At 37.9% G+C, this 60,948-nt stretch overlaps 1 protein-coding gene across 1 annotated transcript; it reads right to left on the bottom strand.

The window, feature by feature from the left end:
* Nucleotides 1-322: 322 nt before the first annotated feature.
* Nucleotides 323-31,224, bottom strand: DDX18 (DEAD-box helicase 18). The gene is made up of 15 exons (XM_043995226.1): nucleotides 31,032-31,224; nucleotides 27,417-27,617; nucleotides 23,384-23,518; nucleotides 21,607-21,742; nucleotides 20,956-21,056; nucleotides 20,617-20,816; nucleotides 20,406-20,520; nucleotides 18,997-19,136; nucleotides 15,887-16,048; nucleotides 14,859-15,011; nucleotides 13,664-13,777; nucleotides 11,048-11,104; nucleotides 10,594-10,771; nucleotides 4,843-9,499; nucleotides 323-605 (listed from the first exon to the last, which is right to left on the bottom strand). The coding sequence occupies exons 1-14, from the start codon at nucleotides 31,120-31,122 to the stop codon at nucleotides 9,354-9,356; spliced, it is 1,929 nt and encodes a 642-aa protein (XP_043851161.1). The 5' UTR covers nucleotides 31,123-31,224; the 3' UTR covers nucleotides 323-605; nucleotides 4,843-9,353.
* Between the last annotated feature and the right edge of the window lie 29,724 nt (nucleotides 31,225-60,948).

Genomic DNA, 60,948 nt, shown 5'->3' with positions numbered 1-60,948 from the left:
GTCAGCAGTTGGCATCATCTCATCCTTAATTAAGTTAAATGTGAAAGGAGACAAGGATAGGAGCAGCTCCTTATCTTCCTCAACAGGATAGAAATGTCACTCAGGAAGGACAGTGAGGCCTAGTTGTATTTTCTGACTAGATGGTTTCAACCGTCAGATTCTACAAGCTGCTGAAGGATCTCTACTAGGGACACACAGAGCTAATGGATGACACAGACAGTTGAGATGGTATTGGATAAGCACCTAGGTTAATTAGTTGAATAAAACAAATATTGAGCAAACATCAGCAAAATGAACCCAGAAGGGAAGAATGATGAGCAAATTCATGAATAAAGGTAACCTTTTTATTGTTGAGCATATTTTTAGACTTGATCAATTTTATTTCTTTGACTAATTAAGGCTATTAGTAGAGACCATGAGTAAATGAAAGTGTGTGATTTTCCACAAGTTTATTAAATGAATCGAAGTCTTTGAGTTTCCCAGCAGATGCAGACTCCAGCACTTGTGCCGAGTCCAACAATGAAAGTATGAGGCTGTACTTAATGCCAACGAATGGCAGCAGATATTTTCACAGAATAGTCCAACGGTTTTTCTCTGCTTCTTCACTATTAAACATACATATTAAAATAAATAAATAACAAAACAAAACAAAAACATACGTATTTTGGGGGCGGGGTTCAGAAGAGTGCCTTGCAGAGATCTCTTGGAAGTTGTGAATTTTTCTGTGGCACAGCAGTCTAGACGATGTTGGAATGTTTTCCCATAACACTCTATAAACTAATTTCTTTTCTTTTCTTTCTTTTTTTTTAAAAAACATACTCTTTTCCCATTATTGTAAAAAGTTTATGAAAGGAGCCTGGAAAATTTCATCCTACCTTGGGCTTAGAATAAATCAGTAAGTATTTATTAGGCATTTACTAGGTGTTAGGAACTATGCTAAACTGCTGGAAATGTTAGGGATTATTTAGTTCAAGGGATTCATGAATCCTTCTCAAAGTCTGGTGAAACCTATGGATCCTTATATAAGATTACAAAGGAAACCAGTTATATTGAAATACAAATATATACATATACATACATAAACACATGCACACGCACGTATTTGTTCACAGATTACAGGCTAAGAACTAACTCATGATTCAGATCTTCTCCCTCATTTTGCAGGAAACAGACTGAAGAGTAAAAATAACTCACAAAGTCAAACAGCAAATTAGTAATCAATTTTCCTGCTTCTTCATGAATGTTTTTCTTGCTCCTGAGTCTAGTGTTCTTTCCTCTAGGCCTTTTATGAGGAAAGAATATGAGCTTCTTTAGAACAGGAGCTGGCATCTAGCATCTAGCACAGTGGCTGGCTTATATTAAGTAGGTGCTTACTACATTCTGGTTGATTTGAACAGGATACTTGAATGAATGAATGACAAGCATTTACTTCCTCTGAGCCAAGCTCTTGGTTAAGTGTCATTTTCAGTTGTGTTCCACTCTGTCACCGTTTCTTTGGGTTTCCTTGGCAGAGATACTGGAATGGTTTGTCATTTTCTTCTACAGCTCATTCTACAGATGGGTAAACTGAGGTATACTTAGAAAAGTATACTTCAGGTATACTTAGGAAAAGTGACTTGTCCAGGATCACACATCTGGTAAATGTCTGAGGCAGGATTTGAACTCGTCTTCCTGACTTCAGGCCCACCACTCTATCCACTATGCCACCTAGCTGCCCCACTGAGCTATTTGGGATAAAAGTTCAAAAGTGAGACAGTTCCTGCCCTCTAGGGGCTGGCTTTCCATTGTGGAATGTCTTGAAGATAAGGGAAGTGGAGTCAAAATTCAAAGAGGTTTTAAAAAGGCCTTGCCTAAATGTTTTGAAGTAACTGGTAGTCAGGCTTTCTTACTTTTACCCAACCTCTACATGTCAGTCTTAGCCTCCAAATTGTACATTCTGTACCTGGAGCTTTGTGAGGTACCGCTGACTCTCAGTAACTCAGGAGTCAAGTATCTAGTCTGGGATCACCCATTCTAAGCTCTGTCTGCTTTTTGTTGTCCTCAGCCAATTCCCTAGTTGGTTATTAAGTGTGTATAGGATAAGGAAGAGAAACTCCAGTCAATTCTTTTCAGTAGGAAGGGTGCAGGAAGAAGTTTGGGGATATTGGTGTATTTCAATTATCCATGTCTTCACTGACATGTTAGTATGACTACTGAAGAACTGGTGGTAGCATTTTTCTTTCATAATGGGGTTGAGTCTGTTCTCACTTGCTTAATACCCTGCCCTGCGCTTTACAGAATGTTTAGAATGGCAGGACCTTCTCCATGTTATTATTTTTCCCCAAGCTACATCAGTTGGCCTCTTGCTCAAGGAAGATACCTTTTTATAATTAATCATGGTATTTAAGGAAACCCCTTATAGTTGGGAAAAAAGTTTGAAGGCCATCAGCTAAAAGACAACTGAAATATCCACAGAGAACCATTTCATGTATCACAAAAAGGTCTCCATTGAATGAATGAATAAGCATTGCTGACTTATGTGCCAAACACTGTTCTAAGTGGTGGTGATACATATAGAAAATCAAGAATTAGGGTGACAATACATAGAACAGAGGTTCCCAACCTTTCACAGTTCCCTTCCCTTGGCTTTTAGTAAACCTTTCCGAACCCCTATTCAATATGAAAAGAAGTAAATTCTAGGGTGTACTGTTTATGTGTACATGAATAAAATAGGAAGGAATTAAGAAATCTTTATTTGGTATACAATATTTTTTACTAACACTATACTTTTGGAATATTTGGAATAGTTAATGTGGCTATTTACCAAAGGTTTTTCATACCCATTTGACAAGCTTTGCATATTCTCTTGGGGTAGGTGGAGCACAGGTTAAGAACTCCTTACATATAGGATGATTCTGTAAGGCCAATGGAAAGGCCCTGTGGTCCTTAAGGTTCAGGAACAAGTCAGATAGTAATCTTTAGTCTATCTTTAGTCTCATCTCCACTGATAAGACCATATTCCTTTCTGATGCTGAATAATTCCACAATGTCAAGGACAGTGAAAGCAAGCACATTCTCTTCTGGGTTTGGTAGCTGTGGATGCTTGAAGAAGCTGGGGTTACAGTCCCAGAGGTAGTTTCCAGGTCATATCTCCTCAAGGGTTGACCCCTGGGTCATGGCTACCAGAGCCAGGCAGGAAGAAGGGCTGATGGCCTAGAGAACAAAGTTATTTCTAGGGTTCTGGGTGCGAGGTCTTGGGATGCTTCCACCAATGGCTGGAGGGAGGAGGTGGTTGATGTGGTAGTCTTGAGGTTTGGCCCATCTGGCACGTCTGTTTATCCCTCTTCACTGAAATCTTTGAGCATGGATTCTACAGTGGTAACAATTGGAGTGACACCACCTGCTGGAGAGTTACTGTAGGAAAGCTCCGCCATGAGGAGAAGGCGTCTGAGGGCAAGCCATGTGGTTTGGAAGGTCAGTTCCTTGGTGTCAGGAAGTGACGTTTGCTCCTGGGTACTGTCTATCAAAGCTACCAGCCAATTAGCTTGGAGCCGTGTGTATGTGTGGATGGGATGTTCTGGGTTTCACAGGAGGCTTGTGGGATGAAGATGGGGCAAGGCTTGCTCTCACTCTCTTTTGCGAGGACCTCAGCGGGGAGAGGAGCTAGAAATGCTGGCTCCCTGAGATAGATAGCTGTAGGCATCTAGGACTCTTTTTCTCTCTTCACCAAATTCTTATTCTCCGTAATAAATGTTTAAAAGTCTAAACTCTTGCTAAAGTTTCTAATTTATTGGCAACCACTCATTAGATAATTTTAGACAATATAGATAGCAACTTTACAAGTGGATTGTGTATTTCATCAATAGGTGAAATAAATTTAAATTTAAATAAATTTGGAGAGGGCCATCACTATAATGCTGGCCACAATGAGTAGTGGAAAGAACAATGAGTTACTCAACACTAGTTCTTCATGGGGCTAGGAATCCAAAGTCCTGAGTTCTAGTCCCAGACTGGATACTAACTTGCTGTGTGTGTCATTTGGATAAATGACCTCTTGGGGCATCTGTTTATCCACCTTTATAATGTGTAAGATGGACTAGATTTAAAAAAAAAAAAAGATGGCATTTACCAGATGGTGCATTAGAGAGCAGACAGATCAGGAACTGAATTCTGCCTCTGCCTCTTATTACCAGTGTGACCTTAGGCAAGTCACTTAATATCTTTGGGCCTGTTTCTTCATGTGTAAAATGAAGTTTTATAGGTGACCTCTAAGGAATGAATAAAGAAACATTAAGCACTTATTCTGTACCAGACAATGTGACAATAATATTAATAATAATTAACATTTACATAGTGTTTACTATATACCAGGTGCTATGTTAAGTGCTTTTCAAATCTCATTTTGTCCTTACAACTTTGGGAGGTAAGTACTATTATTATCCCATTTTACAGATGAGGAAGCTGAGAAGGATAGAGGTTAAGTGACTTGTCCAGGGTCACACAAATAAGTTTCTGAGGCTGGATTTTAACTTGGTTCTTCTTGACTCCCCACCTGGTACTACTGTGCCACTCTGCTGCCCTAGGAATACAAATAAAAGCAAGATAGTTCCTGTCTTCAAAGAGCTTACATTCTCATAAGGCAAGTCAACTTTTATAGGTGAGGGGCAGTCAGGAAGGTATATTTTGGATAGAGAAGTTACAAGAATAGTGAATCATCATAGGGCATTTGATGGATACATCCTTCCAAGGAATGGTAGTGCTCATTTGATTACTATTTTTATAGCTGGGGGTAGGGAGTGGGGAGGTGAGAAAGGAAGTAGCAAATTAGGGCCTGAGTCTGGGCTCGTTATGGTGAATACTCACTAGTCAGAAGCCCAGGTTTCCACTGTGGCAACTTGAGTTTGAAGGTGGTCACCGGAACCGAGTATGGCAGCTTCCAACTCTGAATCTATGATCTTGGGATCTCCAGTCCTTTCCAGATCCAGATTTCTGATCTAGTGATCGATACGGAGGCTTCCAATTTGAACATTCTGATTCTCTGAACTACTGAGGGATAGGGAACACTAAGACTTTGGCTGGTAAGAAGCAAGCAAACTAATGGAGGTCCTCTGGCTTACAGCAGTAAAGAACCTTAGCTGCTTTCAATACCTTTGGAGCTTTAAGTAGTTACATTGAGTTTCCTGTCCCTTATCCAAATGTCCAAATCTAAAGCTGGAAGCACCAATCAGTTAGTTAATCTGAGATGATTCACCTTCCCGTTGGGTTGTTGCATAACAAAATGATCCATACAAGTGTCATTTTCTTGTAGCAGAAACATTCAGAGTATCAATCATTGTGTCCTTGTCATGTTAGTAGCAGCACCCACTCCTCCCCCACTTTTTCCCCCCAAAGCAGGTCTGCTCCTTCAGTAACCCTGATGGTTGTGTAATGTCTTATTTATGTCCGCCTGTGGGCAGCTAGGTGACACAGTGCATAGAATGTCAGCCCTGGAGTCAGGATCACTTGAATTCAAATGACACACTACTAGCTCTGGACCCTGGGCAAGTCACTTAATCCTGTTTGCCTCAGCTCCCTCATCTGTAAAATGAACTGGAGAAATGGCAAAACACTCCAGTATCTTTGCCAAGAAACCAGCCAGTAGGTCTCTAAGAGTTGGACATGACTGATTGACTAAACATGTGAGCCTGTGAATGATAGCATGGTACCAAGGTTTAGGATATATCCATATTCCTTATCTTGTCAAAACTGGGAAAATCTCCTTTGGTTTTCAGACCTTTCTGTTTATTCAGGCTTTCCTTTGGATAGGGGTGGGTGTGGAAATGAGTCTTTGCCCACCTCTCCCACCTTCTCACTTCCTACAGGATTGCTGACTGGATCCTGATGGACACTAATTCATAATTGGTACTTCTGAGTTCAGAAGATGATCATCTATTTGTCTCTAGTTCCCTCATTTGAAAGGTCCTCTGGTGGGGAAGAGAGTGAATAGCAGAAAGTCATTATAGTTGCTCTAGAAAAATGGTAGAAACTTAGGCTCCTTGGGCTGGTTCTCAAGGGACCCTGGAAATCACCCAAGTCTATCCTCTCATCTTACTGAGACCCACAGAAGGGAAATCGTTTGCACAGTGTCACAGGGCTAATTAGTACAAATGGGGCCCAATTCCTTCCCAGTAAAGTGAATCATCTGTCTACTTGGAAAAATATTAGAGAGGTCCTATAGATCCCCTTAGTATTTGTTCTTTATTTTGTAGAACACTGGCTACTCCAGAGAGGGGAGTGTGGAGACTTCATTAATGCTGTAGGAACCACTTCGTCCTGCAAGATCACTTCGCTGCTGGAAGTCACATCTTCAGAGAACCTTCTGCTTCTCTGATTGGGGGATGATTAGCTTCTCCCAGAGCTTCCCTTTAAGGAGGGCATCCAGGCCAGTCATCTATTGCTTTTCTGCACTCCACTGGACTTCTCTATGAAACCCCATAGTCATGTTCCCTCCCTTATTATATAAGCTCCTCAAGAACAGGGTCTATCTTGTCTTTCTTTGTATCATCAGTGCATAGCATTTAGTAGGGACTTAATGTTTCTTGACCAGTGACTGGTCTTGATAGACCAAGAGAAGTTCCCTTAAGTGCTTTGCAAATATTAAAGCTACGTACATGTCATTTTTCACCTTAGAAATGTCAGTTTCTGACTCCTCAGGGCTTCTGTGTGACCATGACCAAGCACAACTTGTTATTTAAAGTATGGGGGAAGGTGAGATGTGGCAGGGGTGGGTAAGAGTCCCTTACATGATTAAAAATGAGTCTTGCCGTATCACGTTCCCTGCATAACCTAGACTCATGGAGGGGTGGTGGTTGCTTTTTTAAAGGCAGTATCTAACCTGGTGGAGATGATGACTTCTTGGCTCATCCCTTTTGGCCTCCAAAAGAGGTACCACAGGACAGAGAATATTCTACTCTTTCATGCTACATATATGCTTTCTTGGAAATCTTGTGAGGGATTCCTCCCCACCCAATTTTATTTTTTGCTACTGCTCTCATTGGATCTAGATAGACACCTAGGGGGTAGAGGATAATTTCCAAGGCCTATTGCTATCACTCTAATGTGCCCATCACTACCCTGCCAGATGCCTACCACACACAGCACCAACATGTATATCCATGATACATAGAATTACTGAATTATGAAGAGGAAAGCTTGCATCTCTTGTGTTCTCATGTTAACAGTACAATGCCAAGGCCCTGTGGCCATTCACATATTAACTGATGCCAGGGCAAGACTGTTTACCTCCTTTTCAAGAAAGGTGCTGTGTGTAGATATCACATTGTCAGACATGCAAAAAGCCATTTAGTAAAAAACTCTATTAAACGGAATTCATTTCTGATTTCTGCTTTTCCTATTAAGTTTTTTATGCTTGACATTAATTTCTTCCATTCTCACCCCCAAATCCTTTTCAACTTTATGGATCTGTGAAAGGTAAGTCAGAATTTAGTGTTCAATGGTTTTAAGTGCATGAATAACTTGCCTTTTGTTTTAAAAATATAACTTTTATTGAAATCTTTTTTATGTCCCCTGCATTTCTAAATCTCTCCCTTCCAACCTCTACCATTGAGCTATCCCCTGTAAAAAAAAGAATTTTAAAAAAAGATAGTTCAGCAAAACAAACAAAACATGATAAATCTCTGCAATATTACTATATGCTCCCTAGCCTTCCACCTCTGCAAGTCACTATAATTATAATAGCATTCAACATTTTCCCCCTTTTTTCCATGTTGTGGTCATATTTTGCTTCCCTTGTTCTGCTTATTAGGATCAGTTCACATTAGATTTCTTCTGCCTCTCTGAGGTCTTTATATTCATCATTTCTTACAGTACATTTAATATTCGTTATATCCATTGAGCACAACTTATTTTAGCTATTTCTAAAATGATAAGCATTTATTTTGTTTTCAATTCTTTTGGACCTTGTTTTCAAGGACCCTAGAGTCCCTGTACTGACATTACTAAAATTCAAAAGATCTGTGATTAACATATTTGACTGACTGATGCAAACACTGGAGGCTTTTACAAACAAGGTTTTGTTAAACAGAAACAATATTAATAGCTGACATTTATATAGACTCTTAAGGTTGGCAGGTACTTTACTTCATTTCATCCTCACTCAGAGGAAACAGGTTCAGAAATGTTATGTGACTTGCTCAGAGTTCATAAGAATCTGAGGTACAATTTGAGCGCAGGTCTCCATATCTAGAGATGTGCAGTAACTGCTCAGAGAGCACCCCAGAAGTTTAAGCCTTGGAATAAACTTTATGATTTGTTTGTGGAGCATATTTTATTTTCACAAAATACCATAGATCTGGATGGCAATGGAAAGAAATAGATATATTATAGATGCTTCTAATGAATCAGGTCAAAAATGAAGAAACTGAAATACCTTGTTCACATAATCTATTACTATGGTAGTAAGTGCAAAAAATCTTAAATTCGAGGTTTAACAAGTTTCTATAGGATCATAAATTTTGGGCTAGAAGGGATCTAGTGCAACCCCTTCATTTTACAGATAAAGAAACCAAGGCCAAGAGAGGTTAAGGGACAGAGATTATAGAGGAGTAGTCTGCATTTGAATCTTGGTCCTTTGCTGACAAATCCCAAACCCAAAAGTTATGGGTCCTTTGATTTTGCAGACAATATTTAGAATGGATCAAAGACAATTTGTATTATCCAAGAAACCAGCAGAACAGACTGAGGCCTTTATTTATACAGCTAGCCAAGAAGACCCTCCTGTTCCTGATTACATTGTGAGGTCATTAATATTGCAATCCAAACCAGAGAGTTCTTAAAAGACAATGGTAAAGAATGACTGGATATAAAATCAAGAAGATGCTCTTAAGAGAAATGGAATTGTTCACAATTTGAAAATATAAATTCTTTTAAAAAATATAATTTACAGTTAAAATCCAGTATGTGTTATGTCCATTGAAAAGGAAATGCAATTTGCCTTTTAGAAGCCAAGATATACTTAGCTTCATCTGACTGGTTTTTTTTTTTTTTTTAATTAAGAAAAACTGGTTGAGGGGGCAGCTAGGCGGCGCAGTGGATAAAGCACCGGCCCTAGATTCAGGAGTACTTGAGTTCAAATCCAGCCTCAGACACTTGACATTTAGTAGCAGTGTGACCCTGGGCAAGTCACTTAACCCCCATTGCCCTACAAAAAAAGAAAAAAAAAAAGAACGAAAAACTGGTTGAAGCCACTGCACCTTGAGTGGGGTAAATCAGATATTAATCCAAATTCTGAACATTGTAAATATTCCATGGTTACTGCTATGAAGACAAGTCTTTCTCTGAGGACAAAGTTACCAAAGATTAGAAAAGTTACTGTCTCAGTGAGAGAACTGCCTGCCATCAGATTTTTTCTTGCTAATGTGCTTGAAGATTTTGGACTTGTGGACATTCTTGGGCTTCTGGTAGCCAAAACCACCACCACCACCTCTTTTTTGCAATCTCTTCCCCTGGCTGCTGTTCAGATCTGAAAAGTGAATGTTAAGGAAGGCAGACAATAGAAAAGCACACGACTTCCAATCTAACATTTACTAGGGAATAGTAGTAACCAGTTGCCTTGAACCACAACTGTATGGTCTTCTAGTATAGAAGTGATCTTATAGAATCATTTAATGTAGTCTCTCTGAAACAGGTGCAAAGAGGGTCAGGGATCTACCTGTCCATGGTCCCACAGGAGATAAAGAGCAAAACCTGCATTACAAACGGGGTTCTTTAACTCCGTCTATTCTTTCTTTAACTAAGCCATGCTACTTTTCTCACTCCAAATATGACAAAGCAAATACAAATAATTTACAGAAAATCATGAGACAGTCTAATAGCACACCAATTATAACTTGTGAATTGAGCCCAGCCCACCTGCTGACATTTCTACCATCTACAAAAATTTACTGGTAAAACTACTCCCATTAAGTCCTGGGCTAAAAAGCTAAAGTGAGCTGGCATATATTCAAATAGCCTCAATTTCCAAGTGGGTAGTTATTGCCATTTCTTGTTGGGGATTAATTCAGGCCACTTAGTCACATAAAGAAGCAATTCTTTTCCATGTACCATTTCCCCCCCAATTGCAACAATAGTTAGATAGTGTCCTCATCTGAGCTGGCTGACATGACATGGTCCAAGTAGGCTTGTGTACCCAAATGCATTTCCCTAATCAACTGGGATACTGACATAAAGACCTCCTTTCGCTCACTTGTGTGGGCCAGCTCATTTAGTGTTCCAGTTCCACCTTCTGCAAACTTAATGACCCTCTTAAGAAAGCAGCTGGAAGAATTTACTGTTCTTTATCTCGTGCCCAAACTTCTTGATGTCACATAATCTCCTTTAAGTTATTCTTCCCATGTGTACAGCATAGGACATGACAAGTCACATGAATAGCATCCTTACTATTAGTATAAACACCCCAAGAAGAAAAAGACTTGTGATTTGATACTTACCCAGAAAGCACCAAAACCCAACTATTAGGATTAAAACACATGACCTTCCCAGTTGAGCCTATAAGAGTTTCATGCAAAAACTCCCCCCAAATTTCAGGGTGCTGATAGAAGATGCAGCAAAGGATACTTAGATCAACAAATGGAGGTACTTTAAAACCAAATGATAAAGCAACTTGAGGTAAATTTAAGCTGTTAACACTGTAGATTTGCTTCAGAGAATGGGAATCATATGCTCGAACGTAGGATTTATATGCCTCCTGTGCTGATTTATGAAGGAAGTAGTTCTTCTCAATCAGTTTTTCCAACTGAAATTTTAAGAAGCAAAAAACATTTTGTATTATCCCAAGATGTTGCTTTTCTTAAGCACACAAATTTCAGTATGTATGCAGTAATACTAAGTTACCCAAGCCTCATCCATTCCAATTTACCAATTAACTCTAAAGATCCAAAATACCTTCAAACATGTTATCACAGAAGACCAAAAGTTTTTTAAGACAAGGTCAAAGCAGAAGATGGATATCCTGGGGCTGTGGGGAACTGAGTATATAAAAAAAATTTATCAGCATTTAAAAATGAAATACCTGAGACTGAATGTCAGAAATTTTTGACCAGGAAAATTCAAACTCACTTAATGGTACCTAGAAAGAGGGAAAAAAAGGCAATACTAGTAAATCAGAATTATTCAAAGGCTAAGTTTAAGATATTGTGAATGATACCATGATATGTTCCAGTGGGGTTGCAATCACCATATGCGTGTGTTTTGGGTTAGATCCCAAAATGTTAGACCTAGTTGTTCTAACTAGTTAATGGAAGAACTGGGATTTGATCCCAAGTGTTCTGGTGCATTGTTTTTTCAACAACACCATGCTGACTTCCAGGAGAACAGCACTCGTTCTTAAGTGCTATGAAAGCCGGGGAAAGGAAAGGGGCAGAAAAAGATAGGCTCGTGTATGTGGAGATTGTGCATGTGGTTTACCTCATAGGCTCAACTTGGCCAAATTTTTGTAACAGGCAGCCTGGTCTACACTACATTCTCTTTTGGAGACATAAAAAAACCTTTTCTTTAACTAGTGATCTAAACCACACTGAAACGTTTGCTTACGGGTCTGCATTGAGATCATTTCAGTCTTGACCAGAACCTAGCCAAATTCTCTCTGGGGGACCTGAGACACAATGTCTTCCAGGCTCTAGGGACAGAAAACAGAAGTGGCATTAACTAGCCTGAGCCACAGGGAGTAACGGGCTTCCTGTGGCACAAGCTAGTAAAGCATATACTCTTCCCAAAAAGAACTTCCATAATAATTCATAGGCTAGTCTAAAGCAGGTTTATGTGCCAGGCATTTGATGAGGGGTGGCAGTCAGTACCAATTCTAACTTGCGGTGATGATAATAAGCTCCTGCCTGGAGAGAAAGTTTTGTCATTGTATGATCTCTTCATGAAGTTAACCGGCACAACCCTATGCATAACAATGCTTACCAACTCCTCTTATTTTAAAAATAGTATTTTTTCCCCAATTACATGTAAAGATAGTTTTCAACATTCATATTTGTAAGATTTTGAGTTCCAAATTGTTCTCCTTCCCTCCCACTTCCTGAAGCCAGCAAGCAATCTGATATAGATTATATATTACAATCATGTTAAACATATTTCCACATTAGTCATGTTGTAAGAGAAGAATCAGAACAAAAGGGAAAACCCCCCAACAAAAAAGTGAAAATAGTATGCCTTGATCTGCATTTAGACCCCATAGTTCTTGTTCTGGATGTGGAGATCATTTTCCATCATGAGTCTTTTGGATTTGTCTTCAATCCCTGTATTGCTGAGAAGAACTAAGTCTATCACACGATCAACACACAATGTTGCTGTTAGCTGTGTACAATGTTCTCCTGGCTCTGTTCACTTCACTCAGTATCAATTAATCCCTCTTATTAGAAACCTTTGTCTCCCCATCTCTATTCTTGAAACACGGCTAAAAGCACATCCCCGTGTGGTTATGCATGCTTTATCTCAAGCCCGCCAACTGGAATGTGGTGGAAAAGTGTTTTAAAGATGGAATTGAGATTCTGGAGAAATATGGAAAGTTGAGCAAAGTATACTGGACAGTTTTGAAGAAGAAATGAAAGATCTGCCTTGATTTCTAGGTATAGAAACATCTGTCATCACAGACTTAAGTAGGTTAAGGGTGGGATCGTCCTGACTCCTTCAGAGGGCCTGGGCTTGCCACTGGGTCCTCCTAGCTGCCACTGCCACCTGCAAATGCACAACCCACTTGGTTCTCCTGGAACCCACAATCACCAGTAGAATGAGCCCCAATTCTCTGTCATCACCAAAGGCCCAGGAAGGTAAGGGTCATCATCAGCACACATGTAGACTGTTATATATTGGCTATGTTCTCCATGACCCTTCCAGCCATGTTATTTATCATGTTATGCTAGAACCTCCTATCCCTTTCTCTTGACTGCCTAGATCAACTGCTAATTCTCTTGATCTATGGCTGGCATCTGCATCTCTAGCACCTAGGAAAGGAGATGCTTCATGTGAATGAATTGGATTTTCTACATTTAGATGATAAACTTATGGAGAACAGAAGCAAGGTCATTTACTTTTTCCCTCTAGTAGTATTCAGTAGAGTGATGTCAACAACTGGCACTAGTTAAATTGTCACATAAAGATGTTTTCTATGATGGGCAATATTCTGATAAATTCTGTGGGGTTCAAGAAAATTAGAATGTTACAGAGTTGCTTAAAAATACTAAAAAATGGTTTTAGACATGCCAAACCGCTTTAACAATGACTCACTTTTATATAGTACTTTCTGGTTTATAAAAAGCATTTTCTCCCAACAGCCTTTCATGGTAAAATTTCCAAGTATTATCCCAATTTATGGGCAAAGAAAATGGCTTACAGCAATGGTTCCAAGACTAGAGCCCAGGCCCCTGAGTCTCATTCTAGCATTCTTTCCATTACACCCCACCCCCACCCCAGCTCTATAGACAGGTTTGTTTTTTTTCATGGCCCCACAGTCTACATATTCTTTGATACAAGCAGGTTAATTTAGACTTTTCCTAATTTTGGATTTTCCAAGCAAAGTGCCTTTACTCCTCTTGGGCCTCAGCTTCTTCACTTGTAAGAATAAGTTAGAAGAGATATCAATAATCTCTAAGGGCCCTTCCAAGTCTAAAATATAATTCCTTACCTTGGCCTGCTTCAGGTAACGAAGAAAACCCAACTCTTCTGGTCGTAAAATAAGCAAAGCATGGCCTCTTCCGTTTATGCCTCTGGCTGTTCTACCTACACGATGAATATATTCCTTAAGTGGAAAAAGGAAACATGAGTTTAAATGTGGTCCTGTGCAGAGACACTGGCTGGCAATATACCTACATTTCCAGAAATCTGTTAATGGTGGCACATCATCTGTACTCCAATCTGTAAAGATGGCACATTTGTCCTCAATTGCATTTTTTTTGTATAAAATAGGGATTATAACAGCCATTTTCAGCATAACAAATCACTAACAGTTACCTTCTTTCAACATAAGGCAAATAACTGACATAAAGGAGTAGAAGACAAGCCTTAAGGAGGTCCAAAGGACACGATGACCTAGAAAAATGAAAACACTGTGGCTTGTCCCTAAAGCTGTAGTCTGTGACTTCTTATGGGCAGAAGGTTTCTGGTGAAAAAACTCCTTCTATCAATGCTGACTGGTGATTGTTCTGCAACTTCTAGTCTAGTAGAGATGCCCGGGGCACTAAGAGACCTAAAGGCCTTAAAGGGTCCAGTGTCACTGAACCAACATGTGTCACAGGCAGGATTTGAATGTAGGTCTCCCTGGCTCTGAGGCCTCTTCTCCATCCATTGCACCTCTGCAAACTTACTGGATACCAATTTTCCATGTTTAGGATGCCATATAATTTACAATTCATCAATTTAAGCATCTATATGAAATACACAGTATTGGTGCAAAGTTTCATGGACTCTTAGTGAAATTTTTGTTTCTTCCTAGTGCACTTTCCATGGTGCCACTCTAATGCCTCTCTGTGAGAAATGAAATTAGAAGCCAGTTTATGTTCTCTTTTGTGTTTTCAGAAACAAGAGTATATATCAGCACACTGATATAAGGGAGTAGAAGACTGCACTTACTTAACACTGCATTTACTTCCTATTTAACAATGGTCAAAAAAATCCAGGGAAAAGATATTTGTTGTGAAATGTAGTCAAAGTCAGTTCCAGCTGTACTGGACATTACAGTATTTGTTAGGATATTATTTGTAAAAAATTTATCTTAGAAAAAAGAAAAATAAACCATTTAGAAAACTAATCAGCACACTGACTGCGTGTGGAAGCAATCCTCCACATAAGATAATATTTGGATGAGACAAGATGACAATTACCTTTGGATCATCTGGAGGGTCATACTGGACAATCCAATCTACTTCAGGAATATCTAGCCCTCTGGCAGCCACATCTGTACACAGCAAAATTCCTGAATCTGCATTGCAGAACTGAAAGAATGTAGTTGTCCGCTTGTTTTGCTTCTGTTTGCCCTGGATTGAAAAAGAATTACATTACTGAGCTATGTTGTGAGCAGTGAAATAATTTTGCAATCATTTCTGAGCGTGGGTACTTGCCCATTAAGGGGATTCTAATCTAAAGAAATGGGCTAAATTAGGATTGTTTAAACCCCCAAACGCAGCAAAAGGCACCAGATTACACATAGGCAGACAATAATGGGAAAAATCACCACATAACACTAAACTCTTCAAGGATCTCAGAGTCTTCAAGACTTTTTCAAAATCAGGTGATAGAAGCAGTAATTCAAAACCAAAGCAGATAGTATCAAAACACTCAAGGTTCATGTAAAGGGTAGTGGGGTTGTGTCACCTTCAGTGGCTTGGGATCCTAAGCATCTCATAGGATCCTTCAGGAATCTTATTTCTTCCAAATAAATTCTTTTAACCTAGAATCCAAAATCTGGCCCTAGTCTCCCTTTCTAGCCTTACTCTCTCTTTAATTCACACTTATTCACTCCCAGTTTCCCAAAGACACAATGTGAATTCCCATCCCTGAAGGCTCAGCACAAGTCCTATATCTTCAGTGAAATTTTCCTTGGTCCCCAGTGACCTCTCTCCTCAGAAATTACACAAGCCTCATGGTCTGCTACATTAATTTGGCATTTTCATGCTGTGTTATATTGCCAGTTATGCTCTCCACAATAGGGCAGGGACTGTCCCTCATATCTCTTTATATTCCCAGAAACAAACAGCACAAGCTTTGAATACAAGAGATGATAACTAAATGTTTGCTGACTTTAATGATAACAATTTCGGTTGTGAGCATCAGATTGAACTGTTAGTCTATAACATTAGACATTTAAGATTTTTTGAAAAAGGGTAAAAAATGTCCCAAACAGAACACTTACATGAATGGCCATGACAGGTAAATCAATGTAGTTCAGAAGCTCATAGTGGTATTTCACTGACATACATGAAGAAAAAAATACCATCAGCTTCTTCTTTCGGTTCTTCTTGAGGAATGTAAAGAGTAGAAGGAATCTTTTCTCAGATGGACAAACAACATATCCCTAAAAATAATTCAAGTGAACAATTACATACACCAACACCAGAAGAATCAGGTGCATCAACTGACACAAAAATTTTATTACAATTATACTTTAAAATAAAACATTTTCACCCTATATTTTCTGCCTTATTAATTGGCACTGCTTGGTTCTTCAAAGTATTCTTAAATTCTGGTCCTTTTAGTGTTAACCCTATGGTTTTAAGAAAATGGTGATCACAAGAACATAAAAGTATTCAAAGATAAGGGCAATTTTCAGATACCTATTTAGGCACTGATATATTCCAACTATTGGAATAAGAACATTAGAAACACACACTTATGTACTCATTTTTACACCCTACATTTAGAGAAGAGTATTTCATTGATAGTAATAATGATTTCCCCAAATAATCTAAGTGACCTTTAAATTTTAGTTATAATTTAGGTACTCTCTACCTACAAATTATTTCCTGTTGCAACCACTAGATACTTTATGCCCTTGGTATTTTTAAAACGGTGAGTCATCCATGGTTTGGTTCCAATTCTGGATAGAATGAAGAAATGGCAATATATCAAAACCTAAATTTACATGGATTTTTCTTTATCACTAGATTCCATTTTTAGAAGAAAAAGACAAATGACAATAAATCAAACTTGAGAATTAAAAAAAATTATACATATGCATACATGAAACTGATGTTCATTTTAACACTACAAGATTAAAATCTTCAAAATTGAATCAATGAGTTAAAAGGTCCGTGGTTTTCACTCTAAAGTAAGTTCACCAGAAAACTTAATTAACCAGAAGACAATTTAACCTAGGCTCCTATAACTTTACACCTATATATACATATATTTACACAATATATACATGGTTGGTTGCTGTGATTTCTGACTTTCCACCTTGCATTTTTTGCACCTAACCCTTCCAAAATTATAGCTTTCATCAAGAAACTACCACTGTAGATCTTTATGTTTTTATTATCAAAGTTTAATTCTTCTTAGCATTCAAGACTTGTTAAAATCTCATCCCATTCTACTTACCTACCTAAGTTTATAACCACTACTCATCAACACCAACTCACCAACATTTTATCCAGTAACACCATCCTCATACTTGGCCTGGCCAAACTTTTTTGTCTTGTTCAGAATGACACCCCCCCCCCCCCTTCTATGTTATCTAAATGCTTCTCTATAATTCATGGATTAGCTCAGATTCTTAAATGTGGGTTCCTGAAAAATATTCAATATTTTTGACAATGTATTTCAATTTAGTTGGTTTTCTTTGTGATTGTATGTCTTTTTTAAAGGCATTTAAAAACTATTATTATTCTCACAAATGGTTCACAAGCTTTTCCAGATTGCCAATGGGGTACATGACATAAAAAAAGAGGTCAATGATCGACATTGAGCCCCACCTGTCTTTGTGCAGCCTTTTCAAAGTGTTCCAGACCACACTGGTGTAGCCTTTTCCTGAACTCCTCTAGTTCTATTTTATAATACACACCACACAGTTCAGTGTATTTATTTATATCCTGTATTTAATTGTATGCTAGTTGTTTCAAGCATCTCAGACATGTTTTTCCAAGGGGAATGTGTGCTATTTTAGGTGTTCTTTTATAAAGCTTACTTCTTTGTTACCCACTACACTGTCTACAACCCAGTGCCAGTAGGCCCAATGAAATACCTGTTGATTACCCTGAATTCAAACAGCACATCCCAACAAAAGACTTAACATCTATGTGATCAAGGACATACCACTTAACCTGTGAGCTCGTTTCCTGATTTGTACAATAAGGGGTTGGCTTAGACTATCTCAAAGGTCCCTTCCTGCTCTATGATAATAGTCCCCATGAATTTATAAATCAGGGCCCACAGGATTATAACTACTGGATGAAAGCTACCAACACATATTAATACTGAGATAATAAACAAAGATAAAAACAAATAATGGAAGTAAATTTTGTGACAAGCAGGGGAAAAAAAACTTTAAAATATCAGTATAAGCAAAATACTGTGTCAGGAGATAAACACTTATATTTTGTTTTAAAGCTTGCAAAGTGCTTTGTGTCATTTTCTTATAACCACCCAGTGATACATACATGCATACATACATATACATACTACAGATATCATTATCCTAGTACCTCTATATGTGGGATGTCTAAATTAACATACCCCCAGAATCCACTGATCTTTGAAACTTCTTCCAGAGGATCCAGCTATCTTGGTGACTGAATAAAGTTCAAATTCACCTACTAAATTTGCTAGATGGTCCTAGCCCTAAGATTACCTGCCTGCTTGTGCCTTACTGTAATTCTCTCCCTCTGTTTTTTCTGCCTCTTACTCTGGGCACTCTATTCAAATGAATAGTAATAGTACCATTGATCCTGGATGAAAAGAGTCTGTCAAATGATTGCTCTATGTATCAACTCAATATGGTACAATGGAAAGAATACTGACTCCAAAGTCAGAGAATAAGGGTTTGAATTTTACTTTTGATGCTTAGCACTTGTATGACCTTGGGAAAGTTGATTGCCCTCCTTAGGTCTCAGTTTCTTTATCTGCAAAGGTCACACTGAGGGACTCTGAGGTTCATCTTTTCTAGTTCTAGCTCTACCAAGTAATGATGCATCCTTTGGTCCCCAGACCAAAACACCCTTCTAGGCCACCACTCCCTTATGCAATAGCATAAAAAAGCCAAGGCCTCCCATTGCACCTGGGGCTATCTCCAGTCGTCCTGATGTATATCTTGCCACTGGACCCAGATGGCTCTGGAGGAGAGTGAGGCTGGTGCACAGCCCTCCCTCACTTAAATCCAATTCACTGCAAGTCATGACATCACTTCCCAATGTCATGGTCCTCTTCAGAACAAAGGACAAACAGCATTTCCTCATGAGTTTCCCAAGGTCAAGGTTTCTCTCTCTCTCTCTCTGTATATAAGTCCCCAAAATATTGGTGAAAAATTACCTGTTCGAGACCATCTACTGTTGCAGTATCTTTATCATCATCAACACCAACATACAATGGTTCCTTTTTAAGAGAAATCTTTGCCAGATCTTCTACTTTACGAGTTTGTGTGGCAGAAAAGAGCATAGTTTGTCTGCGCTCTGAAACAAAGATGGTATAAAAATAACATAAGCATTTCAGAGAATTCCAACCACTTTATACCTACAACTAGATAGGAAATGAAACTTTCCCATAAAAGAATATTTTAATAACTATCTCATAAAACTTACATGCTGCCCCAATCCATCAATTTTTCCTCTACACATGCAAAAAGCAGGATTCAAACAAAAAGTTGCTGCATGGCATGTAATGTCTTTCAATGTATGAGTCTCAAATAAGCAGACAGCACACAGTTCAGCACAACTGAGTTGAAAGGATTTGACCTTAGGACAAGATCACTTTACATTTCATTTCTCCCAAACAAAGGTAACCTTAACTGAGTGGCAGTGGGGTATGGTGCAAAAGGCCCTAGATTTGGAGTCAGAGGATCTGGCTTTGAATTCCCTTTCTGCTACTGACAAGTCACTTAAGTTCTCTATTTTCTCATGTATAGAATGAAAGGCTGGATTAGTTGGCCTATGAGGTCCCTTTTAGTTCTAAAATCTATTATCCAAAATAACCATAATGTCAGTCAAAGTAATTTATTAAAATCGGTAAACACTACTTTTTCTTTTTTGGGGGGTGGCAAAAGGAGTTAAGTGACTTGCCCAGGGTTACATAGCTAGTAAGCATCTGAGGTTCCTGAGGTCCTCCTGGCTCAAGGTCCTCCTGACTCCAGGGTGGTGCTCTATCCATTGTGCCACCTAGCTGCCCCTAATCATGACTGTTTAGGCAATTGCTGTATTTTAGAAATGGTTAATAAACTTGATTCATGAATCTACAATTTAACTGTGAATGTCAAATTGGCAAAATAAATTTCCACTTCAAAATGAAACACTTTAAATTCATAAATGGGATTGGTACCTTTATAAAAGGAATAACAAGCCCAGAGTTTTACTGGCATTTTTGTCTTTGTTTTGGGAAAGAAACAGACATTAACTGTCTATTTTATAAACTGAATACATGCAAAGCACTACGTATAGGTGGAGATAACTTGGATGGGGGAAGGGATGATAGTCTGCTTTTTAACAACCTTCTGGATGTCTGTGAAATAGCTTTATACAGCATCTTCTATGTATCACATCTAAGTGGCTTAATGTTTTGATGAAGACCAGCAAATAGAAGCAGGGGGGAACCTCTCTTCTCCCCCATAATTTCATTATCATTACCACAAGATTTCCTTAATGGTAGCATCATTTGCTACCACCAAATTGCAGCACACAGCCTGAAACACAATGTGTATGTCTAAGCGATATGCAGATCTGACTCACTTGGCAGTAGTTTGATGATCTGCTTCATTTCTTCCTCAAACCCAACCTCAAGAATTCGGTCAGCCTCATCGATAACAAGACACTGCAGGTTTTTATACATAAATCCTGGGGTGTTCTATAAAATAAAGGAGAAACAGAAAGAAGTGGGTTACCCCACATATTTATTTTTCGGAATAAGGGGAAAAAAAGGACAAAGCTGCATGACATTTACCTGCATGTGGTCCAGAAGTCGGCCAGGTGTTGCCACAATAATGTTGATTCCATTTGCAAGTTTCTGTGCCTCTGCAGATCTGTTACTGCCTCCCATGATCAAACCATAGGTATGCACATGGTGAGACATTAGTTCCTTAAGCACACCAAAAGTCTGCATAGCCAGTTCCCGAGTAGGTGAGAGAATAAGGACCCCTGTTCCTAAAAAAAAAACCAAACAAACCAAAAAAGAAAAACTCAACCCCCTCTTAGAAATTATGACAAAATCAAACAGTCCTAAACCACAAGAGTCAAAATAAGTTATATTTTTAAAGACATAAATGAGAAACTGAGGGCTTACCATTCCTTGGCATGAACTTTAACTTAACAATGAGTTCTATCGAAGGGATGAGGAATGCTAGGGTTTTGCCACTGCCTGTTTTTGCAGCTGCTAGAATATCCCTATTATTTTAAAAACAAAAAGAACATATTTAGACTATTGTACTTATAATTCTAGATTGAAAAAAATGTCTTATTATAGGAAAACACCAAACCAAACTAAAAATGTATCATCCACAAGGTAACACATTTATTACTTTTTTCCCCCTAAGTAATTGTAACTGGTTAATTCTCAATATTTTTTGTTGCTTTACATAAAAACAAATTAAAATACCATGTAACTATTTATCAAGAGAAACAGATACTTTAAATCAGCTTGCAGCAAATGAAGATACCACATTGCCCTAGTGGTAATAATAAAAATAGTTAGCACTTATATAACACTGATTTGCAAAGCATTTTACAACTACTATCTCATTTTTATCCTCACAACCGTCCTGGGAGGTAGGTGTTATTATTCCCATATTACAGGATGAGGAAAGTGAGGCAGACAGAAGAAAAGTGACATGACCACATAGCTAGTAAGCATCGGTCAAATTTGTACTCTGGTCTTCCTGATGCCTGGCCTATCCCCACTGTATCTCCTCATACTACATACCAACAGTCACTTTACCTGCCTTCTAGAAGTGGTCTGATACTTTTATGCTGAATCTCAGTCATGTTAGTAAAGCCCATTTCTGCTATTGCTTTCAGAGTGTTTTCGTTGACCATATTAGTAAGTGAAGTGAATGAAGTATCCTCAAAGGAACCTAGACAGAAACAGGTGACCATTAGCAAACTTTATTTTTTTAAATTAACATTACCATTTAACTAAATGCTTCATGATGATTTTAATTTTATTAAACTAGGCAACTAGCCTAACCTTTAACCTTTGAAAATAAAGTCATGATTTGATGTTTCTGCATGATGGCAGCTAGAAAGAGACATGTTTCTTTACTTCTAACCATAAATAGTTGTGAAGTTAGGAGTTCAGAAATCAAAAGAGGTCATGTTATCAAGATGAAAAAATGGTGACTAAAGCTAAACTCTTTCCTTACATTTCCATTTTGCTCATGAGAAAAGAGAAGTTGAGATGTCAGAGGAGCTTTCACTGGTCACATAATCAATATGTATTGGTATGCCCAGGTCTTCTGACTCCTTATCTAGTCATTTTTTTACTACATGGTCCTGTCATTCAGATCAGAGGGCACCAGTGTGAAGGAACGGAGGAAGCGGAATTTGACAGGAAAATAAAAGGGATTTTGAAAAATACTCATGAATCTGAGGTTCCAGAGTGACAAAGTGGACAAAAACGGAAAAAGACAAATGCTGGAGGAAAGGTGGGCAAAGAGGCACATTGATGTACTTTTTAGGGGAGGTGTGAATTGGTACAGATATTCTAGAAAGCAGTTTGGAATTGTGCATCCCCTTTGGTTCAGTCAGACCTCAAACTTTTCCAAAGAGGAAAAGTGCCAAATGTATAAAAATATGTGTACCATCTCTTTTCTGTAGTGGCAAAAAACTGGAAATAAGAGGATACCCATCAATGCAGAATGGCTGAAGAAACTGTTATACAAATGTATGGAATACTACTAAGTTGTAAGAAATGATGAAGGCCTTACAGTTAATATGGGATGACATCTATGTATAGAACAGAACCAGGAAAATAATACTTTGTAAACAACTGTAAAAATAACATTGCAAAACCCAACAATTTTGAAAGCTATAAGAACTCTGATCAAAGCAGTGATCAATTATGATTCCAGAGGACAAATTATGAAGGATGCTACCCACCTCCAGGTGATGACCTGTATATGCAGAATGGGATGCATTTTTAGTACAAGGCCACTATAGTAATTTATTTTGCTTGACTGTGCATATTTGTTACAAGGGTTTTGTTTTTCTTTTTTCTTTTTCCAGAGGGAGGGGAGAGAAAAAAAAATAAATGCTTGGCAAAAAATTTTTGCAAATTTAAAAAATGAAAAGAAGTGTTTGGACTGATCATATTGAAGGGATTTTGGATGTTTAAGAAGTCAGAAGCAGAAAAAGAGGGACACTCATCTAACATTATATAACAAGCAAGAAAAGTTAGAAGGAAAAAACACAAGAATTTAGAGGTCCTTAGAATGTAAAAATAACAGCTAAAGGTGCTTTACATATATTATCTCATTTGATGTGAGCTAGGTTCCATTCCATTTTACAGATGAGGGAAGTAGAGCTAGGACGGGTTAAGTGCTTCAATCAGGATTTGAACTTGGGTCTTCTTGACTCCAAGTCTAGCCCCTCCATTCACTATACCACCAACCTGGCTCCAATTAGATATATCAAAATAGCTCATGTTAAAGAAAGAGATAGAAGGTGGAAAGGAGAAAGAGAAGAGGTTTACATTTGGAAAGCATACTGAAAATTACCTGTTAGTCCATGAGGAAGGCTGGGCATTTCAGCATCCTCTTTCTGATCCTCTATAGCATTTTCTTTTATTTTGGGATCTTCCTCACCATCATCATCAGATCCCTCTCTGTCTTCAGTTTTTGCTTTTTTGTTTTCTGGTTAAAGAAAAACATCACCGTACCCCAACTCCAGTCAGAAAATTTCTCAAAATGGACAAAACTAATGAAATACTCCCTTAGGGCCCACAGGAAGAAAACATGTAACAAACACAAGAAATTGTTTTCAAAAACCGAATCTGAATTTGTTAAAAATTTCAATTCTCTGAATCACTCCTTATATCAAGTTTCAATCAGAGTGCTTTATAAGGTCACTTTATTGGAAACAGTTTTGAAATCCCACCGATGCTTGAAGGTCTGATTCAAATCTCATCTCCTCCATGAAGTTTTCCCTGACTGTTCTACATAGACTTCCACCCCCCCCCCCTTTGAATTCTCAGTCTGTTTGTCATGTATTTTTATATTTAACTGTCTTACATCTGAGTTTACATCTTATCCCCCAGCAATAGATCCCTTCATTCCCTTAAGCTTCAGTCTTGCTCATCACCAGTTATCTACTGGACTTTTCAAATTGGATATCCCAGAGATATCTCAAACTCAACATGTCCTAAGCTGAACTCATCATCTCCCTCCCTGTACTCCACAAACTCTTGTTTTCAAAACTTCTTTATGATTGGTGAAAGCACCACCACCCTTCCAATCTCCCAAGTTTGTACTTTTGGAATTATCCAGGGTCTTCTTGACCCCACATGCCACATCAGTTGCCAGATTTTTCTGTTTTTGCCCCACAACATTCCTCATCTCCATTCCACTAAACTAAAATTTATTAAATGCTTTCTACAGTAAATGCTTTCTAAGTACTGAGAAAGATGCTAAGGAGAATAAAGTTATTTTCACTATCCTGAGTTAATCAATCAAAGATCTGTTCAACACGTACTATGTACCAGGCATCAAGTACCTTGATATCTTGCTCAGTATATAGAAAATTATTCTTATGTATTCATTTATGTAATACAATCAACTGAAAAGTCCTAATTGGATTTGCTTTAAAATTTATTTTGCTTCTACACACATTATCAAAAAACCCAAAGCAAGCTGAGGACATCAATTATGCATGGTTTCAAGTCCTCCATGTAATGCTGAATTTTGTTAGTATAATAGTACGTTAAAAATATGTTGCATTTGCTTTTCCATGTTCATTATAAACTCAGACTTTGCCTTCTATACAAATGAAATCTGAAACTTTCTGTACTCTTTTTTGCAAAATGAGAGGAAAAATCCACCATCCAGTGAAAAAGAGATGGTAAATCTTTTTATATAGACAAAAAATGCAAATGAGAAGTATATTAAAAACCTTCCAAAAAAAGAACCCCTTGAGGGAGATCAAGTACAAAAACTGCTATGTAATTTTTATGTTCCCCTTACTATCTATCTGGCCTCAAGCTCTGTATCTGGTTGTATCTCCAACTTCTGATTTTAACCAATGTATGCAGACTGGTTTATAAACAAATGAAATTGAAGCTCAATGGGATCCTTACACATCTTAACCTCTTCATTTTAAAGGTGAGGAAATAGGAAACTCAGAGAATAATCTGCTTGAGATCCGAAAAGTAATGCAGTGGGGATAAGAACCCAAGGGTCCAGTCTCAGAGCTCAGGGCTCTTCCCACTTCACCTCCCTGTTTATGCACTGAGTTTGTCATTTTGGCCATAAGCTGAGCCAACAAAACCATCTCAAGGCCAGGGAAAGGTGAGCTCATCTGCATTTTTCTTTGCTTGGTCTGTCATTTTCCCAAGAACAGCCCTCAAACTTCAACAAGAAGACTAAACTCTCAGTCCAATGGTTCAGCACCTGAAAATACATGCTGAACACAAACCTTTGCTATATTCACTGCAATGTCAGAAAAAAAAAAAAAGAGTCACAGTTTATACTAAAACTGGAAGGCCCGATCCTATTCCTTTCTCATTTGAATTTGTGTTTATTTCAGCAATTTCTTTTTCAACATACCACAAATAATAGGTTTTATTCATTAGGGAAAAAATAATCTTAGAAATCGTAATCTGCCTTGAACAATACGACTACCTAGGTGAGTTTCTTAGGAATAATCTTTTAAGTGTCTGTGTATTCAGAAAACAAGAACAGATTGCTCCTTTTTCCACTTCCTTTGCATTTCTGAGATAAAACTACTCATGCAAACTGGCAAAAAAAAATATAAAAAAAAAAACCCAAAGGAATTTTGATCAAGTTTAGTTTATTTTTCTAAATAGAACCATTGTTCTTTGGGAGAAAGAGGGAAAAATTCCTACTTTGCTTCCAAGGCTCAGGCCAAACTTCAGCTCCCTGAAGTTTTGCTCAGGCTGCCTGTCAACCCCAATTTAAGAGTCAGATCAAACAGATCCCAATTCAATATCCCTTCACAGACCACTCCTGCCTAGTCATCTCTTTTCTTTGAATACTTGTAATGCTCATTGTGTCCGTCACTTTTTGAAAAAATCTTCATGTACTGCATGATTTTCTCAGATCCAGAAGTATGGAGTTGTACTAGACAACCTTGAAGGTTTGTTTTAAGTTCTATGGAGCTGTTTATGTCCATTGATGTCAAACCCAACTATTCTATGTCTTAGCAGATGGTTTCTTGAGCTGCTGTGGCTAAAAGAAAGGGTAATCATCTTTTGGTGATGAGTCTTTCCAAACTCAGCTTAGTCCTCAGGTGACAGGTTTAGTTAAACACTGGGCCCATGCCTCAAGGTTTCCTGGTTCGGGAGTACGTGCTATAGCTAATGTTAAATTTTGTATCTCAGTCTGGGGATAAATAAAAGAACTCAAGAAACTGGCTTAATGTGTGTATGGTTGGAGTTAAGCTCTCTTGTTTTAAAAGTATCTTTAGTGTTGACAATGCTACCATAATTCTTTTGAAGTTAGAAGTACAAGGGACCTTACAACAGACTTCCTGGAAAGAATTTCCTTGCCCACCACAGCTCCAATCACCTCTAATGTTTAGTCAGAGACCTTGTTGCTTGCTATGTCACTCCAACCATGTTAATTCTAACCCTAAACTCATAATGCTGGTACAGATCTAAGAGACTATCAAATCTAACTCCCTTATTTTACAGATGAGAAACTGAGCCTGAGACAAATGGGATGGCCCGCCCAAAGTCACTTCATACATAACCATCCAGCCTCAAAGGCCACCACCCATGCATGTTTGAAAACAGTATCTTGGTACACAATAGGAGTAATCATTCAACACACAGCATAATTCAAGGAATAAAGATAAGCAACAAGGCATGTTCCCTGCCTTCAATGAATTTATAATTGGCTAGGGGAAACAAACAGATGAAAATTGGAATAATAAAACCTGACATTAAATGCCAAATGTGTGGCAAAGACAATAAATGTTACTGAAGTTTAGTGGGGGAAGAGATCATTGTGGACTGCTGTGCTCATGAGAGAGTTTGGGAAGGCTTCACTCTCACAGGACATTTTTTCTGACATTTAGTTTGATAGAAAAATAGTCTCATCAGGGTTAAAGAAAAGTTTATTTCTAAAAAAATAAAATAAAAATAAAAGCTTATTTCTAGAATTCATATATGACCCTCTTTTTATTGTGAGTTATTCTTCAAGTTTATTAAGTCTACTTGGATTAACACAATTATACAAAAGCAAACAGCTTGTCAATGGCCAATATATAGTTTAGAGACCCTCACCCACTAAACTACCTAGATGATCTCTTCAGGAGAGGGGGAATATAGCAGGTGGTCCTGACAAGGTATTTCTGTGAAGACAAGGGTGGGTATAGGGGTGGAGGCAAGATGGATGGAGTGACTTAGCACTAAAGACCTCAGAAACTTCTGGACCTCTGCTGTGCAGGGGAATGCACTGTCCTCCCCAGTAAACCTATAAGGTTTTAGTCATTTGGGCAAAGGAATTGTTCCAATGACAAAAAGAAAATTAAGGTGTTCTCTAAAGAATCCAGGAAAAAAAAGAGGGAACATACCAGGTCCTGCATCAGCTGTTATTTTCCTCTTCTTCTTCTTCTTTTTCTTTTTTAATTCAGAATTGGGGAGCTGTGCAGTTGATTCTTCACTGGCTGCTAATACTGTAGATTTCTTTGGAGATTTTTCCACTTTTATTTCTTCTACTGTTTCTTCTGACACATGCTCATCTTGGGCTTCTGGTATATTGGTCCTTAAGGCCTCTGTCAAAAAAACAAAGTCGCATGACTATAAAATTCTGCAAATTCATACTTTAAGTCATTTAATTTCTAAATAATTAACCTACGATTGTTATCCAAAATAACACCACTTTTTTTTTCCACTTGTAATTTATGTGGTATTCACACAACTCTAACCCATTTTTATCAAAATGATATTTTGTGTGGTTCAATAATCTGAGAGCATGGAGAAATTTCTTTCCTTCAGATAAGGAACAGAGAAATAGAGCTCTCATTCATTCTGCCACCAGACATATATCCAAGTGGCATTTTAGTAAGAACTTATTTATACAGTGTTTCAGTAGTTATCATAAAAAACTAAAACATGTACTTACCACTGACATTCTAAAAGAACATTAATTATGTTAATTAAGAGGTAAAAGAATAGATATTGTAGGGGCTCAATAAATATTAAGTGCAATTAGGTGGTATAGTGGATAGAGCAATGGGCCTGGAGTCAGGAAAACCTGAGTTCAAATCCAGCCTCAGACTAATTGTGATCCTGGGTAAGTCTCTTAACCCTGTTTGCCTCCCTTCCCTCATCTGTAAAATAAGTAAGAGAAGGAAATGACAAATCACTCCAGTATCTTTGCCATGAAAACCACAAATGGGATCCCAAAGAGTCAAGACAGGACTGAAACAACTGAACAATAACAAAATAATATTTGACTGATATGTTGAATGTGGCTGTTCACTAATCAAATTATATTCTGATCCTCCTAAAGTCACAGGACATTTCTACAAGTCCAACACAAGACCTTAAGTGTCCCAAATTTTCCCATAACATCATCAACTGCTGATACCTCTCATTTAGCTAATATTTATCATTAGTATAAACCTAATTATTTGTATATGCTCTTCATCATCCAAATAAGAAACCAAAACAATTATTACCTTTAAGTAATTCAAATCACAATCTGTATACTATATTCTACCTCTTAAACTTACTTCCTGTAGACCCCTGTGAAAATTATTTAACTTTTCTGTGCCTCAGATTCCCCATCTGTAAAATGAAAGAACGGAACTAGAATATCTCTAAGGTCCCTTTAAATTCTGTATCTATGAATTCTTTTAACATAAGGATTCTTTTGCAGTAAGAAAAGCAGCCAAAGCAGTCTATACATTATTTCTGGGAACCCCACACTTTTTCCCAGGACATCTATCAATTAACATTTACTAAACACATATTATGTTCAAGGCATAAGTCTGGTCACTCTTGTCTAACTTTGCTGTCAGAAGTCAGGCACAGCTATGGAAGAGGGCAAAAGCTGATATTCCAAGTAGCTTTTCCATACTTATTACAACCAAAAATGGGGAGAATAGGGATATGCTTGCTGTGATACTTTGTGATGTAAGTGATGCAGAAATTCACTGATTCATTTACACAACCAATATTTACTGAGCTCCTACAAAACAATTTGCTAGGTGCTGACATGATAATAAATTCAAGGATCCTGCAGAAGGTTAAGCTATATAACAACTACATAAGTACCATATGTGAAGTACCAATAATCACTTTGAGCTTACAGTATATGCACAGGTTTCATTGGGTCTTGGAAGATAAATAGGATTTTGACAGGTTGAGAAAGTGGAGAGGGTATTCTAAGTGAAAAGAAGAGCATGAGAATAAATACAGAAGCTAGTAAAAATCATGTTTGAGGAAGGAACCATGAGTAGCCCCCCCTAGGATATGTAGAGTGTTTATAGGGAAGCAGTGAGAGAGGGGTTGGAAAGGTAGGTTAGAACTAGATTGTGGAAGCTGTTAAGGCTAGGGTAAGAGGTATAGATTTTATTTAATAGGCAATAGGGATCCACCGAAGATTTTTGGGCAAAAATTTGAAATAACTATTAATAACTGTAACTGTGCATTATTAAGCATAACTTGGTAGTGGTATGTGGGATGAAAGGGATGGGGAAAGGAAGACATATAAGTTGGGAAGAATTGGCAACAAAACCCAATAAAACTCATTTGGTCATCTTAGGAAGCTATTTAGTAGCAGCACTGAGATGAGAACACCTATTTCTTGATTTTTATTTCAGAGCTTCTATTAAACCACACTTATATTGCCTCTAACAATATGCTAAATAAGGTTAGATTCTCTATGAAAATAGTAAGTATTGTCGCTGTATCTTACTACACGTATCCAACACTATTAAGTACTGAGGAGGTAGGATACATGTAGAAGTTGAAGGAGGCATAAACATTTTATAAAAAGTTTAAGTGCCTATATTTGAGGAACATACATCCATCATCTTATGGCAAGGGTCCTTAACTTTGGGGTTACAGACCCAAGGGATCCCAAATACATTTCAGGAGGGTCTGTGCACTTGGATAATAAACACATGTTTATTTCCTTTTTTTTTTTTTTTTGGCTGGGCAATGAGGGTTAAGTGACTTGCCCAGGGTCACACAACTAGTAAGTGTCAAGTGTCTGAGGCCAGATTTGAACTCAGGTCCTCCTGAATCCAGGGCCAGTGCTTTATCCACTGTGTCACCTAGCTGCCCCGACATGTTTATTTCAATGTAATTAGTTTCTCTTATAATTTTAAATATTTATAAACATTCCAAAAAGGCTTCACTAGATTACCTAAGAGGTCCAAGAAAAAACAAACAGTCAAACACCCCGTTTTAGGGAACAAGATAAAAACACACAAAACAAGCCGAGAAAACAAGACACCATAGGGGAAGAGACAAATCTGAGAAAGGAGACGTCAAAGTGGATGGACTGGCCTTGGGAAGGCCAACATTTTAGCTGGACTCTGGAATACACTAACAATATAGAAGTGAAACGTAACAGGATCCAAGCACAGATTATCTGGTCAGTTACAAATAAGATTCTAGGTGGATTTTGGTCCAGGATCAAAAATAACTTCAATCACAGGAATGCCCGCAAAGACACAAGCTTCTTGTGTTCACAGTTAAGACCATGAGAGCAAGACGCCCCCCGCCGCCCCCGTTATTTCGTTTCCTCAGTGCTTAGCCTAGTGCCTAGCCCATAGAAGGCGCTTAATGAATGCTTGCAGACAGATTGAGAAGGTGGCTGTTCTGTCCCGGGGAAGTTCACACCGGTCCTGGATGAGGCTCTGGTGCTGGAAGTTGTAAGAAGGGACTCGTGCAAAGGGTCACTGCGGAGGGTCCCCGGTGTGGGGGGCCTCGCCTCTGACCGAGGCGGATGCCAGGTCATCCCGTGAAGCCCAGCCTGGAAGCCCCCGGCGCGCCCCCAGAGCTTGGACGGTCTCTGCCACCAGTTTGGGGACGGCTTAAGAAGGGAGGCCCTGGGTCTTTCCGGCCACCGGAGGCCTCCTCAGGGCGCCCGCTGCGCGTCAGGCGGCCCGCCCCAAGCCTGGTCGGCCACCGTAGCGGCCCGGAGACCGGGCCCCTCGCTCGCCAAACCCTACCTTTCTCCTTCAGCCGCTGGTTCCTCTGACGCAACTTCTCATTACGCTTCTCTATCTTCTTGCGCAGCAACTTCATCGGTAGATGAGACATTTTGCCGGCTGCCCTCGTTCTTCTCCGCCGCAGCTGTCTTTTTCCGGTCGCAGCTTCCACCGACTCTTCTTTCTTGGCTCACACGTGGGAGCACGTCGGAAACAGGAAATACGCATCAGATTACTTCATACGCAGCAGAGTACTTCCGGGGCAGGCGGAGAAGGCGGGCATTGAGGTGGTAATCCCTGGTAACCAAGCCCCGACGAGCGTCCCCTGCGGGAGAGGAGGTCGCGTTGCTTCTGCTGAAATCTTCACTCCCTTACAAAGAGCGAGGGATTTTAAACCCAAACCTCCAGGACCTGGGAATGGGTAGATCGCTCCCATGCTTCACACTTTACTAGCGATAGGGATAGAAGGGCAAAAGCTCTTGACTCCAGCCATTCTGGCCAGGTCCGGTGGGCTGAAATTAATTAAAAGTAGAGAACTGGGAGTTAGAGTGGGAGAGGAGAGGAGGGAAGGGTGGGGGAGAGGAGGGGAGAGGAAATATGTCTCGTCTTCCCTTTCAATCCAACAAATAGAGTTTTTTTTTTTTTTTTGGCGGGGCAATTGGGGTTAAGTGACTTGCCCAGGGTCACACAGCTAGTAAGTGTCAAGTGTCTGAGGCCATATTTGAACTCGGATCCTCCTGACTCCAGGGCCGGTGCTCTATCCACTGCGACACCTAGCTGCCCCCCAAAATAATAGACCTTTAAAAATATTTTCCCTCAATTACGTGTTAAAGAAATTTTTAAACTTTTTTTTTTTTCAGTTTTGAGTTCCAAAATCTATCCCTCCCCTTCTCACTCCCCGAGACGTTAAGCAATCCGATATAGGTTAGACATATGCAATCATGAAAAACATTTTCACATTAGTCACTTAGTATAAAAAGACTTGAACAAAAAGTTTTAAAGTCATGTACTATATTCGGGGCACAGTGGATCAAAATATGAAAGCCTCCACTATATCCCTGCATAGACGCACTCTTTCATGGAATGACATTTGATAGCCATTGATGGAATGATTTTATCCCTCTATTGGCTCTTCTTCCAGAAATCAATGTCAGTCTTAATTAAGCATTTACCAAACACTATGCAGGTATAAAAAGATGAATTTATTTATGTAACACATAAACACTCCCCCTCACCCCCATACACAAGGGGTCCTGAAAATCTTGGTGTGCTTTTAAGTTTCAGTGGCAATGTTTCACAAAGTTGTCTTCCTGTCTCTGAAAAGGAGTGGAGGGAAGTGTTTTTTCATATATTCTCTTTGAGGGACATCCTCTTAAATTTATTTCAATTAAAAAATATTTTTTCTCTCCCTCCCCACCATTAAAAAAGAAAACCAAAATCAAAAACAAAAAAACCCTTCTATCAAATGGAAAGTCAAATGAAGCAAATTCCAGCATTGGACATGTCCAAAATAATCTGTCCTATTAAGTACCCTGAGTAGATCTCCTCTTTGTTAGGAGAAGAGTGACAGCCTTCATCATTGGTCCTTTGGAATCCTGGTTGGTAATTTTGTTGTTCAGAATTCTTAGGCCTTCAAAATTGTTTGTCTTTACAATGTTGTCATTGTATAAATTGTTCTTCTGATTGGATTCACTTCACTCTGCAATTAGTTGACATCGGTTTTGTCAGGTTTCTCTGAAACCATACTCTTTATCATTTCTTTTAGCACAATAGTATTCCACTATGTTCATATAACATTAGTTCAGCCATCCCCCAGTTGATGGGCACTCCCTTTATTTCCATGTCTTTCCCACCACAAAAGGAGTAGCTATAAATATTTTTCTACATGGGGCTCATTTTCTTTTTTCCTTCATCTGCCTTCATAGGTCAGTAGTGGTATTACTGAGTCAAAGGGTATGCACAGTTTATTAACTTTATGGGCATAATTCCAAAATGCTCTTCAGCCTGGAGCAAGTAAAACTCACTTCTTGAGACACTTACTAGCTTGGCGACCTTGGGCGAGTCACTTAACTCTGTTTCCTTCAGTTTCCTCATTTGTAAAATGAGCTGGATAAGGAAATGGCAAATAACTCTTGTATCTTTGCCAAGAAAACCCCAAACGGGGTCACAAAGAATCAGACATGACTGAACAAGAACAACAAATGTTGGTTTATATCTAGGTTCTTCCAGACTAATTTCCAGTTTTCCCAGCAGTTTTTATCAAATAATGGATTCCTAACCCCAGTAACTCAAGTTTTTTTAGGTTTAAAAGTCAGGCTACAATGTTGTTGTTGTTGTTGTTTTTGAATGTTGCTTACCTCTTCCACTTATCAACCTCTTTACTACTCAGTACTAAATTGTTTTGATGATTACTGGTTTGCAGTATCATTTGAGATCTAGTACTGCTAGGCTGCCTTCCTTTCCACTTTTTTTCATTATTTCCTTTGAGATTCTTGACTTTGTTATTCCTCTAGATGAATGGTGTCAAATTCAAATAAAAATAGACTTCTGTGGGCCACATTCATTTAAAAAACCACAAATTAACATTATGCTATAAACTATTATTATTAATAATAATTTTGTTAATTATTTCCCAATTACATTTTAATCTGGTTCATCTGCAGTAGTGCATTTTGTAGGCTACATGCTCCAGGGGGAGCTTGATACTTCTGCTCCAGCTGGATTTTGCTATTATTTTTTCTAGCTCTATAAAATAATTCTTTGGTAGTTTGACCCCCCAAAATGATAGCACTGAGTAAATAAATCCATTTAGTTAATTCTCATTTTTATTATATTAACTTAGTATACCCATGAGTAATTGATATTTTTGCAAGGGTTTAAGTTTGTCTATTTCTGTGAAGACTTGTTTTAAAGTTGTCATATAATTTCTGCATGTGTCTTAGCAGGCAGACTTAAATATTTTATATATTCTGAAGTTATCTTACGTGGAATTTTACTATTTCTTCCTGCACTATTGTTTTTGTTTCAAACAGGGGAACAGATCTGTCAGGGCAATTATTGTGGCAATGATGTCAAGTGGGGGTTACTGAATGCAAAGATGAGGCAGGAAAACCAGTAGGGAAGCAGTAGTCGTGGTAAGAGGCAATACATAATAAATGTCTGAACTAGAATGATTTCAATGAATGTGGAAGAGGACAGATTTAAGCAGACAGTCTTTAAAAATACTAGACATGACATTTACATTTTCACACCCAGATCTGGAGTCTCTTGACTTCCTTTTTGGGTGAGGATTGGGGGGCTCTACCTAAATTTACCATCTATTTTAATGCATACATACTTTCACAGAGAAAGAAGGAGAGCCTTCGAATTTAATTGAGAGGAGGTCGGTCAGTGAAAATCTTAGAGAATGCAACTCAAATTTGTAGCAACTGGGTCTGTTGTAAAGTCCTTTCCCTTTTCCCTTTGTCCCCCTGAAAAGCGACTCTAGGTTCAAGGTACAAGATCTAGACAACATAACCAGAACCAGAGCTCATAAATTCCCACTGGTATGTTTATTTTTGTTGATCGACCGAGAATGCAACTAGAACAAAGTAAAGGGATTTAATGCATTTGCATAGTAAGAGATGTTGTAACAAAGTTCCTACACACAGAGATAAGGCATCAGTGGGATCCCATGGCACAGGCAAGGAGCAGGTATAGCCGGCCCATGCACGGGGAGGGGATGCTCACCTCTCTGATGCTTCGGGGTCACTGATGCTTTCGGGTGATGTTATTCTACAGCTCCACTTGCCTTGTTTTGCCCTGAGTGCTCCTCACTAAATGGGACATTTCTGATTCTCTCCCTTTGCCTGGCTCTTCTTACCCATGTCACCCTGAGTCTCCGCTAAAGTTTTGCCTGAGATTAGGAGCTAGCTCTGCTAGCTCTGCTAGCTCTGCTTATCTCTCTTTTCTTTTTAGCTCGCATTCTAGAAGCTAAATGAGCTCTTTTAAGAGGGAAGGAAAAGCCCTCACATACCCCTAGGTTGGACTAGGGAAAATCGGATTTCCTTCTGTCAGTTCCTAGCACAAGATCATCCATCTCCTGACTGTGTTTCTTTGTTGGCTGTCTCCCCTGCCTGGGGTGCTCTTCTTCCTCACCTCTGTCTCTTGTCTTTCCTGGTTTCCTAAAGGACTCAAGTAGTACCTTCTGCAGGAGGCCTTTTCCAGTGTTCCCTCCCCTAGTAACACCTTCCTTCTAAGATTACCTACTTTGCATTTATGTGTTTTATATATCTAGTAAGTGTAATTTTTTGTTTGTTGTCTCCTCCATTAGAATATGCAGGAACCATATTTTGGCTGGGTCTGTCATGTCAGTGAAATAAAGCAAAACCAAAAAGCTGGGCCCTTCTGTAAAGCTACTAATTCACCTTCTTAAAATACTTTCTCCTAAATCCCTACCTTTCAGAATGTGCAAATATGTCTAGACACCAACCATTAGTTTTGGATCCAAGTTGGAGGCAGCTGGGTGGTCCAGTGGATAGAGTACTGGGCCTGGAGTTAGAAAGACCTGAGTTCAAATTTGGCCTCAGACACTTATTAACTGGGCACCCTAGGCAAATCATTTCAACCTTTGTCTGCTTCAGTTTCCTCAACTGTAAAATAAAGACAATAATAGAACTTACCTCTCAGGGTTGTTGTGTGGTTCAAATGAAATAAAATTTGTAAAACACAACACAATGCCTGGCACATAATAGGCCCTATATAAATAATTATTTCTTCCCTTCCCTTCCCTCTTGGAACCTTGTTATAGGTGAAAATGGAAGCCATTTTATATGAGAGTAAAGATGGGGCTACTTGAGAGGAAATGGAGGAGGGATAAAACTATTTAGCAACATAAGGTAGAAGAGAAATGAGGTATCATTCTTTTAGGGGTATAGAAGCTAGACCTATGATTTCATCAGTATTGAAATGTTTCTCTCCCAATGAGGAAGACCTTGTTCTACACTTTACATTCAGCTGAATCTAAGGATAGATCTTTTTATCAATAATCTTTTTCAAGATGATTGCAAAACTCTCTTCTAACTTACATAGTCTCAGAAAAACATGGCCAATTGCTCTCCCTGAGATCACTCAAGGAAAAACATGTTTTTAAAGCATCCTTTTTAGACATTTGATTAGATTGTTCAGACCCCCAGGGAGCCATATAAGAGAGGCCAAACACCAGGACTGTCCATCATCACTGTGGCCACATTAACTTGACAAGTCAAAGACTGCTTCCAAAGCTTTCTACTGTATAGAATGAATGTCCATTCTGCCTTAAGAGGATAGCAACGATAAAGCTTTCATCCTGTTGGAGTTCATGTTAAATATCTTAAGTGTACTTCCTATTTACTTGTAAGTGTTGTTTCCTAGATATAGTGAATGTGAGCTGATTCTTCCCTTTGCAGCTTTGGATTATAATTGTCCTGTATCCCTGCATGCCACTAAATGATTAAGAGCTTGATGGTGTAATGATTGGAATGATGCCACCTACTGGAGACTTGCTGTGGGAAAGCTCCGCCATGAGGAAAATGCCTCAGAGGCATTGTGGCTTTTCCTTGGTGTCAGGAAATGACGTTTGCTCATGGGTGCTGTCTATCAAGGCTACCAGCCAATCAACTTGAGGAGCCTCCTATTTTCTGGGAGGAGACAGGAAGGAGGAGAGGGAGCCTACGCAGAGAGCTCTTGTGCTTTCTGGGTTCCTGACTTGGTGGTGGTGGAGGCAGAGGACTTCACAGGAAATTTGAGGAAAGATAGGAATGCCAGGCTGTTGGAATTCTGTTCTCAATCTTTTTCTTTCTATTTTCCAAAAAACCCTTAAAAACCTAAACTTGTTTTATCAGTGATTTTAGTCAGTTTCCCCCAAAACTGGGGGAACAGATTAGAATCCACATTTAGAATCTTAAATTACACAATGGCGCAGTGGATAAAGCACCAGTCCTGGATTCAGGAGGACCTAAGTTCAAATCTGGCCTCAGACACTTGACACCAGCTGTGTGACCCTGAGCAAGTCACTTAACCCTCATTGCCCCGCCCCCCCCCAAAAAGTTAAGAATAGTTACTGTGGGAAATAAGATAGGGAGTTAAGAAGATATGAATTAAAGGATTCCTACTGTTGGACTCCCTGGGCCTGTTCTTCTCTACAGCTGAAATCCAGACTGCCAGGTCTAATTCTCTCTTAAATTCATAGCTGACTGTAGTAGTTGTGAGGGGTCACACTCCTCAAAGTTGTTTTCTGGCTTGATTCTCTTTTCTTTCTTGATTCTCTTTTTCTTCTTCTCTTTACTTTTGGATAGTGTTCCTTTTTGGACAAGTAGTAGCAGGACACTATGGATGTTAGAGGAGAGCTGCAGAAATTTCCCTGACCCAGTTCCACCCCCCCCCCCCCCCCCGCTCCAAGTAAAAGGGGAAAGGCAAAATTTGGGTTCATCCTCCATAGATGGCTCTTTTCTGTTCTGCCAAAGGTCACACTCCCCAGAGCTATCTTGATTTTATATACTGATTTTTTTTTTTTTGGTGAGGCAATTGGGGTTAAGTGACTTGCCCAGGGTCACACAGCTAGTAAGTGTTAAGTGTCTGAGGCCAGATTTGAACTCAGGTCCTCTTGAATACAGGGCCGGTGTTCTATCCACTGTGCCACTTAGCTGCCCCTTGTATACTGATTTTTAAAGGCCACTTAATGTCACAGATTTTCGTCCAGTCAATGGCAAGCTTTCCCCTAGTTCCATCAATGAGACTGTCATATTTTGAAAAGAGGTTAAAAAAATGAAAACTCTTCTTTATACTTTAAGATATTAATACCTTGTCATCCCTGTTATCTACTCCTTTCTTTCTATGATTACATCTCCTGGGCGGGGGAAGAAATAGACTGATCAGTGCCATCTTAATTAACAACCTTGATTACCTGTAACATGAAGAGCTGGACTAGGTCACATCTAAAGTCCCTTGCACTCTAAATCTATGATCTTATGAACTAATAGTTCTCCTCATAGCCTACCTCCAATACTGCTATTAAGTTTAGACTGCTCTGTGCTAACACTGATCGTGCCAAGTTCCTTTACCCTGTCTTCTAATTCTGTCTTTCTCATAGTCATGTAAATGTGGGTCAGGATATCAGGAGACAAAGTAAGGAATGACAGGTGTATGTATGTGTGTCTGTGTGTGTGTTTGTGCACACCTGTGTCCTTGAGATATATATATATATATATATATATATACATATATATATATACACACACTTATAAATGAGAGAATTTCTTACACTCCACTTTTTGTACCCTTCATTTTTACATTAAAGAGTCACATCTTCCAGGAGTAAAATTTTAAGCTCTTCCCCAGAACACAAAATATCACTATAATATTACTTTTACTACCTAAACCGTAAAGTTGTTGGGAGGAAGGTACACTGTGAACTTGAGATCTCTATAGCAATAGAAGCTGCATTTGTTACCATATTGTTCCAAAGAAAGACCCATTGTAACATTTTTCAAAACAAGTATATAGAAGAGAACTCAGACAAGTAAGCAAGTTTTAAAAGAAACAAGCAGAATTTAGCATAGACTTAACAAAAAACAACTGGTGTGAAATAGAGACAGTTTCTTTGTGTTCTGTGTATATGGAAATGCTCTTTTTTTGTGTTTAGGTTCAGAATAAAATTTTAAAATAGTGCGAATTGTTGTTATTAGGATCAAATTATACATTTCAGCTGTAATCTACTGGTTGGAGATGACTCATCTTTAACTTTTAGCTTTTCTTGACCTCCAAAGCTGAAGTTCCATCAACTCACAAGCAACAGTGGAAGTTACTGTGATAGCTGACTTCTGGCATGGGAATCTGGGAAAATCTTTACAAGTATAACTTCATTTGACAGAGGGAGGAAGTGTCGGGAAAGATTTATTCAAGGTTACATAATGGAGCAACGTAGCTTATCAAGCAGATGCTAGATTTAGATTCAGCAGATTCCTATTGCTTGTAGATTAAAATAAGACTGTTTCCTTTTCTTTTGGCCAGGGCAATGAGGGTTAAGTGATTTGCCCAGGGTCACAAAGCTAGTAAATGTCAAGTGTCTGAGGCTGGATTTGAACTCAGGTCCTCCTGAATCTAGGGCCAGTGTTTTATTCACCACCTATTTGCCCCAAACTGTTTATTTTTCAAGGCCCTACACAACTACCTCAAACTTTCTTTTCACTCTTGTTGGACATTATTTCCCCTCCGCAGTTTAGACATTATTCCCCCTCAGCAGTTTAGACAGATTGCCTTTTCTGTTGAACACTTGTTGATTGAAGAGAAAAAATTTAGAGAAGCCAGAGACCCTATGGTATTAAGTGAATATTAAAGTGGCTGACCACGGAGTCAAGGCTGGATATGGATCCAAGTGAAACCAGAGGGAGGGAGATGGGATGGGAAAATACAAATATATTAATGAATTGAAGGTCATAGTAAGAGGGAATAATAAGTTTAGTGAGTAAAAGAGTGGGAAAGATAGTAGGGTAAGAATTGGGGTTAGAATGGAATTTTGGAAGATGGAAGTCATACAATTCAGAGAGATGGTAAAGTTATTTAATGTAACATACTGAATATGAGATGACCATGTTGGTGTGTGGTTGAAATAGGGTCGAGAACGAGGTCATTGAAGCTGAAAAGGTTGAGGTATTATGTGGTTAAGTAGTTAGAGTGAGTTATTAACAAAAACTGGTAGGACTCCACCTGGATTCCTAAGTGGTGCTAGATGGCAATGGAGTGCTGAAGCTAGTCAGGATGACTTGGGTTCAAATTTGGCTTCAGACATTTACTAGCCATGTAATCCTAGGCAAGTATGCCTTAATTTTCTCAGTTGTAAAATGAGATTAATAATAGCACCCATCTCTCAGGATTATTATGAGGATTAAATGGCATAGAGTAGATGCATAATAAATGTTTTCTGTCCTTCCTTCCTTCATTCTTTCTGACATGGGGGTTGGGCCAACTAACTATCAGGATGGATGCACCTAAGTAGGGAAATATTAAATTCTATAGCAAAGAAGTCAGTTAGGCCTGGCTACTACCTGAGCTAGGAGACAGAGATAACTTCAGAGGTCAGAATGATCACTCCAAAAGAAAATTCTCCTGATTCTCAGAAAGCTTTCCCCACTTCCAAAGGAAACTTTCCATAGTCAGGTAGTCACCCCATCTGTCCCCCACCATTAGGCCTCTATAAAGGCTTTGGCCGCCTTTCTACTTGAGGAGAAATGAGTCTCAGAGAATCATGTCTCTGAGCCATTTTCTCTCCTTGAGTCTTTGAAGTTTGAGGTTTAAAGTCCTTTGAGTCTTTGAGTCTTTGACTTCCCCCTTGGTCACTTTCTCTAGCACCCAAGTAAAAGACTATTTTATTCTACTTGGATTGTGTGCAACAGGGTGTAATTCTTTTTTTTTCTACTCAGGACATTTCCCATTTAAATTTTTTTAATTAATTTTTAAAAATAATAAATTTATTTAGAATTTTCCCCAAGTTACATGTAAAAACAAATTTTCACATTGATTTTTAAAAAACTTTGTGTTCCAAATTCTTTTCCTCCCTCCCTCCCCAACCCTCCCTAAGAACTCAAGCAATTCAATATAAGTTGTCAGGCTGTGAAAGAAAACAGACAAAATAACTTTAGAAAGAGGAACTAACAAAAATTATACTTCAATCTGTATTCAGATACCATCAGTTCTTCTTTAAAGAGGAATACCTAAGGACCCCCCCACCTATTTCCCCCTGTGACATTTCCTTCCTTCCTTCCTTCCTTCCTTCCTTCCTTCCTTCCTTCCTTCCTTCCTTCCTTCCTTCCTTCCTTCCTTCTTTCCTTCCTGCCTGTCTTCCTGCCTGCCTTCCTGGTTGGTGGTGAGGGATATGGCCAGTAAAGAGGAAGACCAGGAGCAAGATATTAAGGTTACTGAGAAAACAGGGATTATGGCTGATTGTTGATAGATTAAATAAGAAAGGGGTGAGGGTGGCATAAGTCAATTGAATGACTCTTGAAGGAAAAACGGTCACTGGAGGTAGGAAAATGATCTGTATATAAGCAGTATGTCCACAATATCTCCTGACTCACAAAGTCAGGACAAGTGGGAGAAGTCGTCTTCCGTGAAGAGAGTGTCAGGGGATAAAAATATCCTTCCTGTAGGACTATTTTATGCAAGGCATTGTGCTACATGTAGGTGGGAGAGGAAAGAAAGCAGCTTCTTTCCACTTTCCTACAAAATAATATTTGAATATTAATGGGCAGACTTTTGTTTGGTGTTCTTTCAATTTATATCTGCAGCCTTCCAATCTCATAGAAGTGTCTGTAAAATAAAACCTGATCTGTATGTATATGTTTTTCATTCAAGCATAAAAGTTCCATTTCATAGGGGTGGGGGTGGGAGTGGGTGAGAAATCAGTTTTTATTTTTATCAACAGTACAGAGGTGTGAGTCAGGTACAGCTGGAGTCAAACATGCTCCCTCTTCTTTCCCCCATCCTCCAATTACTGTGTTAGAATATTTGAAAAATTTTTTTTTTACCATTAACTTCTAAACTCCCATAAAGATCAACACCACCCACTCTACATGTTTTCACAAGTGCTATATCACTATAAATAAACATGGAGTGAGTCATTCCCTTCCATTTGATTCATCTAATTTAAGGCAAGCTTGAAGTTCTCTGTATTCCTAGAAGTAAGAAAGCAGGATACGAGAAGCCACCGCCACAACTCAATTCAATCCACAAAGTATTTACTGATCACTATGCCCTAAGTGCTGGAGGTGATACAAAAGAATATGACAGTCCTTATTCTCTTGGAGAGACAAGACTTAACATGAACTAAAGACCAATATAAGACAATATAGATAGGATGGCACAGTGGAAAGAATCATAGACTTAGAGTTAGAAGAGGTAGCTTCTAGTTCTGGCTCTGCCACTGTTTTTTTTTTTTTTTTTTCCACTGCACTTATCATATATTGCCTTTCCTTGTGTCTCATAGTGCTAACTTAGCACAGTACTCAACATATAGTAAGCACTTAATAAATGCTTGTTGGTTGATTGACTGTATTATAGTTCTTGGGACATAAATCTTATATTCCCAATTAGATTTTCAACTCCTTCAGGTCAAGGAATATTTTTCAATTATCTTGGTGTCCTCCACAAGGTCCTGAATATATTAGGTTTTCTTTTTTTTTTTTTTTGCGGGGCAATGGGGGTTAAGTGACTTGCCCAGGGTCACATAGCTAGTAAGTGTTAAGTGTCTGAGGCTGGATTTGAACTCAGGTCCTCTTGAATCCAGGGCCAGCGCTTTAACCACTGCACCATCTAGCTGCCCCCATATATTAGGTTTTCAATAAACATGTATGATGAATGACTAGCTGTGTGACCATAAGCAAGTTACTTCCCACCTCTATCTCTGTTTCCTTATCTATAAAAGAAGAAATTGACCTAGATGGTTTCTAAGCTTCCTTCTAGCACTTGCCTTTCATGACTCTGCCATAGATGGTAAATTTTATAGATATTTAGAGAAAAAAATGTGTGGCCTGGAGCATCTAAGGATGGGTAGTACTTGGACAGGCAGAGAGGAAGGGGTAGGTCTCCCTACCCCCATGAAGATACTGAGGTTGGGGGATGTTAAGAAGATTAAGATAATTGTAGAAAATTCCTTTAGGGGAGTAGTGGAAGAAAAGGTTGCATAACTGAAGTGGGGCCACTTCATGTAGTGCCTTATATATGTGGTTGCCAGATTTGTACTTAATCCAGTCTATAAGGAGGTTCTTAAGCAAGAGAGTGAAAAGAGGAAAGTTGTATGTTAGGAAAATCCGTCTGGCCTTTAAGCAAGTGGGGAGAGGCTATAGAATAATTTGACAAGTTAGAAAGCTGTTGGGGCCTAGTACTATTTATGAAGCAGTAAAGATATTCACCAGTATACCTATGAGATGAAGAGGAAGGGATAATCAGAGATGCTCTGGGAAATTAATTACAAGAAGAAAGTGAAAGGGAAGTTTCAAGTGTGGGAAGCTGGGAAGAATGATATTCCTGTCTACAGGAATAGAAAAGTTGTCAGGGAGCCAATTTAGGTGAATGGATTTTAAATTTGGTTTTCAGTATGGCAGAATTTTTTGTTTTCCTTAAAACTTTTTTTTAGCATCCTCAAATAGTGTAACATATCTAATTATACCAGAATGAAATGGTCGTGGGCCTAGGACACCAAGGAAGGACAGATGATGGAGAACTAGGCAATACTACTGTAATGGGGGGTTGGTGCATGCCCAGATCACCTGAGATAGAATTTCCCCAGATAGAGAGGCTGGGAACTATTATGAAAATTCATAAAGTTTGGAGCACATATGGATCTTATGGGTAGGCTTACCACTCAATTAGGAGGAGTCTTTTTCCACTGGCTGAGTAGATAGAATTATCCACTGCCAGTGACATTTGCTACATTTGAATCTGAAGCATTGAGGTGCCTCTTTCACTAATAGTTTCCTGTGAGGGAATATTGTAGGGTGAAAGGGTATTGAGATCTCCCCCTCCCCTCCCCAGGCCATATAGCTCCTGAGAGAATGGGTCTTTGATTGAAGCCTTCTATCTACACTAGAAGCATGGACACAAGAATCTGGGAGGGGCAGCTAGGTGGCACAGTGGATAAAGCATGGCTCCTGGATTCAGGAGGACCTGAGTTCAAATTCGACCTTACACACTTGACACGTACTAGCTGTGTGACCCTGGGCAAGTCACTTAACCCTCATTGCCCTCCCCCCACCAAACCAAACCAAATCAAACAAGAATCTGGGAGCCCAGGAATCATGACTGGGTGTTGTAGGCAGCCTAGAATTGTGGATAGAAGCAAAGGTCCAGGACTTCAGGCCAGGTAGAATCTGGCAGAAATATAGCTTTGGATTTGACCTTGGAGGGATCAATGTTATGAAGGAAATGAATTAAGTTGTGAACCACTCCAGCCCCTAGAGTCTGAGGTAGTATGGGGGTGGGTGGGTGGTTATGTCCCTGAGGTACTGGGAGAAATGATTGCACTTTGTTTTTGCCATACATCTGAAGTAAATTTGCTTTTTAAAAGCTATACAGCGTTAAATTGTTAAATGGAACTGGAGGCTAGTCATTTGGCCCCTAAAATGGGGGCAGCGAAGTCTGAAGAGACTGCAGAGGGTAGGGCCAGAGACAACCATGTTATACTAGTTACTGGGACTGTCATCTGGGTTAAAGAGTTAAGAACAATGGAATCATCCAATAAGTTGATCTGAACAGTTTTGAGTAAATTGCACTAAATCACATCTATATAAATACCTGGCAGAAGAATTCCTATATTTTCACCAAGGGAAGTAGGGGTTAAAAAACCAAAGACATTCAAAAAGCATAATCTGGAAAGATTAAAATGGGCAAGGGTTATACTTGCTGTCAGCTTTCTGCATCAAAGGAAGGAGTATGCATTAGTTAGCCATCTAGGGTTATGATTTCCGAGAAGAGGTTTTCTTAAAGTATCACACTGAAATCTGATGCTGTATATCAATTTTTAAGGTACAAAAAATGCAGTTGTTCTATGCTGAAAACAGTACCTTATTAGGGTTTGTTGAGGTAATAGCCTTCAACTAGAAATTTCAAATTTGAATAGAACACAGAAGATATTAAATGTAGAAACAATTCGATCCTCTAACTAATGGGCTAAGGACTGTTTGTAACAAACCTTAATAAGGGGTTTCTCATTAGATCTACATAGGAGTAAAATATTCCTACTGTTTAACAAAACAGTAGCCAAGGTTTCCTGCGCATGGGCCCGTTGTGTATTCTCTAGGCTATGTAGGTAAATATGGAACTGAGATCTAGGAGAGAGAGAGAGAGAGAGAGAGAGAGAGAGAGAGAGAGAGAGAGAGAGAGAGAGAGAGAGAGAGAGAGAGAGAGAGAGAGAGAGAGAGAGAGAGAGAGCGCTAAATAGCCAATTGCTAATGGGACTACTACCTCACCCCCGCCTTCTACCCCCTCAAATCCTCCCCTGCAGAGCCAGGGCTGGGTATTAAGCTGACTATGGATTGAGGGGGTTGTAGTCAATGAGGGACACTTTTAAATATTACAATTCATAACTGCATACAAAATTTCCTTTGGTCAATCTCCCTGTTATACTTTTCATAAATGTACTTTTTTAAGGCCAGAAAATTCCTCTCTCCATGGCATATACATATTTATTTTGTAACTTTTAAGTCATGTTATGCTGAAGGCACAAAGCCTTTGGTGGATAGTAAGTAACACACAGGGGATGTAATTTTTGAGCTGGCTGTGTGTATGTAATTTTCAAACCTTGCCCAGGGCACACTAATGCCTTGTCCTGGCTTTGCTTTCCAGGGCTAGCATCTCTGGGTACTGCCTCTACACAGCTGTGGTGGTGGCTGAGTGATCATCTGTGGGTGGTATAACATAGACCCAGCTGCCTAAAAGATCTGAGGAGGGACAAAAGGAGGCTTTTCTTAACTCCACAGTTCCAAGGGATACTGTGCCCTGTGGTGTCAGCAGGAGGAAAACCCCTCCAATATTAATGAATTCCTCTGTTCTTATTCCAGTGATTCTTTATCAATTTTGCCCATCTTTGGTCTAAAATATTTCTTACTGGATATAAAAATTAAGAAAATAACTTTTTTTTTGGGGGGGGAAGTGGGAGGTGGTACCTGGATCCTGTTTTTGTATCTCATTAAAAAAAATTAACACAAAATTTACTTCTTATGCCCTTTAAGACTATTCCTTAAAAAATAGCTATATAAAGTAAGATACGGAATATTCTACGGGGAATACTGGTAATTCCTTGGTAGCAAGTCCAGATTCTTATTTCAGGCACTAATCTAAATGTAATTTTTTTTTCTTGTTGAAAATGGGATATTTGTTAGATATCCTATAAGTCCTCCAGGCATTAATTGCTCATTTTTGTCTGCTAGGTACTCAGCTAATTGCTTGTCTTTTACTAGGTAATTATTACAGATAAGAGCATATTCTCAATTAACTATTGAATTATTATGAAACCAGCTTGAATCTTCTACCCAAGAGCTTATAAGAGGGTCTATATTTTGGACTATGGCAGTTTCAAATATATATTGAGGACATTTTAATTTTAATTAAGCGTATCTTATTCTAAAATGGTAAATCAGTCTATCATAGGCATTGACTCTTATTCCATGTTTCTTAGATAAAGCATCAGAAATAAGTTGAAGGCAGTCACATGATGGATTACTTTCTATTTATCATTTATACATCCATTTTGATCTTAAAAACTTAGGTTGCATATTTAGTTTTCTTCTTGCATCATCGTGATTAGCTGATCAAAATTCATTAATAGTTTTCCATGACCTCATACATCAACCCATCAAATCACATGCATATCTCAGCTTCTTTGAAAGAAGCATGGATGTATTATTCATCCATGAACTGATTTCATAGAAGGTACAGGAATGAGGGCTTAAGTGGAACTGGAAAAGTCTTTGTAAAGATCATGGCAATGCAGCTGAGTGAAAGACTAGAGAGAGGGATGTTATTGGTCTTGATTCTTTCTATTCTGGGGAAACATAATTTCTATGGGCATAACAGAAAAAAAAATCTCCACTTTCCTCTTACACCTGTTTTTTCAACTAGACTTACATTTGTATGAAGAGGAGAATCAACTGGTGGTCTTCAAGAGTTATACTTCTTAGCTACATGGCAACTTTCAAATCAGTACCGTTTTGTTTATATAGAGAAAGTGTCATAAATGGGTAGAGACCATTAGGGTGTACACCAAAGAATGAATATTTGGCCTGACTCTACTACTGGCCCCCAACATAATACATCTCTGGGGCAGGACACAGGTACTGTGGTTTTGCACAGTTTTACTTCCTTAAAGCATTAGAGAATAATTAGCATCATTATAGTGGAACCTTTCTAGAAGACTTCGTTCATTGGAAGGATACATGCCTAAAAGGCTACATTTTCTGAGTATGCATTTTAAGTAACAAACCACAGAAAGCCTAATTTAATATGCCACCTGTCACCAGGTTTCATTGTCCAAGACTTGAAAGTATAATGTATTTCCTTATAGTCAAGAACATGTTCCCACATTTCCCACTTAAAGTAAGATTCTCAATGCAGATTTTCCTACATGCTGTCTAGGCTAGCAAGTAGGGTCAACTGAGTAATGAATAGATTAATCAAAACTGCAGATGCAGCAGCTCGCTCATAACTTATAGACTGACAGGTTCATGAGCCTTAAAATCATAATTTTCCCTGGGGTAGAAGACTTTTCTATAATAAGCTGCTCTCTTTTAACATGAAGATTCCTAATAAAAGGATTACAATCTTTTTACCTCCAACTGTGTACACCTCAATCCTTTACACCTATTCAGCTATCAAAAAAATGCTTAAGAAGTAAATGATAAGGGTTTGATTCAAAAAATGAAAAATCTGGACTGACACTTCAGACTTAGCAATTTTTGTTAATGCAGCAAAAAAACAATATAGCTGAAATGTCTTGTCATCCAGAAATATCAAGATTGACTTTGAATTGCCAAAGTTCTTGGACTAAAGTTTGGGATTGTCTTCCTGTTGGAACCTCATGAAGAAGTATCCTGAATTTTTTGGGGAAGGTCCTAAACCATTTTGTTTATTGTTTTTGGTTTGAAAACAGAGTGGAGATATTTAGCAATTTTAGTTTAAGAACATCAGAGAACTACTTGAAAGTGGAATTTTTTTTTAAAAGGCATTCACAATTCTGATTTTTCCTAGTTGTTATAGTTAGATGTTATATCTAAGCTTGGGAAGATATATATATATATATATATATATATACACACACACATATATATATATATATACACACATACACACACAAATATATACATGTACATGTACATATACATATATATATATATATATATATATAAATATAATGGCCATAATTAAATACTACATTTGGGGTCATGACATTTGATCTTGTCTGGAAAATACTCAAATTTTAAGGTTGTAGCAATGTCAAAAATTACATCTCCTAAAGTTTCAATATTGGAATATTTTTTAGAAGAACAATGAGGAGAAAAATAAGCAGGAGAAGAAATCTGTTCCTGTTAAAGAAGGTTTATCTGGACAAAACCATTGTAGACCATTCCTTTCTATTCATAGAATCCCAGATATGTGTATATGTATATGTATGTATATATATATATATATATATATTAGCATATAAATGGACCTTAGATTATCTAGTCCAACCTCATCATTTTGCACATGAGAGAACTGAGGCCTAGAGGGAGTTAAATGGCAAAATCATAAGCAAATAGTACTTGAAATGAAATAAAAATTTTCTATGACTAAAAGGAAATGCCAGTTTATTTGATTTTGATCTGTTTATTGTATGCTTATCTTGTTTCAATCACACTGCACGCTACATGAGAAAGTTCTCATAGAGATGACAAATCCAGCTTTTTAGAGTTGACTAATCAGAATAAAAGCAGGCAACTAATTCTTTGGGTTGTTATTTAACATTTTTTCTTGCACAGACACACATTTGACCTAAAAACTCAGAGGCTCATCATCTTCTTTGGCCTTTTAATGGCACAGTCATAAAACCATCACCTTGTAAATGTTTATAGGATTCTGAATGGATGATGTGCAAGCAAAATTAGCCAGTTACTTTTATGCTTGTTTTCTGTACCTTTGTCCTAGAGCACTGCCTAAAGGAATGTAAAGTTCAATTCAGATTTGTTTTCCTTTTCAGGCTGTCCACACACACATATACATACATACACACTCTATCTATCTATCTATCTATCTATCTATCTATCTATCTATCTATCTATCTATCTATCTATCTATCTATCTCTATATCTTAGACACACACACATACCCTCTCAACCAGTTATTTCAATTAAAGCAAATAAAACACAAGATTAAAAGAATACTGCACCCAATTCCTCAGCAAGAAATGGGGATATACATTCAACTCAAGATTTTAATTAAAATTTTCTCATCAATTTTAGCTTATATAGAAAAAAAGAAAAATGGGACATATTGATGGATCTTTTTCCTTGTATAGAGTCTGAGCACTAAATTTCCAAATAAGCCGAAGCTTGCAGTGAATTCTTTTCTTCCTTCCTTCCTTCCTTCCTTCCTTCCTTCCTTCCTTCCTTCCTTCCTTCCTTCCTTCCTTCCTTCCTTCCTTCCTTCCTTCCTTCCTTCCTTCCTTCCTTCCTTCCTTCCTTCCTTCCTTCCTTCCTCCCTCCCTCCCTCCCTCCCTCTCTCCTTTCCTCCCTCCTTTCCTTCTTTCAAATGAGGAGGATCAAAGGAGAGATAAGATTGAATTACTGCTTGCAGGTGGATGGGATTCTAATAATAGGCAGTGGTTAAAATTTTGAACTGTTTAGCTACTAATTTTTCTTCTTTTAAAATTTCCCAGGAGGATGAGCTTTGGAGTGATAAGGATAGAAATAAATTTGTTAACAAGCAATTAAAAATGAAGATAGGTAGTAAGAGACTGGCTTTCCTCAAGGAGTTCAAATTTGTCCCAGATGAACTATTCTTAAGTATACAGAGAAACCTGGCAAATGTGATTACCAAGCCACTGTTGGTGATATTTGGAAACTCTTGGAGAATAGAAGGAGGGGTGCTTCATGACAAGAATGGCAAATATTATTTGAATTTTCCAAAATGACAAAACATCAGAATCAACAAACTATTTTTTTTTCAGTGAGCATGACTTCTACTCTTAACAAAATTCTAGAGCACATTATTATGCAGATGATCTGTGAACATTTGGAAAATGAAATTAGTGATCACAAAAGGTCAATATGCCTTCATTAAGATTAGAGTATGTCACGGACAATTGAGGAATTTGTTTTGCTTGACTATACATGTTTGCGATGGTTTTATTCGTGTTTTCTTTCTCAATAGAGGGGGAAACTGGGAGAGAGAGAATGCAAATCTGAATAGAATATAAAATTGAATTAAAAAGAGAGTAGAAAATGTCAGAATAAACTCATTTCCCCCTTCCCCCATCAGATACCTAGAGTTTTAGATCAGAGAAATGCTGTAGAAAAGTGTACCTGCAGTGAATCCTTTACCTACAGGGTTTTCATGACTAGATGGAAAGATATAGGTGAGATGATAGTATAATTAGGTAGATTTGGGACTGGTTGAATGACTAGACCGGAAGAGTGGTTATTAATATGTAGAAGTAAACTCAAAGGGAGATTTCTAGTGGATTACCCTAGGGATCTGTTCTTGACCTTATGTTATTGAATAAATTTATCAGTGAAATCAAATGGCATGATAAAAAAATTTGTAGATAACACACCTATGGTAAAAATTGCAAGAGTTGGGATCCAAAAAGAATTTAACTGTCTAGATTTCATAAGGTAATAATAATAGCATCCTGAGGTTTGCAAAGTACTTTATAAATATTATCTCATTTTATCCTCAAAACAAAGCTGGGAGATAGATATCATTATTATATCCATATTACAGAAAAGAAAACTGGGGCAAACAGAGGTTAGGTGATTTGCCTAGCTAGAAAGCCATATAGCTAGAAAGTATCTGAGGCTAGATTTTAACTCAGGTTTTCCTGATTGTACATTTAGTGTTCTATTTAAAAAGCCAACAGGCGGACTCTCAAATAAATATATACTTCAGTGTTTCCACCTGTGAAACAAAGATGAAATCTAATAGAAATAAGCATAACATTTTACACACCTGGGTTAAAAAATCAGCTTCACAAGTCACAGGATGGAAGAAACATGACTGGTTAACAGTTCTTGTGAAAAAAAAAGATTTGGACCTTTTTAGTGATCTGCAAGTCAAAAACGTGATGTGACAAGCAAAAAGCTGGTGGTATTCTAGGCTTTATTAAGAGGCACATTATCTGGAATGGAGGAAAAGCCAAAGAGCTCCATCCTACTCCTCTCTGGTAACACCACATTGGAAGTCTGTTGTTGTGACCTTTTGGGAAGGCCACTCCACAAGCAGAAGTTTATAGAAGAGAAAATGACCTTATATGGTATGATGACTAGAGACCAAGTAACATGAAAATTGCCCAAAAGAACTAGAGATGTTTAGCTTTTAGAAGAGAAGTATTATTGAGAGCCAGAGGGAGATGTCTGTCTTCCAGTATGTGAAGGACTATTGCGTGGAAGATCAATTAGACAAGTTCTTTTTGGCTTCAGAGGGCAGAACTATAATCATTGGATGCAAGTTTCAATAAAAAAGGTGAATTTAGGCTTGACATAAAGAAAAATTTCCAATCATCCAAACTGTTTACAAGTTGAACAGGCTGTTTTGGGAACTAATGAATTCTCTTTCACCAGAGGGTTTCAAGAAGAGTCTAGGTGACTATTTGTTTATGTTATGGAGAGGATTCTCAGTCAGATAGAGGTTGGACTATATGATCACTGAGGATCCTTTCAGCTTGTAGATTTTGTGCTTCTGGAAGTCAATAATAGAAATCATAGTGAGACAGAAAAGCAACAACAAAACTCAGCCAAAGCACAATACTAGGAGAACATTTGATGCCAAGATGGTGTTGATGCTGATAATTATAATAATAATTATGCTAATAATAATAGATTAGCATTTGCATAATACCTACTACATTCCAGGCACTATGCTATGCCCTTTACAAATATCTCATTTGATCTTCACAACAGTCCTGGAAGATAGATGTTATTATCATTCCCATTTTACAGTTAAGGAAACTGAGGCAAACAGAGGTTAAGTGTTTTACCCAGGGTCACATGGTTAATAAGTTTCTGAGGCTGGATTTGAATTCAGATCTTCCTGAGCCCAGGTTCAGTGCTCTATTCACTGTGCCACCTGGTTGTCAAGAATGAAGAGACTGAAAATTCGTAATTAATATGCTGCTCGTAAAAACAAACTTCAACCCAAAGGTGAAAGATGAGAAAACACAGTGAATGGAAAAGAAGTAGATATTTTTTAATTAAATGCAATGATGGAAGGTGGCAGATTAGGGGCACCCAGCCAGCTGGACTCTACTAACATTCCCCTTGATTACAGCTTTAAAATAATGCCTCAAATGAGATTTTGCAGTAGAAAAGCTAACAAAAGTTTGGGATAAAACATTTTTTTTTGGCCTAAGAAAACTCAAGAGGTTGTCAGGAAAATTCTGTGGCACTGTGATGAAGGCCAATCCTGAGCCCACATACGCATGGTGGCAGGAACATTTGCTACAGCAGCAACTCTGGGAATGCTCAGCCCAGAGATGGTAAAGGGGTGGGGTGTCAAATAATTGGTCAGAAAGAGATTACAGGGGACTTTTTGATAGCACTGGGTACAACTGGAACTGATTGGCTACTCTATTGCCCAAACATAGTTCTGAGTCTCAGTCCCACAGAGGAAAAGAGTGCTGGTGGTCAGTCCCAAAGGAACAGGGGCCCTGGTTACAGTACCAAAGCAAAGAGAGCACTACTGCTTAGGGCTTCAGGGGACCAGGGGCAAAGTAAAGGTAAAGACCAGAGCACAGCCCAGGAGAGCAGTGACCGTAGCTCTCTCAGGATCACATCACATAGAAGTACCAAAAATTTGCACACCCCCAGAAATAGCCCTGAAAACAGAAGCACAAAAAAGCCTGAATTTTGAGATAGAGCCTCCCACCCCAAGATGATCAGGGTCCAAGTTTAACATAAAGGTAAAAGTTTAAAAAAATAGTCTATAAAATGAGCAAACAACAATAACAAAAGAATTTGACCATTAAAAACTTACTATGGTGGCAGAGAAGATCAAGACATAAACTTAGAAGACAATGTGAAAACAGTTAACAAAAAATCCTCAAAGAAAAATCCTAATTGGACCCAAGTCCAGCAAAAATTCCTGGAGGAGTTAAAGAGATAAAACTGGTAGAGGAAAAATTGGGGAAAGAAATGAGTAATGAAATAAAATTATGAAAAGAGAATTAATAGCTTTGTAAAAACAGGCACAAAAACTGAAGAAAATAATATCTGAAAACCAGAATTGGCCAAATGGTAGAAGAAGTACAAAAATCCACTGAAGAGAAGAATTCTTTTAAAAATCAGAATTAGCTAAATGGAGAAGGAAGTACAAAAATTAACTGAAGAAATGAACTTAAAAAGTAGGATTGACCAAATGGAAAAAGAAGTACAAAATTTCACTGATGAAAACAATTCCTTAAAAATTAGAATTGGGTAAGTGCAAGCTAATGACTCCATGACACATCAAGAAACAAAGTCAAAAGAATGAAAAAAATAGAAGAAAATAGGAAATATTTCATTGGAAAAACAATTGACCTAGAAAATAGATTGAGGGGAGATAATTTAAAGAATTTTTGAACTACCTGAAAGTCACGTTCAAAGAAAGAGCATAGACATCATATTTCATGAAATGATCAAAGAAAGCTGTCCTCATATTCTAGAATTAGAGGATAAATAAAAATGGACAAAATCACTAATCACCCTCTGAAAGAGATACCAAAATGCAAAATCCCAGGAATATTATAGCCAAATTCCAGAGCTACCAGGTAAAAGAGAAAATATTTCAAGTAGCAAAAGAAATGATTCAAATATCGTGGAACCTATAGTTAGGATCAAATGAGATTTAGCAGCTTCCACATTAAAGGAGTGGAGGGCTTAGAATATGATATTCTCGAAGGCAAAGAGCTAGGAGTATAACCAAGAATAGCCTGTCCAGGAAATGAAATATACTCCTTTAGGGAAGAATGGATATTTAATGAAACAGAGGACTTTCAAGGATTCCTGATGAAAAGACCAGAGCTGAATAGAAAATTTGATGTTAAAATACAAGACTCAAAGTGAAGCATAAAAAGATAAACATGAAAGAGTAAGCATAAGGGACTCAAAGTTAAATTGTTTATGTTCCTACATGAGAAGATACATGTGACTCCCAAGAACTTTGTAATTATTAGGGTGATTAAAAGGAATTTATATAGATGGAGGTCATGGGTGTGAGTTGATTATATTAGAATGCTCTCCAAAAAAATTAAAGGGGTGAGAACGAGGGACACATTGGGAGAAGGGGGAAGGGATAGGTAGAATGGGGAAAATTTTCTCATATAAAAGAGGCATGCAAGGAAAAGCTTTTATAATGGAGGAGAAAATCCACCAATTACCTCCTGAAAGAGATACCAAAATGAAAACTTCCAGGAATACTATAGCCAAATTCCTGAGCTCCCAGATCAAGGAGAAAATATTGCAAACAGCCAAAAAGAAACAATTCAAATACTGTAGAGCCACGGTAAGGATAGCACAGGATCTAGCAGCTTCTACATTAAAGGATCGGAGGGCATGGAGTATGATATTCTGAAAGGCAAAGGAATAGGGACCCAGCAAAATGGAATACAATCTTTCAGGGGAAAAATGGGACTTCAAGTAGAAAGAGGACTTTCAGGAATTGGTTCAAAGAGGGAAGAATACACACGCACACACATATATTCAGTTATATATAGAAATGCAACTTACACAATAGGGAAATAGGAAGGGAAGGGGACAAGAGAAGGGGAAGGGGGTGACAAAAGGGATGTCAGATTACAGGAAGCAGTGGTTAGAAGCAAAGTGAAATAGACTTTTGAGGAGGGATGAGGAGGGATGAGAGAGAGAGAGAGAGAGAGAGAGAGAGAGAGAGAGAGAGAGAGAGAGAGAGAGAGAGGAGAACGGGATGGAGGGAAATACACAGTAATCATAACTGTGAATGTGAATGGGATGAGCTCATCCATAAAATGAAAGCAGATAGCAGAATGGATTAGAAACCATAATCTAACAATATACTGTTCACAGGAGACATGTTTGAAATAGAAACATACACATAGTTAAAATAAAGAGCTGAAGCAGAGTCTAATATTATTACATACTAATTATGTATTAATTCAGGCTTCGAACCTAAATGGGTTTTTAAAATCTTACTTTGATAACTTCCATGGATTTAGGATTTCATTGAAGTGATTACTTTGTTCACCTCAGTAGATCACTTTGCAGCCATAGTTTTCATCTCCTTCTTCTGGGTGCTAGGATTTAAGAATGATATTGATAAGCTGGCAATTGTCCAGAGAAGAGCAATCAGCATAGTGCAGGGCCTTTAGCCCTTGAAATAAGAGGATTGTTTGAAGGCACTGGACATGCTTAGTCTAGGAAGGATAAGACTGGGGCTGGGAGGAGGTAAAACACAAAAACTATTTTCAAATATTTGAAGGACTGTTTTGTGGACAAAGGATAAGACATTCTGTTTGGGACCAGGAATAATGGATCAACATGGATTTGATATTAGTAAAAATCTCTCCTAAATTAGAACGATGCAAAAGTGGAATGGGTTTCATCGAGATGTGGGTATTTCTCCTCCTTGGAGTTAAGAAGAAGCTGTATGATAATAATAATAATAATAATAACTAACATTTATATAACACTTATTATTTATCAGGCATTGTTTACAATTATCATGTCATTCGATTCTCACAATTGTTATCCCCTTATTACAGATGAAGAAACTGATGCAAATAGAAGCTAAATGACTTGGCTATGGTCACATAGCTAGGAAGTGTCTGAAGCTTCATTTGAACTCAAGTTATCCTGATTACAGTCCCAGCACTCTGTTTGCTACACCACCTAATTGTCACCTTCTCCCTTCCCTTTTCTGATCATTTTTTGGATATGTTATATTGGAGAATAAATGACTGTTGAACTCCCTTCAATTTTTTTTTGTATTTTTGCAGGGCAATGAGGGTTAACTGACTTGCCCAGAGTCACACAGCTAGTAAGTGTCAAGTGTCTGAGGCCAGATTTGAACTCAGGTCCTCCTAAATCCAGGGCTGGTGCTTTATCCACTGCGCCACCTAACTGCCCCCTTCCATTTTTCAAGTGATTCTTTGATTCTTACCCCCTTCTTTTCATAAAATTTCCATTAAGGACCTAGCCCTGGAAGTCTTCCTCTTGTTATTTTGATACTTCATGTACACCAGTGTAACATTTAAGCTATCCATTTGTTATCTCTTACCTTAACTACATGGCCAAATTGCTTCTTTTTCTGATGGCAAGTCTCTGACAAGGTCTTTTACACCACTTTTCATGCATAACTTATCACTGATGGTGTCCAAGAACTCACTTATACCTGGCATGCATTTATGTTCATTGCCTATTGTGTCACTTGAAATTTCAATTTCTCCATTTTCAAGATAAACTAATTTTCACACTATATCCATGAACATGACAGTTTCAAATCATTAAATCTTAAGAACAATAATTTTTAGAGTTTGGGGAATGGACTGTTTAGAATTATAAATATAATTTTATTTGCAAAATTTGTTATTATGTGAAATATTGTCATATTCTCATACAAGGAACAGGAGGAATTTAGTTTTAAAGTATGACTTCATGTAAATATCAGAAGTGTTGGGCTGGTACATGTAATTAGATTTTTTTTTCTTATCATTTACATTGTTCAGGAAGAAAGGGCAGGGAAAAAAGAGGTAGCAATCACTTATAATTGAATCATTAAAACACCTTTTTTTTTTTTTTGCAAAATATGATGTATAATTGTGTTACAATGATTACATTGGTAAAAATGATTATTAGTCTTCAGGACCTACAGATGAAGTAGAGATACTTACTATCTAGCCTGTCTACAATGCATTAGCTAGGGAAAATAAGTTCGTTAATCCCAATAAAGAAACGAGGGAGATATCTTGTGCCCATAAATCACTCTTTGCCTTCCCTTTTCTTCATGCATTGGCTCAGATCCCTTATTTCCTTAGATTTTTTTTGGTTTTGGTATTAAAATTTTGTTTTGGTTGATGAATAGCATGTTTGAGTTCTGGAAATTGAAGGCTAATATGTGCTCTCCAATAGAATAAGAGAACTCTTAAAAATGTCGGTCATAACTCATTTAGACCAGCTGTTCCTTCACTGACTATTAAGCAAACAGCACATAATGAGTTATGCTTATTGTAGGAGTAAAGAACAAAGCAATAATATTTGTTATGAATTTGCTGTAATCAAATTAATGGAGACATTAATATAGGTGAAAGGTAGAGAATTCCTAGCCCCTAATCTGGATCTGGTCTTTGCCTTAACTTCATCCAAGCAAAGAGGCATAGACCACCAGATGATCCCATTTGTGTCTGCTGTTGTGAAAATATAACAACCACACCAAAGTACATGACTTTAAAATTCCTTGGGGGCAATACTCTGACAGGCCACGAGATGGGGATATTACTGCATTAAAATAATCCATTTTCCTTGTAAAATTGATTAAGTAGCTTCTGAATTTAAGAAGATATAACATTTAGAGTTGATTTCATTATTGGAATTATTAGGCCAATTCATCACCATACTATGTTAACTGTTTTCTATTTAAAATTTTTTTATAATTTATCTTAAAGATCACATTTGATTTATACCGTTCTTTGTAATTCTTGAAATTGCTTTTAGTCCAAACCAAGAAAATTCTATCCTGACTTTTAAAATGAGGTGGGATATTCCACATTTTCTAAAGCAGAATGTTAGTTTATTTTTCTCTATGAACATTAGGAAAAAAGGATTTCAAGAATAGCTGTTCTTCTGGATACATAAATACTTTTAAAAACCCTGTCAATCTTACTTTAAAAATACTTGTAGAGAGTTGTCTATTTAACTTCACAAAAGAGTATTATTTATGAAAGATTTGAAGCTTTGCTTCTAACCCTGTCTCTTTTTAAAAATTATTTTTATTCTGAATTTAAAAACCAAATAAATGAACATTTCCACATACAAAGAGGATTGATTGTGCATGAAAATATGGATCTCTATTTTGTATAGCTTGCTTTTCCTTATAAGTATGTAATAAATTCAATTGTTGGTCCTTTGTTCTTGAAGAGGAAATCACTCCTATGTCATGACTTGTACTGAATTTGATTAAGTGACAGAGTATTGTGCAAAGTCATCAACCTTACTTTCTCCTACAGAGTCATCTGGGTCTAGTGGCAAGATGTATGTACATCAGGATGACTGGAGATGGCCCTGGATGTTTAAGGCATTTGGAGTTAAGTGACTTGACTAGGGTCACACAGCTAGTAAGTGTGAGGTAAGATTTGAACTCAGGTCCTCCCAACTTTAGGGCCAGTGCTGTATCCATTGTGCCACCTAAGTGCCCCCAATAAATTCAATATGAAACTTTCAAAGTTTCTCTTTTTGTTTCCTTCTAATTTTCCTTCTACTCTCCTGTGTATTTTTAAAAGTGCCTCAATGAACCTGTTTTGTTTTCTTTTTCCTTTTACACAATCCAATCAATACTCTTTCTTTCTCCATTCCCTGAACTTCCTTTCCCATAAAAAGATTAAACCTTTGTTAAAAAAACATACATAGTCTAATAATAACTAGTGTGATATTAAGTACCTACTCTTTGCCAGTTACTATGCTAAGTACTTTACAATTATTACTTCATTTGATCCTTATAGTAATCCTGGGAGGTAAGTACTGTTATTATCCTCATTTTACAATGTGTGTGTGTGTGTGTGTGTGTGTGTGTGTGTGTGTGATTTTCTCAAGGTCACACAGCTAGTTAAGTGTCTAAGATTGGATATGAACTCAGGTTTTCTTGACTCTAAGCTCAGTGTTCTATCCAGGCATCACCTAGCTACCATCATAGCTCACGTTTGAATAACATTTAATTATGTACCAGACATTTTTCTATTTTTCTTTATGTTAATTTTTCTCAATTTCATGTAAAGATATTTTTTGAGTTCCAATTTTTCTCCCACCCTCCCTTCCCTCTCCTCCCAAATCCAGTAAGTGAATTTGATATGTTATACATTATAATAATGCTAAACATTTCCACATTAATCAGAACAAAAGAAAAAATGCAAGAAAGAAACAATAACAAAAAAGCAACAACAAAAATGAAAATATATGCTTTGGTCTGCATTCAGACGTAATAGTTCTTTTTCTGAATGTGGAGAGCATTTTCCAGCATAAGTCTTTTGGCATTGTCTTGGATGATTGCATTGCTGAGAAGAGCCAAGTCCATCATAGTTGATCATCACAAAATGTTGCTTATACTGTATACAATGTTCTCTTGGTTTTGCTCATTTCACTTAGCATCAATTCATGTCAGTCTTTCCAGGTTTTTCTGAAATCTGCCTGCTTATCATTTCTTACAGTTTTTGCCTCCAATGTTTTTAGCTTTTATCTGGATTTATGATTTATAATCCTAAAGCATCTTTTCATTTACTAATTAAACAAATGTTTGGGGATCTTTTATTTGAAAGGCATTATGGGGCAGTTAGGTGGTGCAGTGAATAAAGCACCAGCCCTGGATTCAGGAGGAAATGGGTTCAAATGTGGCCTCAGACACTTGCCACTAGCTGTGTGACCCTAGGAAAGTCACTTAACCCTCATTGCCCTGCAAAAAAAGAAAGGAAGGAAGGAAGGAAACAAGAAAGAAAGGCAGGCAGGCATTATGCTAGGCCGAATACAAAGTTGTAAAAAAGACAGTTCTTATCCTCAAGATGATAAAACTCTAGTAGAGGAGATGAGAGGTACACACATTTGTGAACTATTTACATTTAAGAAGCCCAAAATTTTCTCTCTGAAAAACTATATTTAAATCTATCAGAATCCATTGTTAATTATTTATAATCAGTCAAAAGTATTACTCAACAATACTTTTTGAAGATTTTATTAACCTTAGTATAGGAATGTACAGCCAATGCTCCCACTACTTAAAAAAAATGGTGTTGAATTTACAGTGTCCTACGCGATGAGGTTAAGGGTCTGGTTGTTGCCAATAAGAGAAGTTGATTTTATTATAAGTTTTCTGTCTCATAGAAAGTCATTTCCCCTGTTTATGCCTGACTATACAGGTCTATAACAGGGCAGACCTAAAAAATAAAATTATACACAAACACATATGTATGTATATACATATCAAACCACAAAATTGTTTCACCAGCCATCAAAGATTTCATGACCTATTGCAGATTTGCATGGCTGGATATTCATCTTATGCTAAATGATAAAAATGCATTGGAAAGAAAGAAAAAAAAATGAAGAAAGAAGCACTTACAATGTGCCAAGCACTGTGTTAAGTTCTGGGGATACAAATAGAACAAAGGAAATTTTCTGCTTTCAAGAAGCTCATACGCTAATTGAGAGAGGCAACACATATAAAAGAATTTCACAGGGTTTTAGGAGAGATTTATTTCAAGAGCAAAGAGTCAGTTAAATCACAAGAAAAATGTCTCATTTTTCATTTATGACTTATGCTTTCTTTATTACTTCAGTATTTCAATGTGTACCTGATGTCATCTCTGTGGTGAATATTGCAACTCATCTGTGCACTCTTGTTGGATGTTATTATAGCCTGTACTCTTCCATAGATCTTCCACAGAAGATCTACCCAATGGCATAGATGCTTTCCTCTAGGCTAGGAATTCTGAGCTTTTTTGTGTCACAGAAACACAAGCTAGGGAAGCCTATGGATCCTTTATTGGAATAATTTAAAAAAAGAAATTGAAGGAAATTTTAAATTTCAACCAAAGATTAGTGAAAATAAAGATTTTTTTCCCATCTAATTTCACAGATCCCCTGAAATTTATGGTGGGTGGACCATAGGTTAATAATTCCTGCTCTATTTTTTTTTTTTTTACATTTTGTGGGTATCAATGCAGGACATAGGCTATGCAATTAAGCAGATCTGTTGGACAGTTATAGAATTGTTGGATATTGCAACACATCTTTTGTAATGTCCAGGTTCCACCCAAGCCGAATTCTTTTCTCTGACATTTTCACCACCTTGGTATAGACCTTCATCACTTCATACCTGTATTATTGGTTTCCCTGCCTCAAGTCTCTCCTTATTCCCATCCATCCTTCACCCAGTTATCAAATTGATCTTCTTAAAATGCAGATCTGATCAATTCACCCTTCCCTGTCCATGCAATAAACTCCAATGGCTCTGCAGTTACCTC

The sequence above is a fragment of the Dromiciops gliroides genome, chromosome 3 (assembly GCF_019393635.1).
Source record: "Dromiciops gliroides isolate mDroGli1 chromosome 3, mDroGli1.pri, whole genome shotgun sequence".
In the NCBI taxonomy this organism is placed as follows: Eukaryota; Metazoa; Chordata; class Mammalia; order Microbiotheria; family Microbiotheriidae; genus Dromiciops; species Dromiciops gliroides.
The sequence above is the reverse complement of the archived record's forward strand: the minus strand, read 5'-3'. Positions and strand labels throughout refer to the sequence as shown.

What these genes read in the sequence shown, in the direction of transcription:
- DDX18 (XM_043995226.1), bottom strand. Translation starts at nt 31,122, where the DNA reads ATGTCTCATCTACCGATGAAGTTGCTGCGCAAGAAGATAGAGAAGCGT. An exon ending in TTTCTGACATTCAGTCTCAG is followed by an intron (nt 10,772 to 11,047) that starts GTATTTCATTTT and finishes TTAAAATTTCAG; the next exon opens with TTGGAAAAACTGATTGAGAA. An exon ending in ACCTCCATTTGTTGATCTAA is followed by an intron (nt 9,500 to 10,593) that starts GTATCCTTTGCT and finishes TTCACTTTTCAG; the next exon opens with ATCTGAACAGCAGCCAGGGG.